The 65,680-nt window shown below is 33.4% G+C and overlaps 1 protein-coding gene across 1 annotated transcript; it reads left to right on the top strand.

Moving 5' to 3' along the window:
* Positions 1–5,086: 5,086 nt before the first annotated feature.
* On the top strand, positions 5,087–52,185 carry LOC127834661 (sex peptide receptor-like). Its single transcript, XM_052360686.1, has 2 exons — positions 5,087–6,596; positions 50,794–52,185. The coding sequence occupies exons 1-2, from the start codon at positions 5,552–5,554 to the stop codon at positions 51,246–51,248; spliced, it is 1,500 nt and encodes a 499-aa protein (XP_052216646.1). The 5' UTR covers positions 5,087–5,551; the 3' UTR covers positions 51,249–52,185.
* Positions 52,186–65,680: the final 13,495 nt, after the last annotated feature.

Genomic DNA, 65,680 nt, shown 5'->3' with positions numbered 1-65,680 from the left:
TTTGATTACAAAGTGCTCAAGACAGACAGACAGACTGTTATTTCAGAATTATACAATACATCATTTGTATACATGCACTAAGGTACTCAAATCGACAATAGAAGCTGTTTTTTAGTGTGTGTGCTGTCAACTTTAAGGTCATTATCTCTATAGAGGCCACATTATTTATAAAATCTTTAATAATCTTGGTCAAAATGTTTATCATGTTAATATATATGACTTGATTGAATATAGGTCTCGTGTGTCCGAAAACTAGTTTACCAGGTCCAATCTTAAAAAAACATTAGTACTATTTAAGAAGCAACAAATATGACTCCATCTTAATGAAATATTGCCACAATGTATTTCTCAACCATGTCAAGGCCAAGCTACAATCTGGGTAACGTGTGTCCAAAAACTTTAACATGATAAATCTTAGAAAGCCTTGATACCACTCTTTAAGTGACATTTATGAATACATTTTGATTAAAGGTCACAGCGTTTATCTTGGAACTATCTAAGCCAAGTACAAATTAGGGTCTCTAGCTTCCACAAATAGGTCACCAGTTCAAATAAATTTAAGAAAAGCATTGTTAACATTATCGAAATATGATAACCATTTTTCTTTTAGTCCGAAATCCAATTTTGGTACGACTACAATAAATAACAAGTGCTTTCCCTATTGTATTGTTCCCAGGGGTCAAGTTGCCCAGAAGTTTGAATTCTCAGTATTCTTATGCTGCCTTAATTGTTCTTTACAAAAAAAAGACCCATTAACATTTTTTTTATTTGCTTAAGTATTATTGGCAATTTGGACAAATTTTATTGAAATGTCCGATGCTTAATGATGACATTCAAAGCACTCGGCGAAAACACAGATATGAAATACTACATATCTCTAAGAAATTAGAAAGAAACAACGGCAAATTATGAAATCATCTGAAAAATAAACTAATTAAACAAACCATTACTATCTTCATAACAAATATGGCTAATTTTAGAAAATGTATCCAAACGTTATTGCACATTTTGTTTGTTACTAAGATCTTCAAAAGTAAAAAGTAATGCATTTGAAATAAGCAAAATAAAGAACGAGGTACTATCAACTTGCCAATAGAGAATAACACGCCAAATAACGTTAAATATTTCCATTAAATTTTGTACTTTTGGATTTTGTGTATAAATGACAAGATGAAAAAATAAATGCTATTATATCATTTTTATGCCCCCTTTGGAAGAAAAGGTGGTATATAGTTTTTGCACTGTCCGTCTGTCAGTCTGTCTGTCTGTCTGTCTGTCAGTCTGTCACACTTTTCGTGTCCACTCTCTAATTAAAATAGTTTTCATCCGATCTTTACCAAACTTGGTCAGAAGTTGTATCTAGACAATATCTATGTCAAGTTCGAATATGGGTCATGCCGGGTTAAAAACTAGGTCACGGGGTCACTTAGTGCATTTCAAGGATTAAGCATGGTGTCCACTCTCTAATTGAATTAGTTTTTATCTGATCTTTACCAAACTTGGTCAGAAGTTGTATCAAGAGAATATCTAGGTCAAGTTCGAATATGGGTCATGCCGGGTCAAAAACTAGGTTACAGGGTCAATTAGTGCATAACAAGGATTTAGCATGGTGTCCGTTCTCTAATTGAAGTAGTTTTCATCTTATCTTTACCAAACTTGGTCAGAAGTTGTATCAAGAGAATATCTAGGTCAAGTTCGAATATGGGTAATGCAGGGTCAAAAACTAGGTCACGGGGTTACTTAGTGCATTTCAAGGATTTAGCATGGTGTCTGCTCTCTAGTTTATGTGGCTTTCTTATTTATTTTGATATTCTAAGACATTTTTTATGTCCCCGAAGGAGGGCAAATGGTGAACGGACTTACGTCTATCTGTCCGTCACACTGCGTTTAGATTTCGAAAAATGCTCATAACTTCTATGTCGCTTCAGAAAGCAATTTCATATTTGGCATGCATGTGTATATGGACATGGCCTTTCCATACGCACTCAAATTTTGACCCCTGTGACCTTGAACTTAGGGTTCGCGTTTAGGTTTCGAAATCTGTGTTTAGGTTTCGAAAAAAGCTCATAACTTCTACCAAGCGTTTATAGGGGGCATAAGTCATCCTATGGTGACAGCTCTGGTTCTGTATTATTATTTTGACGCAGTACACTTCTGATTTTTTGCAAAAATGACCAATGAAAGTACGACAATTAAAAAAATATCATATGATCACAAAAACTATAACATAAACAGTTTATAACGCTGTCATTTAACCATATTTCAGATTTAAAAAAAAGTCTGATTGAAAATTAATAAACATGACCTTTAATAAAATGATGTACACACAAGCACTCACTATCGCCAATAAAGGTTCACTGTTTACAGCATTATCTCCCCTGTCAGATCAACAGATGGAGCATCTTTTCACAATTTGTAAAATGAACATTTATCCAAGGGACACACTATGCAACAATTGTTTTTGATTGGATTATACTTTATCATGAAATACACGATGGTTACCCCCTATTTGTGTGACCCCCTATTGACGAGTTGACTGTATCTTTAGATAATCGAGTTCTTAAATACTTATAATTCACACAAGGCAGGTAATTCAACTTGGAACATAAATATTTGAAACACCTTTAGACTAAATAAGAAACAATGAAAGGGTCGATGGCTGGTCAAGAACGGTCGTGTAAATGCTAAACCGATCTATGTGTTAGACCGTTGTAAGCCGTTTTGTGTTTATTGCATATGATCATTTTACCTGTCTTCACACCACTTTTTACAAAAGCGGTGTATGTATAGGAGTTTAATTCTTCATTGTGAAGATTTTTTTTAACAATGCGTCATTTGTCTAAAGGTAAGTGTAACTATGGGTGGCGGAATAAATGCCCTTTCGTGCCCATTTTAATCCGTGTTAGTATCACATAAAGGAGTCATTAAAACTCAAGAAACATTCTATCAGGATAAAAAATATTGTTTCCATCCGCTATTTTTTTTTTATTTTAGACATGTGACCAATTGCCTATACACCGAAAGACAATACAAACAACACACAATGAATTACTAACAAACAATAGCATTCAATCTAACAATATGTTCGAAAGAAAACGGTATACCTTGATGAGGGCTACGCGTGTGGCGCCCATCAAAAAGGCGTCAACTTCAAATGTATAGATAATGAGTCACGTGACTCACTCAAAGATCCAGCGGATGTTATTCTTGATGCCGTATCTGGAGTGTAATAGATTTAATATTGATAACAGATATGTGTTAAAGTTCATGGACGCTATAAACAGAGTTATAAATACCACGTCCTTTAATTTCCTTTTTAATACATGACTTCTGCTTGTTTGGCAACTCCCTGCTTGTTTAGCAACTCCAACAAAGCGCTTTTTTAAATACATATACATCACAACGGAAATTCAGTATTCATGTTGTTTTGCAAACCAGCTATCTGAAAACTTTCTAAAAAGGATTTATTAAGATCGTAGATTGTCAGTTGAGTAAAATAATATTTCAATTTGGTTATCCTGGACAGGAATTGACAAACTGGCTTCCTTGTCATACAAGAAAGTATGTCTTTTATAAGTCATTCATTCCAAGAACTCAATCAATACAAGTTCATATATTAATATTAATGTTACGTATATATTTGCACGTAAAAAACATGTCTTATGTATATACGCACGAAAAAGAATGCGATGCTTAGTGTGGTTTAAATTGTTAAAATTTGGAAGAAAACATGTAATACAGAATATTTAAACGCAAAGTTCCATGTGTAGAAAACTGCTAGCTTTCTCTTGTGTCAAATTGTAAGAGTAATTTAATTCAGTGACAAAATTATATCGCTTTTAAATTAATTGTATTGTGTAACTATACGTATGTACTAAGTTGCTGAATCAAGTTTTAGGTTCTGTTTTGATTGCATTTCATCAATCCGTTGCATCATCTCCAGAGCACGCGTGAAATGAATGTCATTTACAAGTGGGTGATTACAGAACAATTAAAACACGCGAGCGTTTTGCATTTTGAATAGTTTGCCCGGGAAAGTTGGCCATGTAAACGAGCGTACTTGCAATGTTTTTCATTAAGTGGACCTCTTAGCATATAAAAAGGCTTAATTATACGTGTTACTGTTCTTTTTAAGCGCTTAAGGGGCTCTTTACAAGGGTATTTCGAAAAGCAATCGCTAACTAGGACCTTTGCAAATGATTTTCTCTTCAAATAAAGTTATCTTTAAAATCACACTTTACATTAAGTGTCCAGGTAATAATGTGTTTAATTTAAGAACCTACTAAAACAACGCTTCACGTTCGCAATATTTGGTTGATTGATGGCGGCTCCTCAAACATGATTTTAAATATTAGGAGCAATGCCCCCATAATATGCTTAGCGTAAGCAACGTGTTTAATTGAATACAATTTGTTAAATACGTGAAGTACTAAAACATATTTAATAAAAAGCAGAGAATGATAACAAAAACAAACCAACACAAGATTCTGTTATATGACAACTGGTACACGACTTCAAAGTTATCAATACTCTCCATTTATTGTGGTTAAAGAAGTGTTTTTCCAATGACCGTACAATTAACAGTGCCATAACGATGACCCTTTTTGGGAAATACGCTTATGTCAAGAACCTTAAGACAACATACAGAAACTATTTTTTGAGACCTCGCAATGTGAAGAAAACACAAAAATAACCATTTTCGGATTTCATCAATGGGAACAACATAAAGTGAATATCCATTTCAGAGCTGCGCCATGTGCAAAATAGCTAGAGGCAGAGGTAGAGGTAGAGATACATTTTTTAATCTATAATGCAGAGAAAACTTAATTTTAAAGGCCCATGGTTAATTTAAATAAAAGAGGCTACCGTCTTTATTTCAAATCAGGTTAATCAAACAAACACAAATGCCTTTTTTCAAGCATTTAAATACAGTGTTTTACTTACAAAACGCGGTGACATTCGGTTTGGAGACATTTGGAACATTTATTTATATTTCAAAGTCATCAAAATACTTCCTTGTACTAATGGACAATTGCAGGAAGCGATTTTTTATTAATTCTCACGAACGGAAGAGTTATAGAGCAGTGTAATCAAACGGAAGGCACAGTCTTTGCGAAGCTTCGAAACAGTTTAGCATGTACAGGAGATATCAAAAGGCCATTAGAAAAGTGCAGCTGATTTAAATGAAATAAGCATGGAGGCGGAGGACTTCATACTCTTGTTGGATTCTTAATGTAAAAGCTTGCCATAGCGTTATCTATATTCGTAGTGATCAGTGTGCATGTAAGTATCGATTGACTAGAATAATTGTACTTTTTTTATTTTATTTAATGTAGCACATATAATCGTGCGGTATTTAAGAGAAATTCACAAGGATAATACATACACACTAATTAAAGCTGTGGACGAATACAGTTTTTCACAGACAAGATCGATTCAGGAATCTGCTTTAAAATAGTGCTTATACTTTTCCTGTTTGAATTTTTCTTCGGATGATAAAACATAAGAAGTGTATTCCAACGATTCATTGACGGCATTCAACGCACCTGCAATGTCAATAAGTGATTCTGTGATGGTTTCTGATCATTCTTCGACTTCGGCGTACGATTACGACAAATCTTCGTTGTCAGTGATTGATTTTGTAATGATTTCGAATGAATCTTCGACTGCGGCTGACGATAACAACAGATCCTCGATGTCAGCCATTGATTTTGCGATAATTTCGAATGATTCCGGACTGAATCATGACGATTACGCGACTGAGAATTACTTCGACACAGCGACGAGTGATGATGTATATAATGATATATACTATCTGACATTTTACGACTTTGAGATCATAACACTTGGTCTTGTCCGAACTATAATCGTCTTATTTATGATTCTCGCAAATGTGTTTGTCGTGGGCTATTTTCTGTCGAGCAAAGGTCGCGGCAAGTCAACTAACCTGCTGTTTGTGAGCATCGCCTTTTCCGACTCGATGACCGGCATTTCGTTACTTCCGAACTCGTTCAACGTATACATCCCAGACATTGAGCGATTATCTGCATCGGGATGCAACACGTACATGGTCTTGCAACTTTACATCTCAAAGGCGTTTCATACCGCATCTATATGGCAGACTGTCTTCCTGGGAATACAGCGGTACCTCTGCGTTTGTTATCCATTCATTTCCGGTCGCATATGCACCTTCTGGAAGACATGTATAGCCGTACTTGTCATGTACCTGCTGTCATTTCTGATGCATATTTACCAGCTAATCAATGCAACTACTCACAAATACACTCAACAACTTGAGTGTCAATGGCGTACAGATCAACCTTGCAAAGATGCCTGCTTGTATATGTGGATTTGCGTTATTTTCATGCATTTTCTTCCAGCGTCCCTTCTTATAGGACTGACAACCAAGACCCTCATTACTCTTCAAAAGGCCCAGCGAAGAGCCTCGTCCATTATATCAAAGAGTACGAACAAGAAACGGAGCTCCCGGGACAGAATAATCACAATCACGGCAGTGTTGATTGTCATCTGTTTTCTTGTTCCAGAAGTTCCTTATGGATTGTACAAGCTCTATGCCCTGATTGATATATACAGACCTACGAGTGTAAAGCTCGGTGTCGAGACTCATCACATTATGAGTTCTGCCTACGAGATCGCGTTGATTGTCAGCTTTCACGCCAACTTTTGGATCTACTGTACGATGATGTGCGACTTTCGCAGAGCGGTTATCTACGTGTTCACATTCGGGTGTTTCAAGCGTTACAACCTCAAACGGCGTCAGAGTTTGAATTCGAACCAGGGGACAATGAAAAGCGACAGTTTCCGATCGTCCAAACCGCGGACCGGATCCGTTATAAGCAGGAACACTGTTCTCAGTCGAACCACCAGCCTCCACTCCACTACATCGGACAACATCCACGCTGTCAATCAAAAGATATTGCTGACGCCTACGCCTACCAAAGACACTTGTCCACCCGATTTTCCTGCAGCTGTGTCAAAACAGATGTCTGTAGACGACTACGAAGCGCAAGAGGATGATGTTTTTGTGTAAACATTACTCTTGTATTGAAACGGGATGTTTGAATATCTCACAAGCTCTGATATAGCTGATTTGCTACCTAGCAACTACTTTAATTGAGAGTAACAATTGCAGTCTTGGCAAGACCCTGGAATAACGGACTGTGGTTGATCGTTATGTAGTAAAGGTATTTAAAAAAATTCAGCGGGCTTGCGAGATGGCGGTGAAATTATAAATCAGCTACTTATTTTACCACCTGAACGATTAGTAATCACTTGAAATAGCACTTACAACTGTTACTACTAAACTTTTTTAAACCTAGCATATGATCGTGTTGATTTATTACCTTTTTGCACATGTTTTATTCACTTTTCTAAACAGAACTTCATTATAAATATGTATAATACCCCTCTGTGGGATCATTTTTTTCCTTTATCATCTACTTTGCGATTTATATATGTTGATACCTTGTATGATATGTTGTACGTTTGTACAATGATTTTGTATGCATTATGTATTATTGTACATATTTTATTTATTACACGTGTGTTACGTTTTTAAAATAGGTCTAAAACAAATCCGAGTCGATTTACACATTACATAGATTATCAATAATGCTTACTTGAATTAATTTTTGATAAAATCAACCCGCTTAAAGTATGTATATCTTGAAAAAAAAACACAAATCTTATATTTTGGTTATCAATTAAATATGATCATTTCGATTTTATTTAATCTCGAAAGAAAACTATATATTTCATTGCGACTAACATCGAAAGCTAGTATTGCCATTGTTCATTGTGCAATTGATAGTACCGTAATAACTCTATGTTTTTCGGACACTCTAAGTTTTCGGACACCCTTTTTTTAGAAAAAATAATTATGTTTCGTGACTCTTAATTTTCGAACACACGAGTTTTCGTCCATAATTAATGTCTCTACGTTTTCTATATTTTACAGATTTATTTTACCAAATGTCGGTCCTGTTTTCGATATCTAATGACACTTCGATCATGGGGTTTTACAACCAGATTAATATCATAAAACATGGCAGGTGCATGCCTGAAGGCAACGGACCATTACATTTGCGTTATTGGGTAAATAACCTTGTAAACCGGTATTAAACAATGGTTTCGCCCGATAGCATAAGCGTTATGACAATTACCAGGGGAAGTGCCAATTAAAAGTTCAATTATCTACCGCATTGGTTCAACCCCTTCTCGGTAAAACAACAGTGACAAATACTAAACGCTTCAAAGTGTGATGCACCGTATTGCAAGTTTTATGAACAATTTCCGGACATTTCAATTTTCGACTCTTAGTTTTCGGACACCTGTATTTTGTGAATATTTTTCGTTTCTAAGTTTTCGGACACGATTTTTTTTTATATTATTTTTAAGTGTCCGAAAACATAGAGTAATTACGGTATATACAAATTTATATTCGTTCTGAAGATTGTACGAGTATTAGAACTAACGCAAGTGATAACGCACGAAAATTGATTTTCTTCATTCCTTAGTATTTCAGCTTGCTATTTTGGTTATTCTGATTAATTTATACATGCATCTATTTATGAAAGCATTTCACAAACCCGCAAGACTGTCTTATTTCATATTCTGAACGAGGAATACAAATTGTGAAATTTTCATTACTTTGAGGTCCGTAGTGCATCGTAGCATTCACACAGTGTATGTCCTAGTATTTTGAACCTTATTTGTTTGTTCAATTTATTGGCTAGTTTCATCCGCTTTAATGGGTTCGCGTTGTTAGATTCTTAATTGGTATATACATGTTCTCTCAATAGAGATGAATTGTGTTAACATTACTGTCAATACCTCATTTATTTAGTATTTTTATCGGGCATGACTTTTTAAACTAGACAAAAGACTGGTATATTAAACAATGCGAATGTGAGATGCGAAATTTGAATATTACAAGAATGTAAAGTCAATGGTGCGTCATAACATTAACTTTGTATAAGTCTTCTTTTGTTGCATACTATTTATTTTTTCAAAAGTTGTTGTGCAAATGATTCATCATTTTGTAATGAAAAGTTTGCGCAATTTGACTTTGTTTATGTATATACATGTAATCATAATACAGATGAATAAATGTATTGGTTACAAGTGTAATTAATTTCCTATATTACATTGCTAATACCTTATGTATACAGTTTTTTTGTCTGTATTACGTTTTAACTGGAATTGGTCAAGATCATATAGTAGTTTTTTGTTAATTCATTGAAAACAAAAACATAAATCGAAAAGACGAAAGCTTTAAATTAATACACTAAACGAAGAATACAAATACATGTATACATGATGACGATGTTCCAACACATTCTATAAGTAGCAAACAACTAACCACTTTCTCGAGAAGTGAACAAAACTTATAATATTGACTTTGACATCAGTTAAACAACATACGAACAGACTAACGATCCACTGCTGGCATATGAGTGAATGCTAGTAAAACAGTTGGGATGTGTTAAATGGTTGGTGCAACTTTTCGAGCAAATGTCATTCCAACTGTTAAATCTAAGTTCAAGATGAAATTAATATTCGGTATGACGGATGCGTGTAATTCATTTATAGTATGGTTCGTCTGTAGAAATACAATTTCATCCGAATGGAATGGTCTAAATTATTTCGAGAAGTATCTAGTAATTAACTAATGCATTTAATATAATTCATATACATTAAAATGACGTAGTTTTATTCAGGTTAAATACTGTTGTCATGCACTCGAAAGTTGTTGTAGTAATAACTAGTTTAGTTCAAACCTATTTAAGTTAGCTCAATGTCATTGAAAGCTTAATGCTTTTTCAAACGCTATCGAGTCCGTTTCTTTCTTCTCAAACCCGTGACCTTCCTTCGCTAGGCGGACACCATAGCTACTACCCTACAGCGTAATTAGTTTCACTTTATAAAGGCAAAGTGTCAATTTTCTAGGACGAGAAATACTTATGTACCGAAACCGCGATACAAAATTCTTTAACGGAAAGTATTTTGCTAGGCATATGAAGACATGGTGTAGAGATCATTATCAGCATTTCTGTTCACATCGCAATTTCATTACAATCCGATGATAATATGGCAAAACAAACGCGGGAAATTAATTATTCATTGCATGAATTTAAGCAAAAAATAAGAGATCTTTGCAAAGGTATCTGTCAAAGCACCTGGGAATAAAGCTTGATGTAACTTTTACTACCATGTATGAACGATACAAACAATTGCTTGCCATGCATTGAGTGTTTAATACACTGTATTAAATAAATGTTAGAACACAACTGATGAACTGACATAAATTAATTCACTTATCTTCAAACATTGACAATTTTTTGCTTTTGATAACAATTCCGCACCTAAAGGACCACATTTTAAATTTAAATTTTAACATATTCGTAAACGTCCAAAAATATATTAACTTAAATATAACTTAAAACTATTCGATCGGTTTTTGTTTCTTAAAATACGATGCACAGCGTACTTTAATATTATTCTAAATTAAATAAGTAATTGCATAAAATATTTATCATTTGAATAATCGTTAGTTTGCCAATAAGTGCTAATACATATTGAACAATACGATGAAATAAAAAAACTATGATTTTCTATAAAATTATTGATCGACGTATTTGTTATACAAATAATTTAAATGTATGTTCGAGCTGCTTTGAAAGTTTGAATGTCACGTTTTATTAATAAGCGATGAAAAGCACCGATTTACATATGGTTAGTTTTACATTCTTCAACCACTTAACACATACTTTAAACCTTTGAACCAAGGATTGGCTTCAATTGTGATTAGAGTTTCACTTATATGAAATTAGGAAATGACCGCTCGAGTTAACAATTTCCAGAAAGTAAAACGACATGAGTAATTTAAACACTTGACCATGCGTAACCCGATTGACATCTATTTTGTATTTTAGTCTATTTTTTTAACTTGATGGAATCGGAAAACTAAGACTTATTTTGACAACCTCGAGTACATATCCTGAGCAGAGTCATTAATGGGTGTTTTGAAGAAGATATTGAGTAATCCCTAAAATACAATATTCACTATGGATAACGGTGTCTTGGATTCGCTTCTCAATAAATGGGTTTTAACTTTTAACTAAATCATAGACTTACTAAAATTTAAAGTGCTTGTTAAACAGTAAGTTCTAGTAACAAAGTTGTATTAAAATATCTTTTTATTAATTGATGAATACAAGAAGATACACCAATTGCACTGTCAAGGTTCATAAAAACCATCACATTTTTTAAGTAGTTACAGCAATAATAAAACATGTTGGATACAATACAATGGTTCAATTGTGTTTCAAACATCATGCCACTTTTAACAACACACTACTTTGTCTTTGACTTGCCAATAAAATGACTACTGATTGTTGATTTATGTAAATAAACAAACACAAAACATATTTTACCACCTCCAACTTATCTGTAAATGAACATGTAAACATCGCCAGTATATGTTATATACATGGTGCAATTCCTTGTAAATGATTATATTTTTGTTTTTGCCGTCATAACACTAACGGCATATTACCTTATAAGTTAAAAAAGAGCCACAATATATCAACTCTATTGGTAAAACAAATACGAGTTATATAAAATTACATCATGTAAGAGATGATTGTGTTGTCTTTTAAAATAACATTTATATACTCGAAATCAACGGATATTTCGCAAAATATTTCGTAAAATAAAGTTAACCCATAACAAAATTTGTGTTCTTTATAGAAATAGCAAAACTTTCAACGCTCGATGTGGAATGGTAACATAGATTACACGAGAAACAAATGATCAGGGTTTTTTTGGTGCGACAATTTAGTTCATGTTAATTTCCAGCCACGATATGCGAACATTTACGAACAAACGAGAGTGCATTTGGGCAGCATCGGATGAATGACGTATTCATGAGAACAACGTCGTGCTTCCGAAGCTGCCCGAATCCAATCTCGCGTTTGCTCGTAAATGTTCTGATAGAGTAGCCGGAAATTCAGGTGGAATATGTTGTGATACAAAAAGCGAGCATTTTGTATCGCGTTAAATCCATGTTACCAGATAACATCTAGAGTTGAAATGGTATCTTTTGCCATAATGAACATTGTTATTATGTGTTAACTTTATTTGCGAAATATTGTAAGAAATATGTGTTGTTCTTGAGTGTTTATTGGCTTTTAATAATTTTCAATTAAGTTGTTATTATACCAAGACTGAGAATGCTGGGATGACAAATATCTGCGCCGAATATTGTTCATGTCGAACAATCGCCTCGCTAAGACATTAATAGTTAATTCACACTAACCTTGTAGTCTATATTATTCTAAATATTGTCATAATTTAAATAGACTTTTTGTTTTGCAATCGTATTTCATTATTATGTATTGAAATATTATAACAAGATGTTTCATTAAACATAATGAATCGCCATCACTCAAGTGTTTTCTTAATTGTTCATGATCTCGTTCGAGTTGTCGCGTAACTTCAAAATGCATGCCACTTGTAACATACTTTTAAATCTTTAAATCAGTTTATCGCTCAATTCCATCTCATTCTAATCTATCTATCTATGTATCTGCCTGCCTGCCTGCCTGCGTGCCTGCGTGCCTGCGTGCCTGCCTGCCTGCCTGCCTGTCTGCCTGTCTGTCTGTCTGTCTGTCTGTCTGTCTGTCTGTCTGTCTGTCTGTCTGTCTGTCTGTCTGTCTGTCTGTCTGTCTGTCTGTCTGTCTGTCTGTCTGTCTGTCTGTCTGTCTGTCTGTCTGTCTGTCTGTCTGTCTGTCTGTCTGTCTGTCTGTCTGTCTGTCTGTCTGTCTGTCTGTCTGTCTGTCTGTCTGTCTGTCCGTCTGTCTGTCTGTCTGTCTGTCTGTCTATCTATCTTTCTATGCGCAGTCATTGCAGATACTAGTGTTAAAAGTGAAACAGTGTGAAAGATAAAAGTATTTTATATTTATTATAAGGTGAAGTAATTTAAGGTTAAAGACTGGAGTTCAAGGGGCAGAAGGGGAAAGCAGGGGCTGCTTAAACCCTTCAAGATCAGGATGTAAAACTGTAGTGGCAGGGAGGTTGTTCCGCATCACAATAGCACTTGGGAAAAATTAAAACTTATAATAATGTGCAGTGGTATGGATCTGTCTGTAGGAGAGGGGGTGCATGTGACGAGTGAATCTGGTGGGTCGCTCGATAAATAATGGTAGGGGCACAGCAACAAACCTTGAACAATTTTGAAAAAATGATTATTAATTTAGTGTCATTTCGTCTGTCTTGTAGGGTCTGCCAACCAAGTTCCTGTTGCATGGAGGTGACATGCCTAATTATGAGCTCTTAAAATCTCCTAATTTGGTGGTCTAAATAATTGTCGCAAAGTTTTGCTGCGTGATCAATGCTAACATATTTTGGAAAACAATCGCACCGTTTATAAAGGGTATGGTATTTGAAAAAAGAGATCAACATAATTTATAAAAAGAAAACCACACAAGCATTGCTGACAAAATGTATTACATTATCGGATAAAGGTTGTGCATCAACTTACATATATGTTTAAAAACACATGCTTTTTAGTATCAATTACACATGAAGATTTTTAAAATAACACGAGATGTTCATTTTAGAGAGCCTAAAGTTTAACGAAAATATGTAAATATGTAAATATTCTACTGTCCATATTTTAATGTTTACGAAAATGTTAAAATTTAACGAGTATACCCATGGTTTTACAAATGCAAATCGACCAGATGACCGGGAAATCTAATAACAGTGTATCGTGTAAAACGGTTGATTGATTGATCATTGATTGTACCAATATTTTAACTAATTATTTACCGGTATGACATATTTGTCATTGATTAGACAAGCCAAGAAAACAATATGCGTATGCTGTGCTTCTATAATAACAAATCGTTAAACCTATTCAAAACAATTAAATCATTGCCCAGTATAATTATTTTGTCAAAGAAAATTAATGCCAAATTAACATGTGAACTAGTTCTAAAAAATGTGTTTTGTTGTTGTTGTTTTTTCTTTTCGCAATTAAATGTCTATGAAAGTGTACTTGTTGTATTTTTATAATAAATATAAATAAAAACAAACACAAACGATATAGTTGATGTAATAGGCTATTGAAATGCTAACTAAACAAACACTTCCTTATATACCGCTACCATGTATGCATTTCTTTCCTAACAAGGGTTCATGCAAAGGAAACGACGATTTGACGAAATGACGATCAGAGTTTCAAATCTTATTTCAGGTGGTCCAGAGGCTGAAAACATAAGTATAAATCATGTTAATGACAAATCAAGTATTTTTTAACACAAATTTTGATTCAATTAGACGCAATCCCATGGGTCATATTGCCTTTTACAATACTCAATTTCCAACTTAAATGGTTAATACAATAGTTTGAATCATTAATATTTCATACATTTCATATATATCTTTACCACAAACATGTACTCAATTCGTGAAATTCATAAGCATTATTCTAATTTATCTGCGAATATTTTACTTGGAAATGCTGTCAAACAATTATGTAAACGATATTATTTAAATGCATGCAGTTGGTATCACAATTACAATTTGGCATGCTGACCTGACAATCTTTCGTTTAGCGTTTAATTCTGATAACGAGAAAGTAAATCAAAAAGAGACCCCATGCCGACTACTGACGACAAAATCAAGAAATAATCAAACTCTCCTATAACGAGTGTTGTAGATACCATGTGGACGTCACCTCTGAACCACGTGTACTGAAGCTCACAAGATAATGTTATAGCACCAAACATAATATAAATATATATAATTATATTGTGTGATGTTAAATAACTAGCCCACATGAAGAAAATTCTTGCTAGTCAGATTTCTTTACTATTGAATCCGAACATTATTTTTCTCCCAAACTATTCAATATCCACGTCTGTCTTTCAGCATTTAAGATGGTTCAAAATATGATGAAACACTATTTTGACAACTTCAAAATGCGCTTCACGGTATCTGACTATACAACGTCATGGAAACGCCTCGAAGTTGGGATAGTTAACGGCTGTACTATCTCTGTAATTCTCTTCTATGCAGCAATGAACCTTATGGTGAAAACAGCAGATAAGATGAGCCGAGGTCCAATAGCCATCTCATCCCAGCTACCAACAGGAGCCTTCATGGATGACATGACAATAACATCTAAGTCGGTTCCAGAAGAAAGATGGATGTTGGAAGATTTAGAACGACTGATCTCGTGATCAAGGTTGAAGTTTAAGCAAGCCAAGTCAAGGAGCTTAGTTCTAAAGAAAGGAAAGGTACAGGACCGATTTCGCTTCAGAATCAACGGGGAACTCATCCCGACAGGGACTGAGCAGCCAGTAAAGAGCCGTGGCAAGTGGTGCGGAAACTCTCTCAACGACAAGGAAAGTGTGCTACAGATGCGACAGCAGTTAGATGACTGGATGCAAGCCACGGACAAGAGCGGTCTACCTGGAAAGTACAAGGTATGGATCTACCAACATGGGGTACTACTAAGACTTCTGTGGCCTCGTTTGGTGTATGACGTCCCAATATCGACTGTCGAAGCCATGGAGAGAAAATTAAGCCGCTACATCAGAAGATGGCTTGGGGTTCCAAGAAGCTTCTCAAGTATCGACTTGTACAGCTCGGGTAGCAAGCTACAGCTTCCACTTCCCTCTCTTCCAGAGGAGTTCAAGGTCACCAAAGTCAGGCAAGTCATGATGCTTTGCAGAACAGCACTTACGAGCGGGAGATACCGATGGTGGCAGGACAAGATCCTCAGCGAGACTTCAGCAAGCCTTGATGTGGCACGAAAGAAGCCATCAATGCAGACAAGGCCAACCTTCATCAATTTCGTTTAAGATGAAGGATCAGCACCAAGTAACAAAATGTTTTCAAAGTCAGGTATCCTAGCTACAGCAAGCGACCGGGAACTTATAGTAGACCTACGAGCAGGTACAATTCCCACCAGACGTCGCTGCAACCACTCTACGTCCTGACGTTTTTATTCTGTTAAGAGCAACGAAGAAGCTACTGCTTCTGGAACTGACAGTGCCTTGGGAAGAGCAAATGGAGGAAGCACACGAGAGAAAGAAGGCCCACTACCAGCCGCTACTTGATGAGTGCCGACGACAAGGATAGAAGACCTGGAACCTCCCTATCGATTTTGGCAGTCGGAGCTTCGCCGGGCAGTCACTCTGGAAGGCCTATGCAGTACTTGGCATCACTGGAATGGCAAGGAGACGGGCAAAAGCAGATGTCTGCAGGCAAGCAGAATCAGCCTCACAATGTTTATGGCAGATGAGAGAGCAGCAGTGATAGCTAATCAGTCTCTGGTCGAGGTTTGATCGCCCTCGGCCGGGGCACCTCCGGAAGATGTTGTGGATAGCGCCGAAACATGTTATGAAAGAGAACTCCACCTGATGAAGAGACTGATGCATGGACATAATCAATTGTTGATAGGTTATTGTTTGCTTGGCGGTACCGCGTAACGTTCGTGTCATGATGGGGTTTTCACATCCGTGTACTTAGTGAGCATTAATTTCAATACATCTATAGAACATGTTTACCGTTAATTACTATACTATATCGGACACTTAAATATGTATAATTCTGATAAAATACAAATATCAGAAAAATGGAGTGTTGCTAGTTGAAAAAATCTGTATGTCCGGAAAATAAGAGTCGCCATATCGCAAAAAACACAGAGATTCCTTGAGAATTAACTGCTGTATAATATTCTATTGGCTCCCTAATTAACAACTGCTATGACAGGTGACCAAAAGTAAGCTGTATATTTTACAATTAATTTGGACAATGTATGTAATATAAATGCCATCTACACAAAATAAACATGCCTTCTGAAAATTAAGCTTATATAATTTAACAACTATTTACCGGTGTCCATTCTGTTGTCATGGCAATTTCCTGACCAGCAAAATTAAAACATCGTATAAAAGTCGGCTGGTCAAAAACGTACATTTTGTAATGTCGCAAACAAATCATTTTGAAGTCACATTCATCTGATTATAAAAATAAAATTATTGGAAATACTGTGTTAGTAACATAATTTGGAAATCGCCTATATGTCTATACTTTTCTAGCCAAGAAATATACAACAGTATTTGTTTCAACCAAAAGGGATACAGATAAACAAAAGCGTATCAATTGCCACGCACTCTAATGTTGCAGAATTTTGTTATCAACTCATAAACCGAATGTCACGGTTCCACAGACATCCGTTTGATGATATGAATGTGATTGTTTTAAGTCTATTTTGTTTTCCGTTTTATTTACGTATACTCGTTCAAATAAAAAATTGATCTCATATACATTTATTTGCGTTTTTAATGGTGTCAATCAGTATACATAAAAGTGCTGCATGCTGTAATAATACACTCACAACCAATGGAGCATCACGTGAACACGTGATTTATAAACATTAATATACAAAACTTTTAATATCTCATTTAATAATAACACATTAATTACCGGTAGCTTACCAATGAGGATATCGGATAAAAAAAGTCCCGACCGTTCTAATGGTCTCTTCCAATTCCCATATCCATCATGGAATATTAGTATAGTATTATCTACTTGAAGAACCAACTTCAATTTAAAAAACTCATCAACGGAATATTCATGATGGCCATATCAACGATATCGTATAATTAACTATTAAGCATTAATGGTACGATATCTTGAGCAGGTCATAATTTAACTTCGTTCATCGATATGGATCTTATATTATAATCGCTACGTACTGCTTTGGCGGAGCTACCGTGAGAAATAGGATATGTTTACGACTGTACTTAAAACTACACTGTGTATTTCACCATTTGCATGTGAATATTCATTGTATCGGACTATCATCGACACATCCTATAAATAGTTTCATGTTCATCTCATGACATGTTAATACCAAAAGGGCAATAAAAAATTGTGTATCGAAAAAAGGTATAAGAAAATCTCATACAAACATGAATTATATGAGAAACGCACTTTCTTAAAATGGCCTAGATATTGAAAAGCACCAATAATAAAGTTACAGAAATTGTGTTAAAAGATTTAATGTATCTTACAGCCATGACCAATGCACAAACCAACAAAAGATCCATGTTGAGCGTCGGAAATACAGCTGCAAACTTGTAAACGTTTTGTTCGTTCGTTACTGCAGAATGTAAGCTATACCTTTATTGCAAGCATTTCTAAATATATTATAAAATTAACGACGCATTTTAAACAGTGGAACTCCAGAAACTATATCATTAGATTAAATTTCGTTATAATCCACCACTTTGGGACCCTGGTCTGGTGGTAGGATGCTGGTCTAGGAACCGGACGGTTTATATGAGTATAAATGGGTACCTGTGAGGGAAAAAGGGCAAAGTGCCGTGGCTGCATACTACGCCGAATGTAAACGGACGACTTATATCCCAGTGATCGGGGGGTAAATGTCATAGTCGATTGAAGATGAGTCTAGTATCATAATCAGACTATAAACACATATATTTCACCATTGTATAACAAAACATCAACTATAAACATGACATGATTTAATTTCGCCGCCTTGAACCGGTCAATACAAAATATTAGGGGTTTAAACTTGTTAAAGCCCCATTAACCTAAAACTAAATGTGCACAAATCTTTCCTCGTGGAAATCAAATTCAAATTAAATAAACGAACAAAAAGATTATAATCGGTCAAAAAATTACGAGTTGCATGGTTAATATTAACGCATCTAGGGTTCATCGAGTATGTAAGTTTACCAATTATATTAAGGTAAATATAAAATATTTACCTTAATATAATTGCTATACGTGTATTAGCAATGTGCTATATAATAAATAAGTGTCCACACTTCTTCTCGCGTACCTAGTAAGTAAACATGTGTTATTATATATATCATATATTTCTTTAGGATGAGCGTACATTTTCAGAAGATGAGGAGGAAAAGCTACACAACACGTTGAATCTTGATGGCCATGAATTGGAATTGGTCATACATAGTCTTGAGTTCTTGTTTCAACAGGTACTCATGTTTGAGCTTCTATTTACATTAAAGCTTAAATATAATTGCAAAAAAATCAACTGGGTGAACACTTTAATTTTGAATACAGTATATGGTTTGAAACGGCTTTATATATAGTCCATCCATTAAATAAAAAAAGTATGTACAAATTTAAGTTTGTTAGATTTGTGATGATATTAGATGATTTGAAGAAATCGTAAATGAAGTATAGTCAACATAATTTAATAATGCTTAACTTTGGTAAGTTATTCGTTTTACTTGGTCAAACTCTGAATAACTAAAGTAAAACTGAGCTGGGCTTATTAAACTTGATATTTTGCATGTTGTCAGACAACTGGTTGATTAAACATGCGCCAGCTAGGTGTGAATGCATGGGCGCAGCTCCCAGTCCTCTTTGACCCCACCATGCACTTATTTTGATCAAATAATAATATTATACAGCTAAAATGTATTTGAAGTTTCTAAGAATTATGTAAATGTTCACAGTTAAACTAGTATATTATTATGGTTTAATGTTAGACAAAAAAGAATACAAATATATGTTAATTATAGAAATATATATATATATATATATATATATATATATATATATATATATATATATATATATATATATATATATATATATATATATATTTATATATTTATAATGTAATATATAGTATGCATTATTGAAAATATGCCACATGGATAATATGATAAAATATCTGTATGGGGAGTATGCATGTTATGTTTTTTTTTTGTATTTTTGTTTGTCTAACCAACACATACTCCAACAACATTCACCAATCTAGAGTACTGCTGTTTTTACAAAGCTATTGTATATTGTTTACTCTATAATCTCAAATTCTTACAGTACACTTCGACAGCTATGCACCGATGGCAGGAGATTTATTGTCTATGATAGCTTCTTTTATTACTTTTGTTGATATTAATTTAAGCATAGTGATAAATTTAAATGAGAAACAAATTTCCATAAAATTGACATACTGTGATCATATTAAAAAATATTGTTATAACGATGCATACATTAACAAGTTTGTATACACTGCTGTTGATTATGGATATTCCTTACTAATTTAATAATATAATGTATTTACTTTTAAATGATAATTTAATGATCAAGCTATATGCATATTGATGCCATTTGATCCAAGTGCAAAAAGTATTTTGTTAACTAAATATTACATACGAAACATCCACAATCAATATAAAAACTAAATATATTTGCAGAATATAGCTGAAACTATGTATAATAAATTTATGTAAAAGGTAAATGAAACTTGATTCATATTTATATCTTAAATATACCATGACTTTACGTGTGGTACTACACTTTCTGAATATGATGTTTTGATAATTGGGATGTATTCAAAATCTGTTTTATAGTCTGCTGTGTTTAGGTTGAAGCTATTGTTTCTGTATGGACAACAAATGGAAAGGATGTCCTACAAAAGCTCAGACTACAGACCTTAAACCCAATCCAGGTTTGTGTTATATAACATACCAATAGATTTAAACTTTAATAAGAAGGAATTTTACATTCAACGTAAACAATTAGAAACTTTACTTAATGTATATATTTTCTGCAAACACAGGAATATTGTAAATGTCACAACATCCTAATTATATACTTGGATATGCCCCCTACGTGGTTAACATGAACATTAAAACTATGTTGTGTGGCACTTATAAATAGTATTCCATAATTAGCTAGCTTGCGTGCATACTCAATCAGTATCAGTTCCTTTATTACTCTACAATATAATATATGTCTGATGTTGGTCACTTTAGGATATATGGCATTTAGGTGAAATTGCCAATTCCTATAGGTGAGTGCTTTGGGCCCTCTTGACTGTCTTATTGGGACTGATGGGTATCCTAACTGTAAACTGGAGTGGTATTGACAAATCATTTTCATATAAGCTTTATCCTTTTCCGGTGATTATGTACTTCCCTTAGCTGTATATCTCTGTTTAACAAGGTTCAAAATGTCTTTAATAGCAAAATAAATTATTTAATTGTAATGTGTCAGTTTTCAGTTTACAGCATTTTAAAATCATGGTGGTGTAGTGGATCTGATTTCAGTCTAGCAATCAGGAGGTACCGGGGAGTGTCCTCAACATCTTATGAGACACCAATTACTAGAAATAGACTCTTATTTGTCTCATTAAGCCTTAGGCTCTTTTGATGCAAACTTTAATGTATAGAAAATTGATAATATTTTAAGAAATGTTCAAAAGGATGTTTGGTGATTACTACTGAATAAGAATTCGAAATACTTGACTAACAAATAAATCGAATAAAACACATGTTACTTATATTGTACACGGACTTGGGTTACATAAATTGACAATTAGTAGTGCTCAAACGGGCCCAGATGAAACCCGAATCAGTGGGTTATATGAAATACCAGAAATTCCAGGTCAATGTTTCTGCAAACATTACCAGGTCATGTCAATATTTAAAAAACGGCGTAAAATCAGGTTGGCGGGTTTGGTTTTTGTTGTTTTGCCTTGTGTATACTAACCTTCCATCTCATACACAGCTGGAAGACATCAACTGGAGACTCAATCTGCAGATTGCCCTGTCCAGCATGAGCAAACAGAAGCTCTCCAACGCCAAAGGGTCACTGGTTCGAGCCCTGCTGCGGGCTCCTTTTTTTCCTTTTTAAAATTTTATTTTTGATTTTTTACTGGAGCTTTTAAAATTTAATGTTTACATTTATCAATATAAAGCATTTAATGACAAACTTCAAAACATGCCAAAATCTGTGAAAAGGCCCCTTTAAGGTTGATAAATGAGCATCACTCTACGAAAACCGGGCTTAATGTATGTGTAACTTATGTTTGCTCAAATGCTGAACATTATTTTCATATGTACAATTCCTTTCTGTATTCTTAAGAGTATAATTTGTTGGTGTATGTTTTATGCATAAATATAAAGGTTGGTTCATAAAATTATGTTGTTTACATAGGTAAATATAAAAGAAATATTATTCGTGTACCACTTTGTAACTTTGTCATTTCTTATTTTTCCTTTCATTGTTCGTGAACATTTAGTAATTCACATAATAACATACAAATAATTATTAAGACTTAAACAATTAATAAAAATAAAAAATAAAAATAATTGCATATGTGGTTTTGTTTTGAAAGAGGGCAGTTTGCATGTTTTTGTTTTCATTGTATCAATTAACCTATATGAATACAGATGAACACACAGTTTCATGCAAAATAGTGTCAAATTGTAAATGTATGTAACCACTACCGGCTTAAAAGTATTTTTACTAAAGTAAAGAAATATTATGAATTTTTGTTTGTGTTTCCCCCATTCCAGTTAGAGGTGATACAAAAGCAGTTGGATGGTCTAAGCCTATGAAAGCATTCAGACATCTTTGATCAAGGAGCGGGTGGTTCATGGACCATAATAAGGGAGTAAAAGACTGCTGTCATTCATGAATGTATAATGTTATCAACCGGTATTATATGGATGAAGGATTCTGATATGGTAGCATCATAACTGTTGAAAAAGTTAAATTATTTAAACATACAGTGTTACATGGCATTGTTTTGTGTCGAAAATCGAAGGCGTGTAAATGAAAATATTGTAAATCTGACAAATGTACGTACATTTGATTCATGTTTCATTACTTGATTCAAATATGCTTTTATATTTAATATTTTCTAAATGATATGTTTGAACATTATAATTGTTTTATTCAATATTTTATACTATTTGTCTGAATGTGAGGCATAATTATGTTTAATAAGCATGTAAGTAAGTTCATTACCACTTGACACATTTTAATGCCACTTAGCACATTTCTCGGTAATTAAGCATTTCTAGGATGTTTTGGTGGTATGTTATCAATAACAAAACACGTGAAACAATTAACTACTAGTTAATACTAGACTGTGTGGTTTCAAAGAAGAACTTTTGGTATGTGCCCCAGATAATTAATTTATTTAATGTTATACTTAAGTTGGTTCATGTACAACATATTCACCTTTTAATTTAATTAAACATTACATTGTTACTGGCTAGCTCACAATAGACTTTCCACACAAATGTATGTGAACAAAAGTTAAGCTATTTATGACCATTACTAAGAAACCTGGAAGGTCAATTTAGTTTTTAAGAGTTTATATGAACAGTTTATATTTTGCGCTAAAGTATTTTTCTTCCTGGATATTGCATCACATACTTTGCTGAACAAGTGTGCATATGCTTACCGTGCAATAATTTCCAAAATCTTCTAGATTGTCGTACTCATATTGTATTTTGAAAAATGAATGAGATGGTATTTTATCAGCATTGCAGTAGTAGCTTGCTCGTCTGCTTTTTTAAATTTATTTTGTTGTTATCACAAATAAAAATGCCGTGTATCTCCTGTTGGGCCTTTCACCTGTAATTAGTGTACAATTTCTCCTCCCATACATTTAATTTAAAACTATTTATTATCTCTAGGTTGAATCAAAAGCCTATCTTTTATTTAGACTGTCAAGTCCATTTTGGGGGAAGAAATGTGTTGTTCCATGAGAAGATCGTGAGAACGAGATTGGGATAGAACCCAGGTCCTCGTGTCTGCGAGCCCGTCCCCATATCCACTACGCCACCGCGACCTTAGTTTACATCGATTGAAAAATTAGTGTTCATACTTTAAAATCTAATGTTAACTGTATAAGGTAGACAACTTTAAAATAAGATGATCATCTTTAATGTTAACTGTATAAGGTAGACAACTTTAAAATAAGATGATCATCTTTATGATCACGGTGTTTTGAACGTGTTTTGTAATGTATTAATCACTTGGTATTTAAGACTAATTAAGAAAAACATTTAAATTGCAGAGATAATACAACATATTTTTAAAACAGATGGCGCAAGGTCGATTGTTCTAATTTGTTAAGTTAATGGAGATAATACAATTACATTTGAAATGGCAAAAAAGTGTCAATCATCGCAGAAGTAAAATGACCTGTCAATAAAATAAAAATAATAATAGCTGTGCTTTTCTAGTCTGATGCAAACTTTTCAATACAGACAGTTTAATTCGAAAATATTGTAATTACTCTAAGAATCCGGACATTTAAACATACTTGAATTTGTTCGTGTCCGAAAATTGATGTTCAAAAATATAAACAAAAGTAAATGTCCGAAAATGTAGAGACGTTACAAAAATATACATATTTCATCTACGTTCAAATTTTTGATGTAGTTATACTAAAATATACTCTAATGTTTGAACATCGAGAACAACGATTTGCATTCGTATACTGTAGTGTTAAACTGCCAGGCTGTATTAAAATAGATTTTTTCAATGTAAGTTCATGTTCGCTGCTTCAATGAATAATTGATGACACAATTAAAATTATTTTTAAGTCTTAAAATATAAAATGATTTATTGACATAATTATGAACACAAACGTTTTTAACCCGATATTTTCTCTCTAAAAGATACATTGTCAACAGAATAGTAAGTATTTCCTGTTTTAAAATAAGCTCTATCATGTAAAACGTGTGGTCCGTATGGTCCAAAAATCTGGTCAGTATAGTCACTGGTTTTATGACAGTCATCTGGTTGTAAAAACACGTTTGACATGTAACGTGATTAAGACATGCATGACCATCATCAATCCCTGTAGCGGTTTGGCCGTTTGGTAAAATGTGGGACGATACAGAAATCCCCTCGAGTCAGGTCTGTTATGTGCAGAGAGTAATTCATCCACGGGAAGGGATGTCCACTCTTTTACATTATCAATACAGCTTTTGTGTTGACGGCGTCGACGTTGACCTCCCTCTAGCGTGCCCTGGAGGACAGTCTTTCACAGAGAATCGGGCCTGGTGACGTGTCCAAATCAAGCCAGCTTTAGTCGTATGACGGTCGTCAGCAGGGACTCTTGTGGACCAATAAGTGTTGCAGTCATGTTCCTCCGGACGTACTCCTTGGTCTTGTACTCCGTATTGGAGATGCGGAGCAACTTTTGGAGACATTTATGTTAAAATGCATGTATCCTGCGTTCTGTGCCCGCGGAAAGCGTCCGGGTCTCGCAGCCGTAGAGTAAGATGGAGACTACGAGGGACTTGAAGAGCTTGTACTTGATAAGGAAGCTGATGGAACTGTTTGAATCCTCTCATAACATGCAAAAGGTCATCATACCACACGCGGTCGAAAGCTTTCTTAAAGTCAATGAAGTTGTAGAAGAGCTAAAAAACAGAATGCATGATGCATTATGATAACAATGCAACTGTTCGAAAATAAAGAATCATTAAATTTAGGGAAAAATGAAGGCGTCCGAAAAATAAGGAATACAAATAATTGTTTTTCTATGAAGAGGGTATCAAAAAACTAAGAGCAATTGCGGTAGGTAGGTACCTAAGCTGTTTTGGTCAGTATGTCCGTCGCCGGCCGTCTTGCGGTGTATGGTGTCAACGTAAAGCTCGTGATCAAAATATAGTCCACATTATTTATAAAATCTTGAGTTAACTTGATAAGAATTTTATCTTCACAATGTTTATGACGACATTAAATCTTAGTCTCGTTTATTCAAACGCTAGTTCACCAGGTCAGATCTTAGAAAATCATTATAACCATTCTAGAAGCAACAATTATGACTCCATCTTTGTGAAACATGGTCACAATGTTTTCCTGACGATATCAAGGTCAAGTTACAATCTTTATCAAGTGCGTCCTACTCCAAGCTCGTTTAATTTCTCAGAAAAGCTTGTTACCACTATGGAAGCCACATCTTGACAATATTTAAGCCAATTTATAATTTCGTGCGTCCATCAACAAGGTCACTTGTTCGATTCTACGAAAAGCATTGTTACCATTTTAGAAGCCTTATGTCCGTCTTCTTATATCCCGAAATCAAAGTGAAATTCAAGCGGCTAAGAACTCTGAATTATAAGTATTCTTAGAGCTCTTCTAATTTTCTTTATAAATTTGACATCTTAACTTGTATTGCCTACTCAATTGTAAATCGGTATGGTAAACAATACATTAAATGGGGTTCTGAACAGAGATTGATAATTGCTCAAACATTTGTACAATGCGGAAATTGTGAAATCATCTGATTTGTATCATACCAAAATAAATTAGTTAAACACGAACCACACCAATCTTCATACAACTCTGGTTAATTGTATAAGATCTCTCAAAAACTTTTGACTTATTGACATCTTCTAAACCAAAAAACAACAACAAAAACATACAAACACACACACATTTTTTATAAATATTTGAAACTATATAACTTGATAATATAAAGCGCCCTCTTCTCGATGAACTTGATTCACTTTTCGATATATATTTATTTATTCTATTATCAGCGTGTGAAATACTGCCCAGTGCTATGGACCGCAAATTGTATGAATTAAAGTTTTCTATTCGAACAACGCTCTAGATTTGCTGGCTGATTTCTGCCATATTGTTGGCGACTTGGTGCGTTTCAAGGGCGACGAGACGCAAGTACAACACCTATACCCACCTAAACGATAAATGAAGGTTTTTATCGTCGTTGTAACACGTCAGAACCACTGATCTCTATTATCAAAATATAGATAAATGGTCAGAATGACAAAGCACAGGCACCGACACGACAAATGTGTACACACCAAAACGGCACAACAATATATCGTTCTTTTACTCCAGTCATTCTAGCCTTAACATGGTCAAAGGTAGAAAAAATTAAAGAGCATATACTGATTTGATGTCATTTAAGATTATTATTTTCTCTGTATAAGAATAAAATGTAAGAGTAAAACGATATGTAGGGTCGATAAAACATATGACATAGTATTATAATAATTAGTTTGAATACATTTTAACAATTTAAAGCGAGCAATTTTTGCTCTCTTAACAAAATAAAGTTTTTGGGCTCCAGTTCTATCAATCACGAGAGAACTTGATACATATTTATGCGAAACGTCCTTTACAATAGCATCTATATGAAATGTATACGAGTGTAAATAAATTGTTTCGTAACAAAGTTTGAAAGGACTATAACATAACGTATAGTTTTGTCATTAGTTACGAAAATCCGAAAATAAAGTTTAATCATTTTAAATGAATTATTAAAGAATATTAAAATGCAAAAAATTAAGAAATAATATTTTCCAAAATTTGCGAATTTTGACAAAACACGCTTCCGTAGTTTTAAAAATTGTGCAGACTTCGGTTTACGGGTTGTCAAAAACTTTTTTTTAATGTATTTACGATGCTTTTGGTAAATATCAACTGTCCATGTGTCTTTTATATGTACAAAAAAGTCTACAAAGAAGTATATAAAACGACTCAAATCAATAACTCGATGCATGTCTTTGAGTTTGAAGAGGGCTCCGATCTTCTAATAATCTTCTTTCAACTAGATTTCTGCTAAAACATCGGCATCATTAAGTATGGCTCTAAATTGAAATATTACAATTCACATCATTTCAAATACAAAACTTCTACTTACCGTCTTTATAACTTCAAATCACAGTTGATACCTCATCGATCAGAATTTTCAACTGACTGCCCGCCAGGTTGTACTGTTTCACGTCACTTTATGACGTCATATTTATTGGAAACACCAGTATGGTGTACTACATTGGACATCATAAAACTTCGCATTTTTGCAATTTTCAAGGTGGAATGTTATCACGTTCCCCATTAAGTTGAGAGTTGAAAATAACACTATGAGTAAATTAGACATAGGAGAATACGACCCACACGGAATCAATTCTTTTGCAATTTTTCTGGGTTTAAAATAGAACGACTGGAGTATTTCGCCAATCAGTTTTTTACTGGAGGGTTAGTGGGTTTGAAAGACGATAACTCGACAGAATTCCAATACGAAAACCACAATCGGAGAAACGACACTTATTAATAAGTATCGTTCTTTGGTGTTGGCATTTTGCCGAATGTTGAACACGCAAAGATGCCAGATGACATGTGGTAATCCAAGTCGAATTATTTTTTAATGTGTATGGATAGGTGTTGATATACAAAAGATGCGTATACTGGCCCCGTTTCATAAACGTTCGTACGCACGGTTTCTTACATAAGTATACTTCGTAAGAAAATCGGAGCGTTTCATAAAATAATTCTTACGCAACCACCTGCTACGAATGCGTAAGTTCCAATGTAAAAGTTACGAATGGTCAAGGGCTGTCAAAGCGTTCGCAAATATGGCCGCCTAAGCGAGTGAACGTATTTACAAATTTACCAAATTAAAATAATGATCTTAAATGCGTTTTTTTCTTAAAAAGAAGCATGGTTTTTCGCTTTAAAATAAAAAAAATCGGTAAATTGAAAAACGTACGTGGAGTTTATAGCAAAGGTCTTGTTTAAGTGTGAACAATCGACCGAAAATCGCCTTCATTCATTACTGACAACTGGACTTTCCGAATTACACACGTTGATTTGGGTGCTATTTGTGAAACTTTTGGCTGTTTTGGACATACTTGGACGATTTTCATCAAATAAAAGGTGTTTTATCATAGATGGATGCTTCCTGCTGGCAACCACAACGACATAAGTGGGCATTGTTTGATATTTAATGCTGTTGCATTGTGTTATTCAAAACACCTGTGAAATCATCGTTGGATACCTTTACTCTTATTATATATATAAGGACCTTTTTTCAAGTACCTGTGGGAATGTATGGATCAAACTGGAATACATGGATAATTGATACAGAAGACACGGAAATATTTATTGTGGCATTTAATAACGACTATGCAATGCAACAATACCAAAGTTTCCTTCTAGGATTGAATTAGATCTAACTGGAAGGTTATCTTTGATTATGTTCAATGCGTCAGTGATTTATAATAAATGGAATGTTCAAAACAGGAGAAGAACAACAAAAGGTACAACATGTAACTTTCTTTTTGTAAACAACATTTAATAAGATAGTTTTTTTCTATAATTAAATTTATGGATGATAACAGTACAGTATGGTATGAGAAGTATTTAATACATGGAGTAAGTTCTCTAAATAGCCTTAAGTAGCTTTTATTCAGTGGTTGTAGTTCAAGATCTACATTATTATCACAGCTATACATGTTTTTACTTTAAAGGCTTCAAAATCATCATGTTTCAAATAAAAAACAACAGATTTTAAGTTGATACTATCAATGATAGCTAGTTGATATGTATGCAGAAACAAACTATAGCTCTATTTATTTTTTTTGGTGATAATTTTCAATGCTCTAGTTGAAAGTTTGTTTTGATTTAGATCATTTTTTGCCAATAGCAATTACCATATACTGTAGTAGTCAAAATACTAAATGTATACTTTGTTCTTTAAAAAACAGACTTTCAGCTAACCTGCATAGATCGCTTTACAAACAAAATGACTGAAATATTTTTGGAAATGCTTAGTTGCTAATAACAAACAAATATATATGGAGCTTCACAGAAAATAAATAAATAAAATTAAATTCATTGAAAAGTTCTTCACATCTTGCAAAATTTACATAATTATGAACAAAACTAAAGGACGCACGTACTCTTATTTGTTCCTGCATGTTTCCTTATATTTATCCATTACCATATTCATGTTCGCATACAATGAAATTTAAAATATCAAATGTAATAATTTAAAACTGTTGGTATAAGTCAAATATTAAATTTTGTTACATGGGCCTCATAAATCCGTGCATGGTATTAAAAAAACATTTCAATGTTTTGCTTTTTTTTAAATAAATTTGAGAATCTCAATAATTATGTTCAAATTTTTAATAGTTTAATTTTCATTAGTTGCTGTTTAAACACATACACTGTATTGAATAGAGCTGTAACGATTCACCCATCATTCGATTCGATTCGATTTCGATACCAAACGGTTCGATTCGATTATTTTCGATTCGATTCAAAATAAACTATTTGCTGCTTATTTTGCAAACTTGTTCATGTTTGGTCTGTCTAGGGCATGCATTAATATGTTTGGTGTTTGTTATTAACTTATTATGTTGAACATTTAATGTGTTTAATTTTTTAATAAAATTTAAAAACGCAACATTGTTTTATAAGTAACAAATTTATTGAACAAAACTTCCTGTTGAGTTATTCTTAAAAACAACAACATAAAATGCACAATGTATCACACGTGTTTAACAGAATAAAAAAATGTAAGTATATAAACAACTTCCAGTTGACTTCTTAACAGAATGCACACAGTTTAGTAAACAAACCATATGTATTGAGGAAAAAAAATGATATCAAAACATCACATGGGTATAATATAGTAACAGCAATGTTCCCATACTTTTTATTTTTATTTTAACGGTGCGTCTTTCAGCGTGGCTGAAGAAGCCATTTTACTGGCTGATGTAATGCTCAGCATGTTATTCATTCATTCATTGCATGCCATATTGGCTATTGACCAATCACAAGACGTATTACGAATGACAAGAAAGTTTAGACGACGGATTTGAAAAGTAAAGTTTAAAATGCGGATCGATCGGGATTGCAGTGAATCGAATCGAAATTGGCCGTATTGGTATCGAAATCGAATCGGCGGCGTTGAACCGGATTTTCGATGCATCGAGCCGAATCGTTACAGCTCTAGTATTGAATAACTATATTAGATTTGTGTATTTATACTAGTTTATAATTTATGACATACCATGTAATTGAAAAGTACATTTATTTCAATATTTTGAGATCATATGGTGTTCAAAGTTTTGAAAGAAAACAATGGAATTATTTAAATAATTTGATTGCCATGCTAGCAAATGTACTACACAACACACAAAAGTATATGTTCATATGTTGTTTATTTATGTGTACTAGAGAAAGCATTAAAAACTTAAACAAACTCCATGTACTTATATTAAGTAAGGCATTATTACTCATCAGAATATTTCCTGAAAAAAAGGAATTCAATTTTAGAAAAAAAAGATAAAAATCACAGAATTGCTTTGCACAATTTGAGATACAATTAATAGGGCTTTGCAAGTTTTAGGGCCTTACTTTTAAGAAGTTCTTAATCTCATTAATAAACTTTTGAAATGGTGATTTGCATTCCATTTACAAAACTAAGAATAAAAAGTTAAACATCAAGGGGAATTGTTCACAGATTGTCAAAAGGACCATTTTCCAAATTTTTAGTCACAGATACAAAAAATAAAGGAAAACTATAAACAAGGAGCAGGATGTCAGTTATAATAAAGACTCAAACTTAAAATACAGTTTTTCTTATGAGTTATCATCATTTGTAATGAATACAATTATAAAGAGTTATGATTGAATAATTCTTAATTATGTTGTTGTTTCTAGTAAATTCTGTCAAATAACATTGATCAGATATATGAATTATAAAATGAATGTTTAATATAATATTCAGGATGGCTGAGTGGTAAAGGCAAATGAAATGTAATTTTCAGGACCACCATGGGGAATTACATTTTTCTATTGTTGTTTTTGCTTCTAAAATTATATTGTGTAGTTAAAATCTAGCAATGTAATGCTTTTACTGTCATACGTCAAAATTAATCAACCTTTGAACCACTTTGAAACCCTAAAGATGTGAGCATACCGGTATTATTGATATTATTATTTTGATTACCATTACAACAGAACCAAACATTAAATGGGTCCACTCAATTTTATGCATCACTTATATGAAGTAAAAAATATGCGATATGTTAAGGCATTGATTAATCTTATTAGCACATTTTGGTTACTCATAGTAAGACATAGCCATAAAAATCTTATATATAAGGTTTATAGGGTGTTGTTATTTCAAATATAAGTTTATACAAAAAGAAAAAATAATTTTCAATCGTTTCAGTTTTAACGGTTGGAATGAAATTCCAGCATGAACATGAAAGTGTTCTCTACTTTATATTTTGGGTTTTAATTTCTATTGTTAGAATAAATATTCACAGATTTTCTCATTTAAAAAAGTAAATGGTATTCTTAATCTCCAACAAGCTGTAGCGCTCTATGTCCACATAAAGAAGAGACACAGAAACGCCCTTGATTGATTCCATTTCAACATTTCTTTAAATAAAAAATTGAACATAAAAAGTACCAGCGCAAAAATGTAATGTATCCTTATATAATTTTGGAATGAAACAAAACTGTCAGTCATGATTGAAACCCTTATGGCTGTTAATCATCAGGATGCATCAAAATTGAGTATGTACCAGTTTAGTCCATATAAACGGACTCCCAGAGCCTTTGATAATTTTTGCTATGGCGGCTCTGGCAGTCCATATGCACCCCTTCATAAACATGGGTGCAGTTCAGCGCAGCGTATCCATGTGCTTCACTAAACAGACGTCGTTCGAGACCTAATGAATAAACTTCATAAACATGTTAAATTTACCTGAATGGCAACCTACGGATGTTATCCTTTGCATGCACCCTATAAAAACTCGACGATGTTTCAAAACACTTTTCTCGCTGACATGTTTATGTTTAAATAAGTCAATAAAATAAATTATTTCTTGCTTTAATGGTACCATTTGGATGAGTTTGTGGTTTAGATAGGTAAACTTTAATAAGTTCTTGCAGTTTCAGTGTTCCTTAACATTGCATTTTTGATAACATTTTTCACCCATGGACAAGACAGAGCGCATTGCAACTCTAAGCAGCCCATTGGGCGATAAAGCTTAGAGTTGAATTATTGCAACTAGTACCAGTTACTATATTAATTTAGATATGTTATGAAATCTTTGTCTTTAATGGAAACCCTACACATGCAAATTCTTAATTAAAACTTCCTATTAAATGTATCAAAACATTCAAACTATAGATATTGTTTTTATTTGTACTATTGTATTGTTCAGATGCCTATGTATTAACAAAATTGAAGTTACAAAGTACGGTATTGTAAATGGGTATGAAATCTAATAATGATAACAGTCACTACCGGCATATACAAAACATAAGTTATTACATGCAGTTGACTAATCTGTTGCCCAGGTAAGTCAATATAACTTATTTCACCCAGGATGCATCTGCGCAGGTAGTTAATAAATCACCTTTATACACTTCATGAAATACCGATATCTGTTCTATACTGAAACACAAACAAAAAGTTAATTATTATCACACTTCCATCATTAAAACACTGTTATTAAAAAAACAAGATTGACTGTTGCTGACTTGATGAATAAATGTTTTTATAAAGAAAATAAAAAGATAAAATTTCACTTTTATTGCAGAATTTAAGTATAATTTCCTTAAAAAAAATAATTATGTATTATGTAATATTATGTACTATATATATTTCCGCCAAACGACGTTACATTATTGTATGACGTTGACGTCACTTCCTTTGTATTTGTTTATATTAATCTACTACTGGTGAAGGCTACGGCCGAAACATGTTAAATAAAAAAAAAATAGTACCAGAAACATTTAAATAAACAGTGACGTGTTTGTACGATTTATTTAATTTTAGTATAATTTCCTGACATAAGACATCATATAAAAATCTTACTTTTTACAAAATATTTTATAAATCAGAAAATATGTCTTACCAAAGCATAATTAAATTATTATTGAATTTAATATAGTAGTGTCCAATTTGCAACACACACACAAACAAGTTAGTAACGTTGATTGGTAAATGTCGGCTAGGTACTATTTAAATGTACCGGGGGTATCCTTCAGTATAATTAAATGTACCCCGTGTACGAAAAATATACTGAAACGTACCCGCAAAATCTAGCAATAGATCGGTCGTTATCGGCTAATTTTATGTCCCCCACCACTATAGTGGGGGACATATTGTTTTTGCCCTGTCTGTTGGTTGGTTGGTTTGTGTGTTTGTTTGCTCCAACTTTAACATTTTGCCATAACTTTTGCAATATTGAAGATAGCAATATATTTTGGCATGCATGTGCATCTCATATAGCTACACATTTTGAGTGGTGAAAGGTCAAGGTCATCCCTAACCCTAACCCAAGGTCATCCTTCAAGGTCAAATATATAGCTTCAAAGCGGCGCAGAAGGGGACATAGTGTTTCTGACAAACACATATCTTGTTTCTTTAACATTTCTTCATATTTATGTCAATATTCTGTAAAATTGCCTCTATATTATCGAAACTCGTACTCAAAAAAGCATGTTTAGGAAAGTTTTGTTCAAAGAGAATATTGTTTTGTTTTCTTTCGCATAAAACTCGGGTACAGTCTAAATTGAAAACTTAATGTTTAAACTTGAGATTTTATCACGATGGCATAATCTTAACCTGATGTGGAATACCGTCTTTTTAATGAAAATATTCTACATATCGATCGATACAATATAATCTACGCTCCGTTGTAAATCCGAGTAAATATATCGAACCCTGACAGCAAGTTTCAGCATTTTAATCTACGCCATTTTAACCCCAATAATAGTGTATTTGAATATCAACAAAAAAACTTAAAAAGCGAATATAAAATATGATTATGCGTAATCATTAGTCTTTATTGACTTTCGTAGACTTAATCTGACAGATGACGCCAAAGTATAGTGTAACGTCTTTTCAAACCTTCAATTGAAGAACGTAGACGGGTTTAACGTTCGTAAGATTCGTACAAATTCTTAAGTTTGCGAACGTATTTATGAAACGTTCGTAAGAATTGGCGTAAGAATGTTCGTACGTAAGAATCGCCGAATTTTTTTTGCGAAAAACTTAAGAATTGTTTATGAAACGGGGCCACTGTTCCGCATCTCGCCTTTGCACCTGTACATCGTCAGTTTGAGTTTAAAGTGACCTGCTAACAGCTTGCTCGCAATAAACATATGATACCGCGTGGGACTTATGCATGAGATCATATTAAAATATATAAAAGTAAAACGTTTAACTATTGTTAATCTATTTTATATATAAAGTTGATAAATGGACGTGTATGCTGTATGTAATATCGCATTATGACGTAATGTTTTATGACGTATGTAACATCGCATTATGACGTAATGTTTTAGCTAATTGTTTTCGCCTTGAACAACGCGGGAGTCATTACGCTAACACTGAATACATAGCTTAAAGTGTATTACATAAACAATAGATGATACATGCATACAACATTTTAATCATTAAAATAATGCATTTTAAGTATTTTGAAAATTTTAATTGAAAACTGTGAATATCGAGTGCTATTTAAATCACGTTTATTAGTTACATTAATTGAACTGTTAGTGCTTAAACTAAATTTTACGCGATTTGTGTATTCTAATAAGTACACACCAAATATCTTTTTACAGATAATTTATTGTTAACTTTGTAGCAAACCCTTTTTGAATACTCTACCTACAGAGATGAACTAGCTTCGTTGCATATTTTAGTGTTTTGGCTGTGATAACGATTTTGTTCATAGTGTCTATATTATACTATATTTATTACGTTCCATTTTCCCAAAAAATGCAAATATAATCAATTAATGCCCATTTATCCGGTTTATTCATAACAAAACCAATATGATTACCGATCTTATTACTCGTAAAATGTGAACGATCAAGCGCGGTGACTACTAAACTATATATCATAACAAGATGCACACAATATTGATATTTTTTGTTAATGAAAATAATTTATATAAACATGCCTAACAAAAAGTACAACATATGGAATAAACCGATAGTTTTGCAAATGGAATGTTTTGTTTGTCAATAGTACGAATTGATCTCATGCAATTAGTTATTTCGGTTTTACTCAATGTAAATTCAATTGTTTCATAACATAACGAATTGTTCTTTTGCAATGAGTCGTTTGAACACTTAAATGTTATAAGTCCACGTGTCTTCATCCCTTTGGCTAAAGTAAGAAAAAAACGTAATGCATACGCATTGAGACATAAAAGTCATGCTTAAGTAAGAATGCAATGAATAAATACGCATTAAGACAAAATATATATGGTGTTTTAAATGTTGTTGTTTACATTGTATGTTTGTGTTAAATTTTCAATGCCTGTTTGTTTGGTTGAATATCAAATGAATTGTGTATTGACTGCAGTAAATGAGAACACTATTATATATATATATGGTGTTGCAACGAAAATGTCTTCGTTTATAATACGAATGGATAATGATAAGATGGTATCATGTAAATTATGCAAAATAACGCTCGTAAAATAGAGATCTCGATCAGCATTTTCATCAGTTACCCGATATCTTTATCTTACACTTTTCCAACCATTTTGTTTTTGTGCAATATTAAACATGACAAATGACGAAACCATGTTTCACTCACGGCAAGCAGTAGTTCCTGCACGAGCATTCCGTTTTTGTGTAATGTATGATTTTAAGGTAAAATCTCAAATGTTATTAAGGACAGAAACTGTGGTTATTTTAAAAAGATATACTGTTTACCTTCGAATTTTTTCTGTGGTCCCCGAGAATAAATGTACACGGGGTAGTAACATCAAAGTAATGTCATTTTAAAAGGCGGTTTACTGAACCAACTCTTATAGTTAAAAGCATTATAATGTTTAAATAAATAATTATTTTTTAAATGATTGCACATATAAGTATATATATCAATGTGTGTATAAGAATGTATATACGTATTTATAATAAATATAACTAATACAATAAAACAACATAAAATAAATAATGAATTGCTAAAATTTATCCTGCAAATTAGTTATACGTATGCATCTGAGAAATCATTGTATATAATTGAACATAAGATACATATAATTTATTTCTTACACTAAGGGCAATTTACCTTGCATTAGCACATTTGCTTGTTTTTGTATATTCACATGTTGTATTTTACTGACCTTTTTTGTATGTCTCTACTGGGGACAAGTTTTATATTGTGTTTTCTTCTCACTTCTGTGATTATTTCTTCTCACTTCTTCATGTCTATAGAATATTCATATTTTTGTATCTCTAATTTTTGCTTTCTATTTTTGTATGTATGTATGGACATCTTGAAAATAGAAACTTACTGGACAAACCCACATAATAATATTTACACACCCTCCCTCTTTTTAAATGATTAAATTATGCACTCTGAACGTAAAAGGGCTAAAAAATAAAGACAAACGCATTAAAATCTTCAAATGGTTAGACGAAAAAAAATATAGTATATGCCTACTACAAGAAAGTCACTTGACACATACTTTAGCACAAACCTTAAAAGATGAATGGGACGGAGACATCTATCTTAGTGGACAACATACTAATAAACAAGGCATTGCCTTTCTGATAAAAAATAATATAGGGATCACAGTCAATAACTTTAACGAAATAATAATTGGCAGACAAGCAAGTATAGATATCAAAATACACGAAACAGAATTAACATTAATCAATGTTTACGGCCCTAACATAGATGATTCCACATTCTACGAAACATTACAATCCTTCATAATTAATAACCAAGAGAAAAACATTATAATCGGTGGTGATTTTAATACTGTTCTTAACCCATTATTAGACAAAAAGAATGGAAACCTTTATACTCATCCTAAAAATAGAAATAGTTTAAATAACATAATTGAAAACTACAATATGATAGACATCTGGCGTACAATATATCCAAACGAAAGCAAATTCACCTGGCACTCAAACACAAAACCAACAATATTTTGTAGATTAGACTATTTTTTAATATCTGAATCTCTTTGCAACATTATTGACACATGTAACATAAAACCAGGATTTATGAGTGACCACTCTCTAGTTGAACTTAAACTGCACAATATACAACCTGAAAGAGGCCCAGGATACTTTAAAATTAACAACAGCGTCTTATTAGATACACAATATCAAATACAAATAAAACAGGAAATATTAAATACAGTTCAAAATAATAAAGATGCAAACCCAAACACCTTATGGGAAGTAATTAAAGGAAATATACGTAACGCAACAATTAGATACACATCATTTAAACAAAAAGAAACACACAAGCTTGAAACTGAAACCATCAAAACCATTGAAACACTAGAAAAACAATTGCATCAAACAAACACAAATGATACCACCGACATTGAAAATGAAATAACATTAACAAAACAAATATTAGATGGAATCTATCATACACATCTCAATGGAATAATACTTAGAGCGCGTGCTCATCATGTTGAACACAATGAAAAAAACACAAAATATTTCGCAAACATTGAAAAACGTAGAAGTGAACAAAAAACTGTACACAAATTAGTAGTCAATGGCAAAGATATAACAAACAGAACTCAAATACTAGAAGAACAACGTTTATTTTTCGAAACCCTCTATAAACGAAAAAATGTTGAAAATAACACCCTCTTTAAAAATACACATCACGCTTTAAACCAGGAGGAAAAACAACTGTGCGACGGATTACTTAATGAGTATGAATGTGGATTAGCCCTAAAAGAAATGCAAAACAACAAAAGCCCAGGATCAGATGGCATCACAATCGAATTTTATAAAATATTCTGGAATGATATAAAAACACATCTAATTAATTCACTTAACTATTCATTTAACAACGAAAACTTAACTACGCTACAAAAACAAGGTATTATATCACTTATTCCAAAACCTGGAAAAAACTTAGAATCCTTATCAAACTGGCGCCCGATAAGTTTACTTAACAATGATTATAAAATTGCAACTAAAAGTATAGCAAACAGAATAAAAAAAATATTACCATCAATTATTTCAAAATCTCAATCTGGTTTCATAAAAGGACGCTACATTGGTGAAAACGTTCGTCTTATCCAAGAATGCATAAACTATTTCAACAATTCAAATAGTCCTGGTCTAATATTCTTTGCAGACTTTGAAAAGGCATTCGATTCGCTTGATCATTCATTTATGTTCTCCTGCTTAGAAAATATGAACTTTGGTGAAAGTCTCATTAAATGGGTCAAACTATTCTATACCGATATTAATAGTATAATCATTAACAATGGCTTCTTTTCAAACAGTTTTAACATCGAAAGAGGGGTTCGACAAGGATGTCCACTCTCATCATCGCTATTTATTATTTGCATCGAGTATCTATCACATCACATCCAATCAAATAAACACATAAAAGGCATATCACTAGAGCCTGACGAAGAAATCAAACAATCCCTATTTGCTGACGACGCCACCTACTTTTTAAACGACAATTACGATTCTTTCCATAATCTAATAGAGTCGCTAACCCTTTACGGAATGACATCGGGTCTTAAACTAAACAAAAGTAAATGTACCGTGCTACGAGTAGGTAAATTAAAACAAAGTAATGTTCTATATAAAAAAGAAATGAAATTTAATTGGACATCCGATGAAGCCACAACGTTAGGAATTACTTTCACAAATAATAAAAAGGATACAGTTCTTAAAAACATACTACCTAAATTACAGAATTTTAAAAACTGCTTAAAATCATGGCATCATCGTAAACTTACACTAATCGGAAAAAACACAGTATTAAAAAACGTTTGCACTTCCTAAATTAATATATGTATTAACAGTTCTCCCAAATCCACCAAATGATGTTATTAACGATATAAAATCAGCAATATTTAATTTCATATGGGACGGTAAGCCTGATAAAATAAAAAGAACTCAGTTAATTCAATCTGTAGAAAATGGAGGTATCCAATTAACGAACAATGACTCATTCTTGAATGCAATCAAATGTAGCTGGGTTAAAAGATACCTAGATAATACCAATACGAGTAAATGGAAATTATTCTACCAGAAAATCCTAAAAAAATATGGTGACTCCTTACTCTTTGAATGTAACATCAGCAATACTATCTTACATGAAATTGCAAACGAAAACATATTTCTGTCTGATGTTCTATCAGCGTGGAGTGATGTCACTCATAACTTAGAAACCCAAACCAGCAGTAAAACAATTTTATGGAACAATAAAGACATAACTTCAAACAATAAGACGTTTTTCTATAAAGATTGGTTTGAACGAAGCATTAAATATGTCGACCAATTATATGACTACAGAATTAAGGATTTCTACTCTTTTGATAATATATGCTACATATACGGAATACCTTCAAATAATTTTCTGAAGTACTACACACTAATCAAAAGCATACCCATACATATTAAATCTGAAATCAATACAAATAATACACCATGTACTCAAACAATACTTGTAGAAAACATACTTGGAAGAAAAAACAAAACAAATAAAATATTTTACAAACTCCAAATTAAAAACCCTACGGAAAACTCCAAAATCCAAAATAAATGGCAAGTCCTTTTTGGAGAAAATGAACTTAATTGGAAACACATATTTACCATGCCATATAAAGCAACTATTGAAAGCACACTGAGAAATTTTCAATATAAATACATCCATAGAATTATAGCTACAAATAAATATCTCTATAAATGCAAATTATCTAACTCAAATCTGTGTGACTTCTGCAGTGAAAACATTGAAACTATAGAACATCTTTTTTGGGAGTGCAAACACATCCAGCCTATTTGGAATCAATTAACATCTTTTCTTGAACAACAGCAACTAAACGTTAAACTATCTTTCTTAAATGTAAGTTTCGGAATTAACTCATTGAAATCAATAGACGGTAATAATATTGTGAATTTTATGGTTATATTGATGAAATATTTTATCTTAAACATGAAGTACAAAAAACAAGTACCAAATTTTATTTGTTTTGTCCATAGTCTTAAACTAAAAATCCAGATTGAGAAAGAAATAGCCCTCAGTAATGACACGTTACAAATCTTTGAACAAAAATGGAATCGGATTAAATTCTCATAATGTTTTGTCCACTTATATACATTTTCACTCTGATGTTAGTTTATCTTTCTAAAATTGTTTTGTTTATGTCTATATATATTTTTTTTTTCAATCTGACAAGATCATTGTGAAGATACAACAAAACACACATATACAGTATGCTTTCTTCCGACTTTTTACAACTCATCATTTTTCACAACTATTCCTCTGTTGTTCTTTTCTTTTCTCTCTAAAAAAAATAAAAAATAATATATATATATGAGCGTATCTTGTATATGTATAACATGTCTGAACTGTATTGCTTTATACAATCACTGTGTTGTGTGATCATATACATGTTTACATTATATGTATGATATTGAATAAAAAAAAAAAAGACAAAATAGTCATCTGGGTGCAGGATCAACGGGGTTTTCAGGGGTTTTCACATGGGCTGAACAGAATGTAAACACACCGTTAAGAACTTATTTTTGCAAATATCAAAAGTAATTAAATACATTTGCAAACATCTGAATGGCATATCTTGCAGTTTGTGCCGATATCTTAGGGTATATGAAAAATTCCTTAATACTTCTGATATCGGTGACAACAATTTCACGTTGCGTGCAGCATAACATTATACAAGAATGCAGTACACATCGATTTTTTTAACAAGAACACAGGCTTATTAAATAAAGTAATTCTGATGTTTTTCACATTGCCATAAGCAGCATAAAAATCTGTCTTCTATGCACTGGTTGAAAAATTGTTTAAAAAGTTATTTGAAAAAGCACCAATTACATGTGTGTTTACATCCATTAACATTTAATTGTGAATCCCACAAAATCACGTGCTTCTGCAACCCGGTCATTCTAAAGTATGAAAACAAAACAAAAAACGAAAATGCTTAGGTCAGAAAACAAAAAAAAAACACGGAATAAATACTTATTGAGACATAATAGCCATGCTAAAGAAAGAAAAAAAAACGGAATAATGCGAATTGAAACATAATAGTCATGCACTTTCTAATAAAACTTACTTTAAAACCGGCAGAGTTGATGTTGGGATATTTTCCCATTTTTGTTATTTATCGCAAAAAAACGTGATTATGAGTCAAAATGTGATGTGCAAACAATTTGTTCAAAATCGGTCAAGAAATGCCCACATTCAGTACACAGATAGGGCTTTTCAATTTCTGCCCATGGACAGAAATGATCTTAATTAAAACACGCGCTGGTCACATGTAAAACCACGTGACCATTGCATCATTGTTTACAACGCCATTTGCAGGAATGATGAATAATAATATCATTACCAGTTTAAATATATGCTGTCTTACACATGCACATTTCGTTTAAATCATGTTTACATTATGTTGTTTATAGTGCCGATTTGATTCGTAAATACACTCCGTCTTCTTTATGACTACACTTTCAATACCCGTATAACCCGCCCCATGGTAACTTTACTATCGACCGCTTGATTTCACGTAGTTTTAATTTCAGCTTTGAATCTCTACCGATACACTTTTTATCATCTGCTATGATTCAGTTTTACCTTGTCAATATAAAATTCCCGTTAACGTTTAATTCATGGGCGCAGCCATCTTTATTTGTACATGTCATTGACTTGATTATTTTAACCTCGTGTATAGTGTGTCGTGTATGTCCAGTTGTAATATATTTTTTTACACACGCAGCCATGTTTGTTTCATATTGACATCGTATATGTTATAAAGGTAGATGACTTGCTGGTGTACAGGAAAAAAAACTTAAAATATATCTTGAAACGTACAAAGTATTAGCATTTATGGATTTAGATCCAAACACAAACAAACCGATTGTTTTATTTAGTAGTTCTTCTTTGTTTTGAAACGCGCGGAAGTGGACATCACATGAAATTGGTTAACGTGACCCAAAGCGTGCATACGTCACAGGTTAATAATAGTCTCGAGGATTCCGTTATGTACATGATTAGGTTTCATATTTTTTATGCTTTTGGCCCTTTTTGCACAATTTTTGCGACAATCAGTATGGAAGAGTTAAGCATTAGAATGTATCTGACGAATACTGATCAATTCTGGTCAGTTGAGATAACTGAAATGTTGTGATAAAATATCAACTCGGGCGGCTTAAAGGTAGCGCCATTGTAATGATTTCCCGCGATTTCTTCAAAGATAGAAGAGCCTTTTTAACTGTTTACTTATGGATATCTTATTTAAACATATTAATGTAAAGTTGTCGTGGCCGAGTGGTTAAGGTGATAGACTAGAACTCTTTTGGGATCTTCCCGCGCAGATTCGAATCATGCCGACAACGTCTACTTTTTGCGACGCGTTTTATTTCTTTTCTAACGTTATTTGATTTCATATAGCATATAAGTTATGTTTATTGCTAAATATGTTGCAAATTTAATGCACATTCTTCAATATTTAAAATTAAAACAACGTTATGGCTAAATTGGGTGATTACTGCTGTAAATACGAATCATGCATGTTGCATATTTTTTCAAAAATTAAACGGATAATCTGTCTATTTCTTGGTATTTTTTCTGTATATAGTGTATCTATTAAATTTAAGTTTTATTTCTTAAATGATATTTTGAATTTTATGACACTTTGTTTTTAACCAATCCAATTTCTACTCGGTTGAAACCATTTACATTTCATAGCGCTCTTTCATAGATAACAAGTTATAAAAAATAAATATCTGTAAAATAATTCTTATTTCATCTTCTTTAAACTTTAAACACCTTTACTGCATCTGTATACACACACTGCATGCCCATATTTGGAAATTTGGATGAATTATGGAACTTTCATTTACCCCCCCAGGGGTGCAAATAAACTAGACAAAAGCCGAGCGTGGGGGTGATTTTGAAAAAGAATAGTATACTTTTTTAAACAGCATGAATAGCCTACCTAAAAATGTGCATGTTCAGTGCAATGATGCTGATTAAGAAAATAAGACATTCGATTATATTTGGAAAGGTGCCCATCACAGTGGCGCTACCTTAATGTTAATCATATGTTGTATTGGTTATAAAACATCAATTATCGTATCGTTCAAAACAGAAATTGTCACATTAAGTTCTTTTATTGGTATCGTGCATTTACCGACATTGTACAAAACGTCTTCGGACGATTAAAACGGTGATAGACTTTCTTCTTGATATGAATAATTACATGTTTAATCCACAAGCTTTGACCATAACGCGTAAATTTAGACAAACGACACAGATTTGTGGAAAGTGAATGCGCAATTTCGAGATTATAATTTCACGTACGCAATCGAAATACATTATATTAGTACTACGGGTAAAAATACAGGTAATGTTTGGCATTATATGCGTTTAAATGCGATCTGAGTATACAATAGTACCTTCTGTAGTGCATTTTATGTCGCTGAAAATGTGATACCGTTTTATCTAATGCAAGGTTTTAGAGATACTCCCATACACTTTTAACAAGTATCAGATAAATCAGCAGTGATTCATATTAACAAACAAAAAAGTATTCGCTGTATTTGAAGTTTGAATTTCATGACATTGATATTAATTAGCCTCTTCAACAAGCATCTATGCGTCGTGATTTTTAAAACAAAACACAACATATTCATCGATATCCGAGAAGCAAAAGTGTGAAGTTCGTACGAAAACGATAAATATTGATAAATAATTTGTATACACGTATAGACCGTTCCAGAATTAAGTTATTACCCAATTATCTCCCCTGAATACTCTCCGCGTCTGCCATTACACTGCTGCTAGGTCACAATATACTAAATAGTTTCCCTATATAATTCAATGTAAAAGCGACAACTTTGAGCGAAAATAAATGCAACATTTTGCACATAGAGACCCCCATAACCATACCTTTTCTTAAAGGCCATTCTAAGCGGAATCGATGTATGCAATAAAAAAGATATGTCATGTTCAAACCAAAAAAGAACTTGACGCTTATCGAAATCGACTGTTTTTGCAACTTTTTTATCGGCCGTTTCTTAGTGGAATGTAACCTTTTTCAGTGCAATGCTTTACTAAAGTCTCCAAGTTTATCATATTTCAGGGATTCGGTCGTGAACACCTATTTATGCCCTACCATTATCTCCGAAAGATAAAACCCGAACAATAGTTTAAGATGTAAAACATGCCTTCGGGTCAACTATGATATTTTTAGAGAGTACAGCCCAACATGAAACGAGTATTTAGTATATTGTAACCTGCTAACAACCGTTGACATATATAAGAGAGCACCGATTATTCAACGGATGAATTTCTTTCTAAATCTAAGGCCGTCATGACATGACTTTGGTTGTATGAAATAAAGTTTTTCTGCCAGGGGATATGTTACGCTAGTGTTATGACAGAAAAATGTTTGAAAAACATGCATTTTTAGGTATTTGTCTTAGAAAACTAACACATTGACACATTAAAAAAAAGCATTTAATTAAATGAAATGCATTTTTTTTATTTGATTATTTGCATCAATCTTAAAATCGTGTAAGCCTTTGCGTTCCAGTGTTTAACTGCCCCTTTGTTCTGCATAATCCGATTATCTCGTTTTTATCAGATATTGTCCAGACCTAACAACATGGTGTCATAAACCACACTGGGTGGCAGATGACAGTCTGGTCATTAAAAACAATTGATGATGCCGGCTCTAGGATAGGCGACCCCCCCCCCCCGGAGAAGTGCCCTTTCAAAGATTTTTCCACCATGTCTCCTCTTTCTGGTAGTATTTAGCAGTCATTTGGTTGGATAATTTACCCCCGACATACTTAACAGTTGCGTACATTAGATATGTTACATATTGTATAAATTAAAAGTTATGTCCAATATAGAATATCAGAAATTGTACACCGTAAAGATACTAACCCGTTTAATTTATGAAAAAATAAAGTATTTAATTATTATAAAATTTACGTAAAAATATTTAACGTATTTAGCGGGTATCGGTAATTAAAACTACGTCATTCCGTATGAAGATTTAATGTTACGGCATGCACGAACGACATCATTAAAACAAGAAATTACATTTGACACCAACAGAGGTAAAAAATGTTTAAAAAAAATATGTATATACATATATGTGTTAAAATGTTATATATATTTGTCACTCATACTCACTAGTAACGAGCTTTCAATATACATGAGTACACCGTTCAATTCGCATAATGTGAAGTTGTGTTTTTCAGTTGTATGTTCCTGAATAGCGTTATTCTTTGTACAAAACCCATCAAATTAAAATTACATGTAAATACCGTCATGCACTTCGCTTTTAATAGGGCTTTGTAGTACGTTTATTGTCAATGCACCCCTTACACTTTCTATCACTCATTTGTTTATCACACTAGCGTTATTCATATGTTTTGCGTCACTGCAAAGACCTATAAAATACATTTTTTTTAGTATTTTTAGCTGTATAGCTGTTAAATGATTCCAAGATGAAAATCTATTCAACTAGATATATTCACATTCTCTTCATATTCCATATAATCGCCTAAAAGATCGTCAAGATCAATATCACTCTCTCATGATAAAAAGTTCGTTTTTTTACGTGACATAATTTCAGGTCACAAAATTTTATTTAAATCCAAACAACAATTTTTTATCTCTGATTTCAATTAGAACAAGAAAAATAATGGAAGGCGTATCAAAAATATCATACTTAATATAATATGTTATGATTTTAGAATATAGAGTTTTACCAATTAAGACCAATTACACACAATTAGCGGTAATTAATTTCGCGAGAAATTGTAACAAGTTAAAAGTAAAAAGTCTAATCAAAGACTTAATATGAGCGACTGAACCGGCAAATTTTCGCCGATGATTACCACTTGATTACACACACAAAAACAAATACACGAAAGCATTTTAAACATTTTATTTGTAACAATCAATCTCAACTTCAAACAATCATTTTTACAACAAAAATGTGATAATCACCTGAAAATAATTCATTAAGTAATTTATGCATCCGACATCGACGAAGCGGGTATTCTCTACGTCTTTGGCTTTTGGAATCGCAGACTCGCACAAGTTAGCAGAAGTGTAATGGCGGACAGTCACGTGACTGACAATATGGCGGCGGTCAATTTATCGATTCTGGAACGGTCTATATGTAAATATTGGTGGCGGATAAATGCCATCCCGAGACAAATTTAAGACTTTTAAGTATAACCTAAAGGAATAATATAAGCTAAGAAACGTTATCTGAATATAAAATGTTGTTTCCATCCGATAGTTTTTAATTTCAGACAAGGGATAAACACGCCGATACAATGTTGGGCCATCCATAAAAAAAACAATATTAATTTCTAAAAAACAACAATGGCATTTAATCTAAACATATGTTCAAAGAAAACTGTATGCCTTGATGTAGACTAAGCGTGTGGCGTCCAGCAAAACGGTTTTAATTCCAATTCGTTGGATTGAATTGTCTATGGCGGTAACCCCAATTTTAATCATGTCTATGTATTATGTCATGGTAAGGCAATTGAACAATTGCCCAACAGATCCAGCGAACGTCTCCTGATGCCGTATCTTGAGTTTATTGTTATAATATTGAAGAAAGATATTGTGTGATAGTTCACGCACGCTGTAAACAGAGTCATTAAGACCACTTGCTATAATTTCCTTCTAGTGTTCATGACCTCTGCTTGTTTTGCAACTCGCTGCTAGTTTGGCAACTCGCGCAAAGCGCTTGTAAGGTTTATGAGTACGTAAAAAAAGAGACCGTCGCAACTGAAATTCAGTATTTACGTTTTTTTGCAAACTGGCTTTTGAAAATCTTTATGAAATTATATCAAAATAATCTTTCAAAAAAAGGAAATAACAAAATTACTCAATTATCGTACGGAAAAGTATGTCATTTATAAGCCGATTATTCCAAAAATTCACTGCTGCGATTGGAATAAAATATCATTCAATAACATACAATGTGTCGGTATAAATGATGTGTTTGCATTGGCATGTTAAAAGAATATTGCTTTTATCAAAGTAAATGATACAGTTTGTGTTTTATTGTAACATGAAAAAGCCTAAGATACATGTTTGTACTTGCAGTTCCATTGATAGAACACTGTGAGCAATCTATTATATCTAATAATAATACCTACACAACTCTACCGCTTTGAAACAATTTTCAGGCATACAAATACACTTATGTGGGAAGTTGTTGAATCTCATTTTATTTTATGTAAGTCGTTTGGTTTGTATTTTATACATCGGTTGCATGACTGCACGTTTAGAATATACTATTCAAGGGCGTGACAATTAAAACACATAAGCGTTTTGCATTTTAAATAGTTTGCCCGGGAAAGTCGGTCGTGCAGCTGAGCTTTATTGCAATTGGTTTCATTAAGTTGAACTCTTATCATATTTTTTCCTGCTAAATGATGTTACTGTTTAAAACAAGAGTACAAGGGTCTCCTAACTGGGGCTTTTAAAGCCACACACCTTGAAATGAAATACATGTTAATCAATACATATAGATGCAATTTGAAAGTGTGCAAAATTGTCATTAAATCTATAGCCAAGTTAGCAAGTAATTTATAATTTTTTTAAATTTTAAAACCGAAAGTTGGATTTCTATACGTATACGTCCATTTCGACAAACGTGATCATTTTTAAGTTTTAAAGCGCAAAAGAGACGGATTTCTTCGTGGTAATCACCACATATATTCTTATTGGCATAGATAAAATTACATCTATAGCTTAGTTCGCATGTAATTTATTATTTTTCAAAGGGTACCGCTTTTAAAACCGAAAGTAGGATTTCTAGACGTATACGTCCATTTCGACAACGCGATTATTTTTAAGTTGTAAAGCGCACAAAAGACGGATTTCTACCTTGTAACCACCAGATATATTCTTATTGGCATAGATAAAATATGTTTCTTATTTATACTTAAATTAACTATGCCAAATAAGTTGTGTGGCTTTAATTATAGAGATTTCTAACAGGCGTCATTTATAACAGAAATGTCTTAAATAAAGAAATCTTTAAAATTACAATCAACATCATATGTGTCCAGGCATTCATATGCTGAATTTAAGAAGGTCCTCAAATGACGCTTTGTGTTCGCAATCCTGGTAAATTGAATGCAGCTCGTAAATAAAGATACGCACTATCAATCTTATAGATGTCGACTCTTTAAATAAGCTTCGCATTATATATTTTTTGTTTTTGTGTTTTTGTAATAACTGATGACCAATTATTGGCAGTCCGAAAATGTCAAGAACATATAGAAAAGACCCATTTAAAGAACCCGACACAAAACAAATTACAGATTGGAACCATTTTAGAAAATCAAATATTTAAACAACATAAAGAGGATATCAATTATGGAGATGCACAATGTGAAAAAGGGAGAGAAGTTACATTTTGTAAAAGAAATCTGCATTCCTGATTTTATATAAGAATTTAACATACTGTTTTAATGAAATGTGGTGATAACACACACTAAGATTCAATTTAGTACTAGGTAATTGAAGTGCTTCATTTAAGTGCATTGATAAATTTTGATTGGTCAATTTTTAATTAACATTAATACGGAAGTTTAATCGCGTGGAAGGCACAGTCGTTGCCCAGCTTCGGAACAGTTTAACATACCCTGGAGATATTTAAAGACCATGATAAAAAAGCGGAGTTGATGTCAAAGAAATAGCACTGCGGACGAGGACATTACACTCTTGTGGGATTGCAGTTTCTAAAAGTGATCGCTTGTCATAACGTTATCTATATTCGAAGTGATCAGATTGCTTTGCAGCACCGAATAACAACACGAAGACTTATTGCTTTTTCGTTTATTTTATGAAGAACATATAATCATGAGGTATTTTATGGAATATGCACATGGAAATAAATAAAGAAAAACATTTAGACCAATAAAACGTAAATTGTAAAAATTAAAAGCTGCGGACGACAACGATATTTTCACAAAAAGATATATTCAGTAGTCTGTTTGGGAAGAGAGCGAATACGTTGAATACTTCGATTGTTATACGGATGATAACGCACACGCAACGCATTTTAACCGATTATATGATGGCATTTAACGCATCTGTCAGTGATTTTGATTTTGCGATGATTTCAAATGATTCATCGACTGCGGCTTACGATAACAACGGATCCTCGATGTCAGCCATTGATTATGCGAAGATTTCGAATGATTCCGTACTGATGTCTAAAGATAACGCGGCTGAGCATTACAACGACACAACGAGTGACTATGTATATAAGGATGAAAACTCTTACGCGTTTGAGAATTACAACGACACGAGTTACTATGCAGATACGGATGTATACTATCTGACATTTTTCGACTTTGAGGTCATAACACTGGGTCTGGTTAGAACTATACTAATCTTATTTATGATTCTCGCAAATGTGTTTGTCGTGGGCTATTTTCTGTCGAGCAAAGGTCGCGGCAAGTCAACTAACCTGCTGTTTGTGAGCATCGCCTTTTCCGACTCGATGACCGGCATTTCGTTACTTCCGAACTCGTTCAACGTATACATTCCAGAAATTGATGGATTATCTGCATCGGAATGCAACACGTACATGGTCTTGAAACTTTACATCTCAATGGCGTTTCATACCGCATCCGTATGGCAGACTGTCTTCCTGGGAATCCAACGATACCTCTGCGTTTGTCATCCATTCACTTCCGGTCGCATATGCACCTTTTGGAAGACATGTATAGCCGTACTTGTCATATACATGCTGTCATTTCTGATGCATATTTACCAGCCAATCAATGCAGGTACTCACAAATACACCACCCAATCGCATGATTGTGAATGGAGAACAGATCATCCTTGCGAAGATGCCTGCCTGTATTTGTGGATTTGCGTTATTCTCCAGCATTTTCTGCCAGCGTCCCTACTTATAGGACTGACCACCAAGACCCTCATTACTCTTCATAAGGCCCAGCGCAGAGCCTCGTCCATTATGTCAAAGAGTACGAACAAGAAACGGAGCTCCCGCGACAGAATAATCACAATCACGGCAGTGTTGATTGTCATCTGTTTTCTTGTTCCAGAAGTTCCTTACGGAATTTACAAGCTCTACACCCTGATTGATATATACAGACCTACGAGTGTAAAGCTCGGTATCGAGACACATCACATTATGTTTTCGGTCTACGAGATCGCGTTAATTGTCAGCTTTCACGCCAACTTTTGGATTTACTGTACGATGATGTGCGACTTTCGCAGATCGGTTATCAACGTGTTCACGTTAGGGTGTTTCAAGCGTTACAACTTCAAACGGCGTCAGAGTTTGAATTCGTACCAGGGGACAATGAAGAGCGACAGTTTCCGATCGTCCAAAGCGCGGACAGGATCCGTTACAAGCAGGAACACTGTTCTCAGTCGAACCACTAGCCTCCACTCCACTACATCGGACAACATCCACGCTGTCAATCAAATTATATTGCTGACGCCTACGCCGACCAAAGACACTGGTCCGCCCGATTTTTCGGCCTATGTGTCAACACAAAAGTCTAAAGAGGAATACGACGCGCAAGACGATGATGTGTTTGTGTAAACATTACTCTTGTATTTACAGTTGCCTTGCACCAGTGGTTATTGCGTTCGCTTGCGGATCCTGAAACGGGAAGTTTGAATATACCACAAGTTCTTATATAGCTGATTTGCTACCTAGCAACTACTTTAATTGAGAGTAACTGATTGCATTCTTGGCAATACCCTGGAATAACGGACTGTGGTTGATCGTAAGGTAGTAAGGTCTTTTTTAAAACTCATCGGGTTCACGAGATGGCGACGAAATAATAAATCAGCTGTTCATATTACCATCTGAACGATTAGTTATCACTTGAAATAGCACTACAACAGTTATAAGTAAACTATTATAAACCTAGCATATGCTCGTGTATGATTTAAAACCTGTTCGCATATGTTTGATTACCTTTTCTAAACAGAACTTCATTATAAATATGTAAAACACCCCTGGTTTGAGTTCATTTTTACCTTCATCCTGTATTTTGCAATTTATGTATTTTGATACTTTGTATGATATTTTGTACGTTTGTTCTATGAATATTTATGCATGATGTAATATTGTACATATTTTATTGATTACACGTTTGTTATGTTTTTTTAAAAGGTCTACTGCAAATCCGACTCGATTTACATCTTACATAGATTATCAATTATGCTTACTTTAATTTATTCTTGATAAAATTAAGCCGCTTAAAGTATGTATATCTTGCAAACACACACACACACACACACATATCGTAATTATCTTATATTTTGGTTATCCATTAAATATAATCAAGTTGATTTGATTTTATCTCAAAAGAAAACTACATATTTCATTGCGGCTAACATCGAAAGCTAGTATTGCCGTTGTTCATAGTGCAATTGATAGTAAATACAAATTGATATTCATTTTGAAGCATGTACGAGTATTAGAAACTTACGCAAATTTTTACGCACGAAAATTGATTTTTTATTTTTTCCCTTAGTATTTCAGCTGTTTTGGTTATGCTGTTCATTTATACATTCATATATTTGAATAGTATTTGTTTGTTCAAATTATTGTGCGAAAGTTTGATCCGTTGAATCGCGTTTTTTTTAGTATATATATATATGTATAGAATATATAGAAATGAATTTTGTAAACAATACTGTCAATGCCTCATTAAGTAAGTATTTTAATCTGGCATGACTTTTTTAACTAGACGAAAGACTGGCAAATTAAAAATAATACCGAATGTGAGATATGAAAATTGAAAATTAGACGACTGTTAAGTCAGTGAGGCGTTATACCATTTACTTTGTATAAGTCTTCTTTTGTTGCATACTATTGATTGCCGGGGCTTCACCGGGATAAACCGTAGCCAGTCCGGGTTGACCGGGACTCTGTCGGACTGTTGACCGGCTTCCACCGGGGCGGCAACGGGAAATAGTGTTACCGCGTTAAAACATTTTTATACGAATCATCCCGGTTCTCGCCGGTCGACCGACGCTAGCAAACCGGGATAGACCGGGGCTCTACCGGCAATAGTGAGACTTGTGCTTAAGTGGATTTTCTTTTGTATACACATTAGAAAGGAAGTATGAGTATTTTCCTGATCTATTAATTATGTGATAGAAAGCTATTTTAGGCTATTGAAAGTGATTTATTTGACGCCAACAATAACAGTTTTTGCGGCCATGTTGTTGGTGTTGTATATCTTCACCGCCTATGTAGACGAACCTCTACCAGATCTGTAGAGTTGAACAAAAGGTTATCTTTCCCACAACCAGTATTGTGTAGTCCTCCACCGTCTATGTACACTGTAGTATATACACAAATATTGTCTTTTCTTACAGTCTCTGATCTTCTGCACTCAATCGCTAGGGTCAATCCGTATAAATTCGGACAAAGGAAGAAATTCGGACAAAACATCCTAAATGCATTTTACGTCACACTAGATATAGCCCCAGGCCTACAGCACCTACAGCGCTTTGATTATTTTTTTGTGCGACAATATATTTCATGTTATGTTCCCGCCACGATATACGAACATTAACGAACAAACACGAGACTTCCTTTGGGAAGCATCGGATGAAAAACGTATTCATGAGAACAACGTCGTGCTTCCGAAGATGCCCGAAGCCAATCTCGCGTTTGCTCGTAAATGTTCTGATATCGTAGCCGGAAATTCACGTGGAATATGTTGTGCCACAAAAAACGAGCATTTTGTATCGCGTTAAATCTATGTTACCAGATCACATCTAGCGTTGAAATTGTGTCTATTGCCATAATAGACATTGATTATTTATGTGTTAACTTTATTTTCGAAATATTGTACGAAATATTTGTTGATTTTGAGTGTGCTTGGTTTTGTAAAAAATTTTAAATAAATTGTTATTATACCAAGACTGAGAATTCTGGAAAAACAAATATTTGCGCCGAATATAGTTCATAGTGAACCACTCGCCCCGCTAAGACCATTATAATTATACCATACTAATCTAGTAGGCTATATTATTCTAAATATTGTCATAAATTAAATAGATGTTTTGTTTTGCAATCTCTACTCATTATTCTGTATTGAAATATTTGAAGACGATGCTTCAGTATACAAAATGATTCGCCAGCACTAAAGTGTTTTCTTAATTGTTCATGTTCTCATTCGAGTTGTCGCGTAACTTCTAAGTGCATGCCACTTGTGCCATACTTTTAAATCTTTAAATCAGTGTTACACTCATTTCCCTCTCATTTCCAATTATGAGCTCTTAAAATCTCATAATTCGGTCATCTTAATAATATTACGTTACAAAGTGTTGCGACTTGATCAAACCTAAAATATTTCAAAATCAATAAATATCGCAAGAAAGAACAACACAATAAATAAAATGAAAACCACATAGACATTACATACCCGTAGCTGACAAGATGTATTACATTATCGGATAAAGGAAGTGCATCAACTTACATACGTGTTTAAAAACACATGTTTTTGAATGTCAATTACACATGCAGATTTTTAAAATAACACGAGACATTTATCATCATAAGCCTAAAATTTAAAAAATATATGTAAATATTTAACTTAAAATGATTTAATGCATTCAGTCCAATTTTTAATGTTTACGAATTGTCACAATGAATGAGGTTACAATTTGACAATTATGCCCATGGTTTTACACCTACAACTCGACCATTTGACCGGAAAATATAATACCAGTGTATCGGGTTAAAAAGTGATTGATTGATTGATTGATTGATTGATTGATTGATTGATTGATTGATTGATTGATTGATTGATTGATTGATTGATTGATTGATTGATTGATTGATTGATTGATTGATTGATTGATTGATTGATTGATCATTGATTTACCAATATTGTAACAAATTATTTACCGGTATAATATTTTTGTCATTGATTAGACAAGCCAAGAAAACAGTATGGGTATGCTGTGCTTCTATAATAAAAGTTTTAGCGCTAAAGCTATTAAAGAATATTAAATCATTACCTTATATAATATTATTTTGTCGACGAAAATGAATGCCAAATTAATAAGTGAGCAATTACAAAAAAAAGTGTTTTATTGTTGTTGTCTTTTCATTCCGATTTCAAACATCTCTGGAAGTATACTAGTTGTTTTTTTATTCCGAAATATCAATGAAAACAATCACAATAGATATAATTGATGTAATAGGCTATTGCAATGCTAACCTAAAAACAATATTAACTTCCTCATATACCACTACCATGTCTTTTTTTCTCAACAAAGGTTCAGAATATCCAATCTTATTTCAGATAGCCCATAGGCTAACAAATCTAGTAATAATCATATAAATGACAATTTAAGTATGTTTTAACACAAATAGTGATTCTATAAGACGCACTTCAATGAGTCTTTTTGACTTCTAAAATACTCAATTTGAACGTAATTGGTTTAAATTATAGTATTTTCAATTTTAACTAGAGCTTTGCCACAGGCGTGACGAATACCCTCACATGCCGCATTGACACAGAATATTGCGCATGTTGTCTTCACAAAAAACAGCGTGCTCAATGTTTATAACGTACTAAGTGACCCCGTGTCCTAGTTTTTGATCCGGCATGGCCCATATTCAAACTTGACCTACACATCATATAGATACAACGTCTGACCAAGTTTGGTGAAGATTGGATGAAAACTACTTGAATTAGAGAGCGGACACCATGTTCAATGTTTAAAATGCACTAAGTGACTCTGTGACCTAGTTTTTGACCTGTTATGACCTATGTTCGAACTTGGCCTAGACATCATCTAGATACAACTTCTGACCAAGTTTGGTGAAGCTCAGATGAAAACTACTTGAATTAGAGAGCGGACACCATGATCAATGTTTAAAACGTACTAAGTGACACCGTGACCTAGTTTTTGACCCGGCATGACCCATATTCGAACTTGACCTAGACATCATCTAGATACAACATCTGACCAAGTTTGGTGAAGATTGGATGAAAACAACTTGAATTAGAGAGCGGACACTTAATACCGACCGACCAACTATTGAATATCTACTTCTGTCTTTCAGCATTTAAGATCCAGTGTTAATTTTACCAACGACAATAAAACTTAAATACCCTACTCGTATTTCATATAAATTATTTATTTTGCTTTGCAGTATTCAGTTAAGTTCGTGTCATGATGGGTTTATTATTTCCGTGTACTTAGTGCGCATTAATTTCAATATATTTATAGAACATTTTTACCGTAATTACTATACTATTTCTAAGACTAAAAATATTAGTCTGATAAAATACACAATATAAGAAAATGTAGAGTCATTAATTATCGCGGAAAAGCAGTATGTTCGAAACATATAAGTCACAAAAAATATAGATAATCCTTGAGAAATAACTGCAGATTGAATATAATACTCAATGTAAGGGCTTCCTGAGTAACAACTGCTATAACAGGTGACCAAAAGTAAGCTGTATATTTTACAATTACTTTGCAAAATTTATGTAATGTCAATGCCATCTACACAAAATAAAATGTCTTCAGAAAAAAGCTCATACACTTATACAACTATTTACCGGTGTCCATTCTGTTGTCATGGCAATTGCCTGACCAACAAAATAAACACATCTTATAAAAGTCGGCTGGTCTAAAACGAACATTTTGTAATATCGCAAACAAATCATTTTGTAGTCACATTCAACTGATAATAAAATAATATTATTGGACTTATATCTAATGTGTGAGTAATACTTTTTGGAAATCGCCTATATGTCTATAATTTGCTAGTCAACAAATATACACACGTATTTGCTTCAACCGAAAGGGATACAGATGAACAATAGCGTATCAGTTGTCACGCACTCCGATGTTGCCAAATGTTCATGATGAACTCAAAAAATCGAATGTCACGGTGCCACCGACATCCATTTGATGATGTTAATGTCATTATTTTAAGTTTATTTTGTTTTCAGTTTCATGTACGTAAACTCCTTCAAATTAAACAAAAATGATCTCATATACATTTATTTGCATTTTTAATGGTTCAGATCAGTATCGGTATGCATAAATGGTCTGTAAAGGTGTGCCTGTATAACACATGGTAATATATATAGTAATTCACTCTCAAACGATGGAGCAATAAGTGTACACATGATTTGTAAACATTAACATACAATACGTTCAATATCGCACTTGAAAATAACACATTTATTACCAGTAGCCTGTCGATCGGGAAATCGGTTCAGGAAATTTCCGACCGTTCAAATGGTCTCTTCTAATTCCCATATCCATCATTGAATACTAGTATATTATTATCTACCTGAAGAACCAGCTACAATTTGTTTTTATATTCAACGGAATATTCATGAGGGCCATATCAAAGCTATCGCATTATAAACTATTAAGCATCAATGGTACGATATCTTGAGCAGGTCATATTTGCTACTTTCAAATTTAACTTTGTACATCGATATGCAAAGATGGTATCTTATATTATAATCGCTGGGTACTGCTTTGGCGGAGCTACCGTGAGAAATAGGATATGTTTTCAACTGTACTTAAAACTACACTGTGTATTTCACCATTTACGTGTGAGAATATTTGTATCGGACTATCATTGACACGTCCCATTAATAGTTTCATGTTAACCTCATGGCGAGTAAATACTATAAGGGCAATACAAAATTTGTTTAGATAAATAAAAAAGCTTTAAGAAAATCTCATGCAGGCACATATTTATGAGAAACGCACTACCTTAAAATGGGCTACCATAACATATTGAAAAATCACCAAAAATAAAGTTAGAGAAATTGTGTAAAAATGATTTAATGTATCTTACAGCCATGATCATTGCAAAACCCAGCAATAAATCCATGTTGAGTGTCTTCAATGTGGGTGCAAAACGTGCACACGTTTTGTTCGTTCATGACTGCAGAATGTAAGCTATACCTTTATTTTAAGCACATTTATATATTTCCTAAAATTAACGACGCATTTCCAACAATTAAACTCCAGATTAAATCTTGTTCTAATAAACTAATTTGATAACAGAACATATTCCATAAACATGAATTGATTTAATATGGGATCGATGCCTTGGACCGGTCAATGCAAAACATTAGGGGTCTAAACTGGTTAAATTCTCACTCACCTAAAAATAACTGTGCAAAAATCTTTCCTCGTGGACATCAAATTCAAATGAAATAAATGAACAAACAGATTAAAATTGGGTACATCGAGAAAATAATATTGTTTGTACCAATTATATAAAGGTAAATCGAAAATTTTGAAGCATGAATAACACCCATTGACAGCATATTTCTGGTGACATTTCTTGTAAATTAAGGGATACATATCAATTGTGTATTGAGTTTTACTTCCATTGCAAAAGGATGTGGCCACCTTTCTTCTATGTTTAAGCGACATCAATACTTCGTTAAATATTTCGTAAAATACAGTAAACTCCTAAACAATCAGTGTTCCTTATAACAATGGACTAAATTGCAATTTTATGTGTGGTATGTTTACGTAGATTTAACGAGATACAAAATGCTCTTTTTATGTTTTGTGTGACTATATATACCATAAGATTTCTCGCAACGATATCCGAATATTTACGAGCAAGCGCGAGATTAGCTTCGGGAAGCGTCGGAGAACTACGTCGTGCTTTCGGAGCTTCCAGAAGCCGATCTCGCGTTCGCTCGTAAATGTTACCAGACCACATCAAGCGTTGAAATGTATGGGTTATTTTTATTTTATGAAACATTTTACGAAATATTCATTCATTGTGAGTATTTATGTGGTTTAAATGCATGGAATATTCAGTTAAGATCAACGTATATATACTTGTACATAAACGTGCATGCGTTATTATTGTTTATTGTAAACAGTTTGGCATAATACACTTTTGGAAAAATGTCATAGATTTGGATAACAACGCCTGCATACCCGTAGCCAGGGGGGGGGGGGGGGGTGCGTTGGGTGCGTTCGCACCCAATGTTTTTTGACAAGTAAAAAAATGTGTACTATAAGTTACACCCAACTTTATTCGACGCATAAACGGTTATTTATCTTTTCCCTGAATCCAGTGAGTCTTCGCATTGAAGCGTTACAATAATGTTGAATTCAATAGGCTACCGACAGTTCACCATATAATAAATTTCTCTATGAAGTAATTTCCAAGGTAGACCGTGATTTTTATTTACAATTTTTAACCACAGCATTGCTGAAATCGATAGAAGTTTTGACAGCAACATTTGATCAGGTGAACCTTAATGTTAAATGTTCAATAATTGTGAAGGATCTTGAGCATAATGGGCAAATACGTCCTTTTTTCAATGTCCTGGTATGCACTTTTAAGGACTTTGAGACCAAAGGGCCAGTAGTTTGTGGTTATAGGGTCTTTCTGAAGCCTTACGTTTTATATGTTTCTTAAATTCGTTTATAAAACAGATAACTAATTTATTAAAAATAGTTGACAAAGTAAAAGTAACCAGTATTACCATTTGGTTTCTGTTTAATATTCAGGGTGCAAAATCAGCCTGGTTTTCAGGTACTTACACACGGGCTTGACAGAATGTAAACATTATTTTTTACAAATATGTCACGTTAGTGAAATACATTTGCAAAAATCTGTAGTGCATAAAAGACAGTTTTTCTTGCAGTTTGTGCCGATCCTTGAGAATACGTCTGAAATCGGTGACAAAAATTCCATTTGCGTGAAGGATATTTGTGCAGTATATATACAAAATTTGAAAAAAGAACACATGCTATAAAGTAATTCTGATGTATTTCACATTGAGACACGCAGCTTAAAAATCAATGTTTTATGCACTAGTTAAAATTCTTAAGAAAAATTGTATTACAAAGTTATTTGGAAAAAAAGCATCACTTACCGGTGTGTTGACTTCCATTAATAGTCACATGATCCTGCACCCTGGTATTGATGCAAATTAGAGATGACCCAGTTTTGTTAAACAGTGTCTGTTGTAAAAAAAACACTATTAGCACGTTTAGAGCCATTCTATCACTCTTGTATTACCCATAATAGCAGAAAAACAATTGTTTAGAAAAAAGTAAAATATTTCCTTTTTATTTGCTTGACTAATGAATGGTAAAATGTTTGAAGGATAAAATACACTACTTTTATTAAGATTCCAATAAATAATGATTTTTATATCGTTCTTCATGTTGTTTTTTTTTGTTTTTTTCCTTCTTTGTGACCCGCCGAAAAACGACCTTTTCCTCTCGGATTTTTTTCCCTCAGCTGGTTAATTTTCCCCTAGATTTCATCACCCCCCCCCCCCCCCCCAAAAAAAAAAAAAAAAAAAACCTTTAAATATATAAGTTAACATGATCCAGTGTAGAATATAGAAAACTATAATAAAAAAATGCACTATTAAATTATCTGTTGCATTGAATTTGTTTTAAAAACAGTAAAATATTTAAAATTGATTATTTAAGACTTTCCTTATTTTCCCGAAATCCGGCGTTTTGCGCGATTTTTTCCCAAAAATCCGGCGTTTCGTGCGATTTTCTTCCCCTCAAAAAAGGCTATGCCCTTTCCCCAAAATCAGATAAAAAAAAACTGTTCTTATTGTTGATTTAACTTTCTATAAATGAGTTGTTGCATATGTGTGCGCGCATAATTAGCATCGGGTTAAACGCCGTATACTATAATGTATTTCCGTGACTGGCCGATAAAGGTGGTTTTAAAATAAAAACGGTAATGGGATATCATATACATGTCGATTAGTCACTGATTATGGTCAATGAAAGGGAAATTTCATATAAAAATGCTCTACAACTTCAGTCTCTTAATACAGATAAAATGTCACTAGAATGCAGTGTTTTACGTTTCATTTTCAAAATGTTTCTAGGGAGAAGGACCTTCAAACCCCCGATTGCAGGAAGGGAACACCACTTCGTTGCTCAAATACATTCGTTGATAGAAAAATTCGCACCCCCTTTTCAAAACCCTGGCTACGGGCCTGGCGTGTATTTTTTTTTTTAACAGGCAAAGAATAGTCATTACTGAGAAACAAATAAAACATATGCATTTGTTTTTGGTAAATCAAATGAAATAAGTCAAATAATGCAACTTGTGTACGCTTTTCATAGATAATTTGCAAAATACCCGTTTAAAAGAGATAACTTTTAAAAAACATCTTTATCAACGAATGTATGACTGTTGTATTGAATTGCTTGTTTATTTCGAAGGTCCTGTGTTCGAATTAAGGTCATAATCTTTTATCAAACTTAAAGTTTCTTGTTTTTATAATATTTTTAGACTATTGCGAAAATTGTAGGTGTGTTATTCGAAATATTTAATGATATTTGTCATAAATATCATAACACGTCCGTTTAAAATCAATCGCATAACTTATTAGTTTATGATCAGAGCAAACTCACCTTACGCCCAGTTTTAAGTACTTACTTAAAGTATATGACTGATTTAGATACCACAATACTTGTGGTCGCTATCTCAATGACAGTTTTAATCCATTTATGCCTAGTGGACTTTCCCATCCGTATCAATTGGATCAATTCATTTCCAAAATAAGGGATGTCTAGTATACTTATTGCTATATTTAGAATATTTCTTATAGAAATTCCTTTAAGCAAACAGCGCAGACCCTGATGAGACGCCGCATAAGGCGGCGTCTCATCTGGGTCTACGCTGTTTGCCAAGGCCTTTTTTCTAGACGCTAGGCATAAATGGGTTAACATATATAATTACGGTACCCACATACACGCCGAATGATGAAATAAGTACAGTGCGAAATAATATATGCTATACAATTAGCAAGGAAGTAAAATTTAAGCGTTGCTGAAATTCAAATATAGCATTGTTGCTAAGACAAACATGTAGGAGAAATCGTTTTGTATAAATTACATACACTTAAGTCTCGTTGAGTATCTGGTAAATTTGTTGAAAATACAGAATCATTTTTTTTTAGAGATTTGACATATTTAACTTAAACATGTGTATCGAAGACGTGTCTCCGTCTTTAAGTGTCCAAATTGAATGAAACATTTCAGAAAATAAAATAAATCATTTAATACATCATGAAAGCTTAGCGGAAAATCCCGGAATCCAACAATTTGTTTCATACGGTAAAGTATATTATGTTACATAATCATAGATGATATTTTTACATGTTTGATCATACACGTTTCCGGTCGACCAAACTAAGATCGTTTAATGCATTAAAAAGCAAATTGAAATGAGCCTTATTCTGAAACAACTGGGCTTAATTCATGTGCGTAAAGTGTCATCCCAGATTAGCCTGTGCAGTCCACACAGGCTTATCAGGGACGACACTTTCCGTCTAAACTTGATATTCGGTAAGGAGGGACTTCCTTGAAATTCCATACACACGGTAAGTGTCGTCCCTGATTAGCCTGAGAGGACTGCACAGGCTAATCTGAGATGACACTTTACGCATATGCATTTAGCCCAGTTTTCACAGAACGCGGCTCAATGTAATTGCTGTCGTTTATGTTCATACTGAACATATTGATGGTTATATCAATATTTCAAAAATTTGCATATTTGTTGTGTTATTTGCTGAAGGTCAGTGGCAAGAAAACATAACATTTAAAGCAATAATACATGTTTAATGTTTTGATGTTATATTTGAGACTAATGGGTCAACACTCCAATTGTTTCAGACATTAACATGTGTACCCGAGTACTGCCATGTCTACCTGAACACTACCATGTCTACCTGAACACTACCATGTCTACCTGAACACTACCATGAATACCTGAACACTACCATGTCTACCTGAACACTACCATGTCTACCTGAACACTGCCATGTCTACCTGAACACTACCATGAATACCTGAACACTACCATGTCTACCTGAACACTACCATGAATACCTGAACACTGCCATGTCTTCCCGAACACTACCATGTCTACACGAACACTACCATGTCTACCAAAACACTACCATGTCTACCCGAACACTACCATGTCTACCTGAACACTACCATGAATACCTGAACACAACCATGTCTACCCGAACACTACCATGTCTACCCGAACACTACCATGTCTACCCGAACACTACCATGTCTACCCGAACACTACCATGTCTACCCGAACACTACCATGTCTACCCGAACACTACCATGTCTACCCGAACACTAAAAGGAAGATAGCACGCGTGAAAGTGCAGACACTACAATGTCTACCCGAACACTACCATGTCTACCCGAACATTACCATGTCTACCCGAACACAACCATGTCTACCCGAACACTACCATGTCTACCCGAACACTACCATGTCTACCTGAACACTACCATGTCTAACCGCACACTAACAGGAAGGTAGCACGCATGAAAGTGCAGACACTACAATGTCTACCCGAACACTACCATGTCTACCCGAACACTTACAGGAAGATAGGACGCGTGAAAGTGTTATAACACATATATAACATACTTCCCTTCCAGCATGCATACATCACCAACGTGTTTAGTCAAACCAGATAATTATCATCTGCATGATGTTGCCAATCAAAAGGAAAAGGAAAAAAAAACAATTGTAACGTGCACGCGAAGAACTTTGGACATCAAGTATCGACTAGTAATTGTTTATTATTAAAATGAATAACATCTAACATGTTGGTCACAACTGTTGTCATGCTTCTTTTCTTTATGATTGCACGAATGATTGTCGTAACATATATTGGTATTCAGCCCAAACACAAATCAACAATAATTGAGAAAGACCTTGGCTGGCTCGATAACTGGCATTTTGGTGCTCACATATATAATCACCGGCTTACACTATGTCTAATACGATACTAAACGTCGTTAATTAGATAATTAATACGAATATAAAGATACAATGAATCCAGTACAACTTGCAGACTATGAAGCGAACTGAATAAAGCACAACTCGACTTGAATTTGCTATAGAGTATGAAAACAAATGGAACTGGAGGGCAATCGAACCCCCATGAAGTGGTAATGAGAGCTTAGTAGTCCTCTTGCACATCCCAAATGTATATTATTGTTACATTGTGAAAGTTCATAGTACGTGTATGTAGTGGTTCGGTGTTCAGTGCTAAACAATTGCGATTGACGTTGTTTTCCAAGTGGGGTAAATTGGTACTCATCGTGTATTTTGCACTACGGAAGGCGTTAGCAAACCTCGATAAAATGGTAGGATGACCATCGACAACTTCATTATAGATTTCATAGTTTATATTTAGGCATTAAGAAATAAAACTTATATACTAGATTTAAATAAGGCTATACTGGTTATTATAAATGATGTTACCTTCAAATAACAATAGTGATCAGCTTTGTTTCAAATTAAATGCATATTTAATCATTAATTTTGGTAATATTGGATCATTCCATAAAGCAATGTAAAATTATTTGTCTTCATTTTGCAATGATTGTTATATGTGCGTCAACACGTTGATGAAACAAAAATTAGAAATATTCTCAATTTGTTTGTTTTTTATTGTTTTTATCTCATTTAGTAAAGTTGGATCTCATTCTAGCCAACACAAAAATACTTTAGAATCAACTTGCTATTTTGTCTTCATAAAACTTCATACTTTACAAATATCATGGTTTAACATCTGATGTATTGCTGTTTTATTCGCCACTTTTTATGAAAACATTTTATGAACACAAGCGTCAGTATGAGTCTAATATTCATTGTTCTGAAACACAATTAAACAAATTTAGCTCTTATCAATACGTGTTCATGTTCATTAGTTTGGGAAGACATTAGTTCATGAAACGTATTGAGGCTTTGAAAGTTTAACCATTAGGCGACAAATACTTCCTGTCTAATTTCGTCGCAGATAACATAGAAGCACCACGTGACATTCATCTTCATCGGAGCGATTTATATGTACATTGTACATTGATAAAGTAGTTTTTATCAGAATTGGTATTTACGATAAATTCTCATAGGCCGATCAGTTTCAGTCATCAACTTATGTCCAAAATTTCTTAGTTTCAATCATTAACTTATGTCCAGAACTTTTCAGTTTCAATAAGAAACTTATGTTCAGAACTTCTTAGTTTCAATCGTTAACTTATGTCCAGAGCTTCTTAGTTTCAGTCATTAACTTATGTCCAGAGCTTCTCAGTCTGAATCATAAACGTTTGTCCAGAGCTTCTTAGTTTCAATCATTGACTTATGTCCAGAGCATCTTAGTTTCAGTCATTAACTTATGTCCAGAGCTTCTCAGTATCAATCATTAACGTTTGTCCAGAGATTCTTAGTTTCAATCATTGACTTATGTCCAGAGCTTCTCAGTATCAATCATTAACGTTTGTCCAGAGCTTCTTAGTTTCAATAATTAACTTATGTCCAGATCTTCTTAGTTTCAGTCATTAACTTATGTCCAGAACTTCTTAGTTTCAGTCATTAACTTATGTCCAGAGCTTCTCAGTATCAATCATTAACGTTTGTCCAGAACTTCTCAGTTAAAATCATTAACTTATGTCCATAGCTCTTTAGTTTTAATCATTAACTTATGTCCAGAGCTTCTCAGTATCAATCATTAACCTTTTGTCCAGAGCTTCTCAGTTTTATACATTACCTTATGTACAGAGCTTCTCAATTACAGTCATAAACTTATGACCAGAGATTCTTAGTTTCAATCATTGACTTATGTCCAGAGCTTCTTAGTTTCAGTCATTAACTTATGTCCAGAGCTTCTCAGTATCAATCATGAACTCATGTCCAGAGCTTCTCAGTTTCAATCATTAACTTATGTCCAAAGCTTCTCAGTTTTAATTATTAACTTATTTCCAGAGCTTCTCAGTATCAATCATTAACTTATGTCCAGAGCTTCTCAGTATCAATCATTAACTTTATGTCCAGAGCTTTTTAGTTTCAATCATTAACTCATGTCCAGAGCTTCTCGGTTTTAATAATTAACTTATGTCCAGAGCTTTTTAGTTTCAATCATTAACTCATGTCCAGAGCTTCTCGGTTTCAATAATTAACTTATGTCC

This window comes from Dreissena polymorpha, chromosome 6, assembly GCF_020536995.1.
Source record: "Dreissena polymorpha isolate Duluth1 chromosome 6, UMN_Dpol_1.0, whole genome shotgun sequence".
Lineage (NCBI taxonomy): Eukaryota > Metazoa > Mollusca > Bivalvia > Myida > Dreissenidae > Dreissena > Dreissena polymorpha.
Note: the sequence above shows the minus strand (reverse complement) of the source record. Positions and strands in the feature narration are given on the sequence as shown.

What these genes read in the sequence shown, in the direction of transcription:
- LOC127834661 (XM_052360686.1), top strand. Translation starts at nt 5,552, where the DNA reads ATGTCAATAAGTGATTCTGTGATGGTTTCTGATCATTCTTCGACTTCG. An exon ending in CCTGATTGATATATACAGAC is followed by an intron (nt 6,597 to 50,793) that starts CTACGAGTGTAA and finishes ATATATACAGAC; the next exon opens with CTACGAGTGTAAAGCTCGGT.